At 38.2% G+C, this 72,089-nt stretch overlaps 1 protein-coding gene across 3 annotated transcripts; it reads right to left on the bottom strand.

Moving 5' to 3' along the window:
• Positions 1-54,152: 54,152 nt before the first annotated feature.
• Mat2b (methionine adenosyltransferase 2 non-catalytic beta subunit) lies at positions 54,153-70,903 on the bottom strand. Of its 3 annotated transcripts, none has more exons than XM_013358700.4 (7): positions 70,592-70,903; positions 60,136-60,330; positions 58,876-58,990; positions 58,542-58,694; positions 57,459-57,652; positions 55,593-55,706; positions 54,153-55,239 (listed from the first exon to the last, which is right to left on the bottom strand). In XM_013358700.4, the coding sequence occupies exons 1-7, from the start codon at positions 70,619-70,621 to the stop codon at positions 55,069-55,071; spliced, it is 972 nt and encodes a 323-aa protein (XP_013214154.1). In that variant the 5' UTR covers positions 70,622-70,903; the 3' UTR covers positions 54,153-55,068. The 3 variants fall into 3 exon arrangements, with proteins under 3 accessions (XP_013214154.1, XP_005325468.1, XP_013214155.1); XM_005325411.5 differs by lacking the exon at positions 70,592-70,903 and adding an exon at positions 68,128-68,317; XM_013358701.4 differs by lacking the exons at positions 58,542-58,694; positions 70,592-70,903 and adding an exon at positions 68,128-68,318.
• Between the last annotated feature and the right edge of the window lie 1,186 nt (positions 70,904-72,089).

Genomic DNA, 72,089 nt, shown 5'->3' with positions numbered 1-72,089 from the left:
GTTTTTTAACTTATGTTCTAATACATTGGTAAATAATTAGAGAATTTTAAAAAGAAATGTGCTTTTGTCTTCCCTACCCCCAGCCAAAAAAACAAAAAAGTAAGATGAAAATATACTCATGGAACAAGAATGAAAACCTTATAGTTCATGAGTTCATGTAAAAAAAAAAAAAAAAAAAAAGCCCAATATCTGCTCCTAAGGACAAAATCTTGGCCCCCACTATAGTTTGGATCTGGAATGTCCCAAATCGCTCCTGTGTTAAAGATTTGGTCCTCAGCATGATGCTATTTGGGACATGGTAGAAACTTTAAAAGGTAAAGTCTAGTGGAAATTCTTAAGTCGTCTTCTTCCCCACCACATGAAGTAAACCATCTTCTATCACCACACATTTTCACCATGTTATGCTGCCCCAATTCAGCAAAAGTAACTGGGCCAACCACCATGGAATGAAACCGTAAGACAAAATAAACCTTTCCTCTCTTGTAAGTTGATTACCTCAGGTATTTCATCTCAGTAATGGAAAGCTGACAAACACAGCCTCTGAAGAATTTTATGCAGAGGAGGCTCGCTCTGCCATGGATTGGCAAGAGCAAGCAAGGCCACAAACTCCATCTGAGCTAAAAAAAAAAAAAAAAAAAAAAGCACTTTTCAAATGTCCTAAAGACAGTTACTATCCAAACAATAACCAGTTAAGCCAATAGGATGAAAATTCCATTAACAAAAATCAAATTCTGCCTTTTGATTCAAAAACGAATTTATACAAACAGATGAGACAGCAGCCTAATAATGGTTTATGAAATAAAGATGTGAGGAGTCTAGTGGATAGTTTACTAGACACCCACAGTGGGTGACAGCTATTAGAAAAGCTATTAGGAGATTATAAATTGCAACAACAGCCACTAGATGAAAAAAAAAGTGTCTCCTGGCTTTTCTAATAGCTTGGTAAGCTATTATGTCCTATTTCCTGTTTTGGACCCTTTAGCCATGTCTTAAGAGGCCACTGTAGGCATTAGCATCAGGAGGGCTTCTAAGGGAGGGCTGATGGCCATAAACTTTCTTATGTTCTTATGTATGAAAATCTACTTCCCCTTGCATCTGAGAAGGTCCCATGACTGCTCTGATCATCAGAATACAGCTGGCTCTGTGACAGCTTTAAGGCCCAGGATTTAAGGCATTGGCTGCCTCCACTTCTCTCTTAGAGTGCTCAACCGCCATTTAAAAAGCCTATTTACGCTGAGGTCGCCATGCTATTGAGGAAGCCAAGCCATATGAAGGGCCCTTGTAGAAGGCTAGCTGCACATTAAGTCTCAATCCATCCTGTGCCCGAGTTATGCAAATCACCCATAGAGGAGCCAGAAATGTGAGTAATGAAGCCATTTTACAGAGCCTGCCCAGGGGGAACCAGACCCACTGACAATCTGATCATATACACAGGAGCGACCCAGGTAAAGGCCACCTGGCTAAGTTCAGTCAACCTACAGATTCATGAGACATAATAATACCACTGTCTTTTGACATGAAATTGTGCCATATATAATAATAACCTACATAACAATAAGTGGGTTTAGCCATTAGGTTATAAAAGAAACAGATAACTGTCACATGAGTTTCCTACTTCACGGGCTATTCCCTACCACGTGAGGAATGGTTGAGGGAACAACCTATATTTAGCCTAGAGAAGGGAACACTCAGAAAGAATAATAACCATCCTCAAATATCTAAAACACGGCCATGTGGAAGAGAGAATGCCTTTATTCTCCAAAGGACACATCTAGGACGAAGACCAGACGTTGCTGGTGAAGCAGGCAGCATCAGGTTCCTAGGATGAGTGCTGTCCCATGGTAGGGCACTTCAAAAGGGAAAAACCACATCTTCACCTTCTCTGGACATGTTCACATGTGCAGTTGTGACATCTGGTGAGGCTGAGCATTAAAGTGAGCCTGGAATAAGATAAGAGACGAGAAGCTGAGGCCGGGGTGCTGGGTCCAACCTTGTATTTGAGAGAAGTGGCGATGTACAGGCAACTCCCATCAAGAGCCTTGCGGTTCTCCATTTTTATTGTTAGAAAGCGCTGACTCATGAGCCTCTTGAAGGCCCTACTTTTGGTACAGCCAAAGAAGTCAAAAATTGTGCTCCATTTGTGTACAATGAATTGAAGGGCATTCTGCTGTCATGTATAACTGATTAGAAAAAAATAAATTATTTTTAAAAATGCAAAACTGAAAAAAAAATTGACCAATGATGTTAGTATGTTTCCAAGCCCAAATGAGCATAAGTTTCAACCAATAGCAGTGAACCCAATGCATTATATAAATGCCTAGATTAGCATACACTGATGGAGAAAACCTGCTATTGGCTCCCCTCTTGCACTGCAAGATTTCTGTCCCTGTTCTTCAATAAATCCTGTTACACTCAAAAAATAAATAAATAAAAATAAGAAGAAAAAAGTGCTGATTCATGAGGCATTCAAATTCAGGACCTTGACTCCAATGAACACCATTCTTAAACAGTGAAGCTTCTTAGCAATTCTCCATGTGCTCTATTTTTAAAATGTTCATGGAAGTAGATGGCATGGATGCTATTAGAAACCTCTTTTAGTATTTAAGTAAACCACTTTGCAGAAAAGCTTTAAGATGGAGAGAGGTGGCCCTTGGTTACCACTTCTGCTTCCTACTTCCTTCCATTTGATAACTCACCGTAGCCCACAGACTGGGTTAGTCATTTCACAGTATTCTCTGATTAATCTGTACCCTGCCTCCAGTACTAGGGATCAAACCCAGGTTCTCAGGCATGGTAGCAAATGCTCCACCACTGAGTTACACCCCCAGACACAGTATTCTCTTATTTATGCCACATAAACCTCTTTCATTCTATCTTATTATCTTAAATTTCTACTTCACAGATGATGAAACTGAGGCCCATAAAAGTTAAGTAAATTGTCTAAATACACAGTCAGCAACTCCTAAACTGTTAACCTGGTCAAGCCTACTGATTGGCGTAGATCAAAATATCCTTCTTACTGAAAGCAGTGATTTTGTTTTAACCAAGAACTTCCTGGGAAGCTTGCTCCTTTCTTTCCAGACACCCTTTTATTTTATTTTCAAATAGATTATGAATTTGTAGTGTTAGAAATAGCAGAAGAAAGAACACGTTGAGAGTGAAAGTCCTCTCCTTATTCAGCAATGACTGTTTATTTGGGGGTAGGTGGTGGGTCCTAGGTAGAGCTTAAAGAAAAAAAAATGCTAACAATCCTTTCCAGTTTTCTCCCCAAATCAGACAGATTTCACAAATCAGACAAATGCCATATAACACAGTGCTCCTCAGTGCAAACTAGAAAACCAATTACCCTGACCCCAAGAGAACAAGATATGATAAAGTCAATCATTATTGTTCCTTTCCATTAAGAACAACACACACTTGAAAGAGCCTTCCCTAGAAATAAACCAAACTTACTACTGTTATATTTTTGAGTCAGTTTGCCAAATGAGGCAGCCTTGGCTTATCTATTCAAAGAGAAATGAAAGTTCATTCCTTTAAGGACCCAGCTTGGGTTTATCATGAAAGCATTGATATTGAAAAGTACTTAGGAAGCAGTCGATGGGGACTTTGGATGTACATATTTTTAACCTGTCTTTGGGTCTTGGGCAGTGGCTCCATAGCTGAGTGTGGAGGGGTTTTCTGCAGGGCTTTGAATGAAATGACCCTTCAAGGTAGTTTTGTACATTTCAAGCACAGGGCTGTGTTTATACCCAATCCCAGATCAGACAGGCTTCACTAACCACAGAAGTTGGGATAAGAGCCAGATGCATCCCACACATCTCTGTGGTCCTCCTGCCTTCTGGCATACTCCAGGACCAGATTGGAAAATCTGTGCCCAGTTTGGGGGCCAAGTTTGGTGTGATCCGGGGATGATTTATATGGCTTTGGGTGGAGTCCACATGATATGTGCTACTTTGGCCAAGTTTAGCTTTGGAGTTTCTGACTCATTTGAAATAAAATGTATTAGGTGGGGACAGATGGGCTCCCCAACAGGGACCAGAGGAGTTTCCTCCAAATCTTTCGGGACCCAAAATCAACTGATTTTTCCCACCTCTTTGATTCAAAGGTCTAAAACACATGCAACGCAGGTGGTGTAGGGAGAAGGAGTTGGGCGTACAAGTGCTTTCCAGGATTTGCCAAAAATAAAAATAAATTGCTTTTAATTTCTGAAGGGAGAAAGACTGGATTGATTTTACAGGCTCTCCTCTAAACAGCAATTTACATGCTGAAACTGTAAAGCTGAGGGTAAAATATCCCTTCCTGGTGATTTGAAATCCGTTGATTAATTTCAAGTTGATGACCTTGTTCCCCTGCAACAATAGAACTTTAATTCATCTCACTCAGGCTGCCTCTAACTAGTTTTCAACAATCGCTAAACAACCAGCAAGTAGTGGCTATCCGAGGGATGGAATCCCTACTAATAAATACAAATTAAATGAAGCATAGCAAAAAGGACCTGATCCCAATACTAAACTAAATAAGGATTTTCTCTGCATTTCAAAAAGAAAAATACAACCCCATCAAAGGAAGAATCTCAGATACTCTAGAGAAATGCCGTTCTGTAGAAAAGAAATGCAAGCCACGTATGTAATTTTGAATTTTTCTGGTAGCCACATTAAAATGTAAAGTCTCATGAAATTCATTTTTGAAACATATTTCTATTTAACCTAATACATCCAAAATATTATTACTTGAACATACAATCGAAATAAAAAATGGATGACATTTTGTATTCTTTGCATACTTGAGTATGTCTTCCCTACCTAACCGCACATCTCAATTTTAACTGCATATTTTGAATTCTCAGTAGACTCATCTGGTTGGTGGCTGACATTGGACCGTGCAACCTTAAAGTAATAACCACGTCATATGTATTTCTAAGCAGATGTAACAGTTAACTCAGACACCAAGCTACAAGAATATGATGAACCATTATGATCTCTCAGGAATAACATCTGAGAAGTAGTAACTGCAGCAGGCTGCCAGGATTCTAAGACGAACCTTCTCCAAGCTTCAAGACCATGTGTCTCAGTTTCCCTGTTGGAAAAATGATGACAAGAACCTAAAGTATCTCATGCAGGTAAGTGGGTTGAATCAGTTAATACAAGTACAGTGTTGGAACTGTGCCTGGAATATCATCATAATCAACAAATCTTAGCAAGAAGAGGCTGACGAGAATACCTTGCAGATAAGATTGTTCCTTATTCATCACCACAAGTCCCAACACCTACCACAGTTCTGGTATACAGAAGGTGGCCAATGAATAGTTTATTTAAGATGGTCAGGGTGGTAGGTACTGTGATATTCTTCCCAGACTCTACCTCCAGAAATAATAAGAATTTTACTTAGGCTGCAGGGAGTGAACCAGCAAATAGCCCCTGCTATTATCTCCCTCCAGGGATTTCCCTAGGTTAAGAGCAATGCCACCCTCAGGAAAATGCAAATCAGAACCACAATGAGACATCACCTTACCCCCATTAGGATGGAATTAAAAAGACAAAACTAACAAATGCTGGTGAGCTTGTAGAGAAAGGAGAATTCTCACACGCTGCTGGTGAGAAAATAAATTAGTACAGTCATTATGGAAACCAGTATGGAGGGTCCTTATAAAATTAGAAATAGAGCTACCACGTGATCCAGCTATCCTGCTGCTGGGTCTATATCCAAAGGAATTGAAACTACAAAGTCCAAAAGACCTCTGCATTTATGTGTTGATTACAACAGTGTTCATAATACAGAGTCAGCCTGTAGCCATCAACAGATAGATGAATGGATACAGAAAATATACCAAAATGGACATGTAGACCAATGGTACATTCTATTCTGTAATAGAAGACACAGAGACCAACCACATGAATACAGTTATCTTATACTGGACAAAGATGCCAAAAATATACATTGGAGAAAGTACGCAGCAAAATGAAATTAAACCTCTATGTCTCACCATTCACAAAACTCAACTTAAGGTCAATCAAGGACGTAGGAATTAGAGCAGAGACCCTGCGCCTAATACAGCAAAAAGGAGGCCCAAGTCTTCATCATGTTGGAGTAGGCCCCGACTTCCTTAACAAGACTTCTAAAGAAATAAAATCAAGAATCAGTAAGTGGAATGGATTCAAACTAAAAAGCTTCTTCTCAGCAAAGGAAACAATCACTAATGTAAAGAGAGAACCTACAGTATGGCAGCAAGTTTTTACTACACACACATCAGATACAGCACTAATTTCCAGGATATATAAAGAACCCAAAAGACTTAATGCCAAAAAAAAACAAACAACCCAATCAATAAACGGGCTAAGGAGCTGAACAGATACTTCTCAGGAGATATACAAGAGATCAACAAATATATGAAAAAGTGTTCAACATCTTTAGTAATTAGAGAAATGCAAATGAAAACTATTCTAAGATTTCATCTTACCCCAGTCAGAATGGCAGTTATCAAGAATATAAGCAGTAATCAGTGTTGGAGAGGAGGATGTGGGGAAAAGGTACACTCATACATTGCTGGTGGGGCTGCAAATTGGTGCACCCACTTTGGAAAGCAGTGTGGAAAGTCCACAGAAAACTTGAAATGGAACCACCATTTGACCCAGCTATCCCTCTCCTCAGTCTATACCCAAAGGACTTAAAATCAACATACTATAATGACATAGCCATACCAATGCTTACAGCAGCTGAATTCACAATAGCTAAACTGTGGAACCAACCTAGATGCCCATCAATAGATAAAAGGATAAAGAAACTGTAGTATATACACACAATGGAATATTACTCAGCATTAAAAGAGAATAAAATTATGGCATTTGCAGGTAAATGGATGGAGTTGGAGAACATTATACTACGTGAAGTAAACCAATCCCAAAAGACTAAAAACTGAATGCTTTCTCTAATTAGTGGATGCTTATCTATGATAGGGGTAGTGGGCATGGGAAGAATAGAGGAACTCTGGATTGGGCAAAGGGGAGTATGGGGAGGAGTTACAGGGTTAGGAAAGATGGTAGAGTGAGATGGACATCATCACCCTAGGTACATGTATGACTGTATGAATGGTGCGTCTCTACACTGTGTACAACCAGAGAATTGAAATGGTGTGCTCCATTTGTGTATGATGAATTAAAATACATGTACAAATAAGTAGAACAAATAAAAATAATAAGAAAAGAAAATAGGGCATATTGTCCTACCACAGAAAGGAAGGAAATCCTGTCATTTGCACCACCAAGGATAAAACCAGGGATCACTGTGTTAAATGAAATAAGCCGGGCACAGAAAGACAAGTACTGTACAATCTCACTCATACTCACAATCTAAAAAAGTTGATCTCATAAATGTGGAGAGTAGAACATTGGTGACCAGAACCAGGGAAGGATGTGGGTGAGGAGAGTGCAGAGAGGATGGTTAACTGTTCAGGAGTTCAGTTGGACGGGAATGACTTCTAATGCTCCACAGCACAGGAAGACAACTATGGTTGACAACAATTAATGGAATGCTTCAAAATAGCCAGTAGGGAGGATTTTCAATGTTCCCAGGACAAAGAAATGATACATATCTAAGCTGGTAGATGGGGCAGTTGTACTGATAGGATCATTACATGTTGTCGATATATATTGAAAAGTCACAAAGCACTCCATACAGATGTGCACATACTATATGTGTCACTGAATAATATAAAATAAGAAAGAAAAAAGAAAGAGTAGTGCCTTACCAAGCCAAGCCCCTTTCCAGAGCTGTTTGTTTATAACACAGAGACACTCAGGCAAGCTCTCCTTTCCTGTGGAAGATAGCTGTGGAAGGCTGTTCCTGCTCCAGAGCTCCTCATCTTGTGTTTGGATCCTTGGCATTCTGGCTCAACTCCTCCCTCTCCTCCCTTCCACTGGTGTTGATCCCCAAAGCACTTCCCAATAAAAATCCTGCATATTAATATACAAACCGAGAGAACCTCACCCGATGTTGAAAGAAGAATTAGGACAGTGGATGGGGCTAGAGGTATAGCATAGAGATAGAGAGCACACGCTTAGCATGCCCTAGACCCTGGGTTCAATCCCAGTATGAAAGGAAGGAAGAAAGAAAGGAAGGAAAGAAGGAAGGATGGATCTAAATTACCCATGTTCTTTTTTTCAATGTTATTGTATTTTTATACCTTCATTTTATTTGTTTTTATATTTATGTGGTGCTAAGGATTGAACCCAGTGCCTCACCCATACTAGGCAAGCACTCTACCACTGAGCTACAGTCCTAGTCCCCTACATTCTGATAATAATTGCTGTGAGCCACATACAAGTGTTTGCCCATATACCATACATCCTTGAGTCCTCCCACCAGGGGCTCATTTTTTCCAAGATACATGACCAGTGACAGAAGAAATGAAAACAGCTGGGAACATTGAGACTCTTTCAAGAAAGCTTCTTTCTTCTTTGGGTTATCCAAGACCATACTCTACACCCGGACGCGTGCCAGAGCGGGCCCAAACCACTGAGTTCCCTTGCATCTCGGACTTTCAAATTCTTAAATTTGCCCTTTACTTAAAAAAGTCAATGATTTCACCAAGAAAGTTTGATTAGTTTCTTTTACTTTCTGTAATGAAGTGCCATCCTTTTTACACTTGAAAGGATCTTTGTAATAATGCAACATTGATCTTTTGAATACAGATGAGCTAACCTAGATAATAGGATTTAGAATGTGAAAAGGCTGGACTTGCAACGATATTTAAGGCTCCAGTGCCATCAAGAGGAATTATGGCACAAAACATCTGTTTCCTGGAACATTGTCAGATTCCACCGAAATAAGTATAGGATCATGTTTCCTTCTGCACATGATTTTTGTTTTGTTCAGCATCCTAAGAGAAGTCAATAGGCTGTGTCCCCAGATGTCAACCACCTGATACAAAACATAAACAAAAACAACAGAGAGTGATTTAGCTCTCGGATCTGTCTTCCCCAGTCTGCGGCATTAAGCCTCAAAGGTCTAGAACTGGGATTCAAAACTGATCCTAGAAGGCAGTTCTAATAAAACTTTAGACAAAATGGAAAAAGGTTCATTCGTACAGTGTTTTCCACTAAGATCCATCAGGAGCTGGGGACATGAAAGTGGACTAAACTCGCTCCAAGCCCTTAAAGAACTGATGAGGGGAGATCAAAGAGTGAAGCTTTGGAAAATGAAGTGGGTTCCATAGAAAACAATACAGTATGGTGCTGGTCTTCCATCTCCCTACTCCTTAGGGAGAAAGAGAGAGGGGCGTTTTGCCAGTCCCACCCTCCAAGAAAGCTGAGCCGCTAGCGACATCTTTACTGAATGAAGCCTCACACATAGGAGGCGGCTCCTGCTCAGTCAGGGCGAATGCCATGTCACCTATATATGAGCAATATTAAACTCAATAGAGCAGCGTGAAAAAGAACCATCACAAAAGTCCCAATTCAACAATATGTATAAGAGGACCAAGACTACTGATCTATTTACAGGCATGTCTGAGATTTCCCATTTTTTTAATTAAGTATAAATCTAGGTTGGAACATGATGATTAATTCACGTGTAATATAAAGTGTTAAGTATGAGATACCAATTATAAAATATTTAGAGAACAGAGAACTCTGTGTGGAATAAATTGATTTAAGAAGCCTTTGGGACTTGGGTTAGATAATAACTGACCATTATTGTTCTCTTATTCTATACCGGGTATATGCATATCATTTAATTCTAAAGATTGTACAAAGGCGTTACCCCTGCTATTCAAGTGAGAAAAATGAAGTTCAAAGTTAAGTAACTTATCCAGGAATGTACCATTGTAAAACAGTGAAATTGGAATATGAACTCAGTTGGGCAGGCCACAAAGCCTGTAATTTTCAACAAATAAATCATACTAAATACTTGACAAAGAGTTAGGATGGATCAGAAAGGCACAGAGCCATGAATGAAGACTTGGCTGCCCAGACAGGCCCACAGGGAAAGGCGAATTGAGAGAAAATCAGTGGAGCAGGGTCATGGGGGGGTGACTAGCAATACAGAGTCCAGCTTGGGGACAAAGTAGGGTGCCAGAACTTGGAATGACAAATCACACCAAAGGAATTAGGATAATACTAAAGAAAACAAAGCAGAGATGCACTTAATGGGATAGTTATAAGACATGGTTTTGGTTACCAGGTAAGACGTAACAACCCAGTTCTGCAGAGCCACAGCGAGGCTGATGGGTGTCCTCATCATATACAACCCAGGAACAGAATGACTTCCAGGATCTACAACCCAGGAACAGAATGAATTCAAGGGTCTACCTTCCACTCACTCGGCTGAGGAATTCAGTCACCTCTACTATGATGGCCAGAGCTGGATCCTCCAAAACATGTACCATGATGTTCAAACCCATGGGATATTTTAAAAGAAAGAAAAATAAAATAAAGAAAGAATAGGAGGGAAGGGAAAGGAAGAGAAAAAAGAAGGGAAACAGGAAAGAGGAGAAAAGGAAGGAAGAAAAGATGAGGGGGAGTGAGGGAGGAAGAGTTTTAAATTCCCTAGGTCCAAATAGTTTGAGATACCCTGTACACAATAGCATCCTTTGAAGGATTTGTCATGTATATTCGGGTCAAATTTCATTTAAGCCAGCCATCATCTTTCAAACTTCTGTGATCACCAAACCCCACAGGCAACCCCTAGGAAGGAATAGTTTGGGGGAGACAGGGACACAGAACCCTGCCAGACTCTGCAGAAGAAGGGTATCACAGAAGGTGTGGGTGGTCTGAGAGCAAATGGCATAAAGAAGAGCACAGATTAGTCAGGAGTTAGGGCTGAGAAGAGTTGCAGGTTCCATTTCAAAAAAAATAAGATCAGATCACAAAGGAAATGCAAAGCCTGAAAGAACAGAGAGAAATTTCCTGAACTAACAAATCAACAGCAAAGATGGAGGGACATAGATGATCTAAGAGCTCAAAATCTGCACAGGGAGAGCAGATCAGGCGGCAGTGGGGAGGTGAGCTGTTTTCATCTCTCTGACAGTATATGAAGTGAAAGTGCCAGGGTTCTGAAATCAGATGTCCTCATTTGAATGTCAGCCTGTCATTTACCCCCCCCCGTGTAACTTTGGGTGCTTAATCTTTCTTCATCCCCTTTCTAGCAAAGGGGAAACTAAATTTTAAAGAAATTATATACCTTGCCCAATAGCACATAGGTAGAAAATAAAACAGCTAGGAATCAAAGCCAGATATGGCTTCCTCTGGCATTCCTGGCCTGAGCCATATAGTAAAATACCATATCTAAGACTTCAGCCCTTTGAATTCAGCCCTTCCAGGACAAGGAATCCAGTCACTCAAACAATCCTCATGGTCCCACACTGGTCCCTCTGGGTCTCTGTCCCCTTATTAGTAAGCTAAAAGCATTACCTTTGCTCACCACCACCCCCAGGAAAGATTTTATTGGAATATAAAGTTACATAAGATCTGTGCTGTTGTTAAAAATTCACCAAACTCCACCTTTAGGCAACATATTTTTTATTCCAAGTGCTAGTTGATCTTACAGTTATTTTATTTCAAAGTAACAGATACACTCAAGTGTAACAGTGGGAACTGTTAGGTAACTCAGCCCCCACCAGCACTTAGAGATGTCTTGTTGGCCTCTATTCTTTGCGCAGCTGGTTTAGCACCTTCCTGCACTGCAGCAATTACCCAAGGTCAGCAATTGTCAATTTCCATTTTGAGTCACCTCACTGTAAGGGGGAAGCTGCACTCCAGAACAAAGGGCTTTTTTCCCCCTCATTTCCCCATTTTCCAAATTTAAACCCCTGGAGGCCTGAGGTAAGCAGCCCAGCTCTTCAACAGAGAGAGGCCTGGTCTCCATCCCAGTCATAGCTACTGGGTTATTCATAGCCAGCAGCTGTCACAGCTTCAGGTAGCCAAAGCCCCAGAACCAATACCTGTAGAGGTGAATCTGAGCCTGGGCTTTGACTTGTAAACAGAAGCTTTGAGAGAACAAAGTTGTGAGTTTGTCTCCACCAAAGCAAACTTTCTCTGCTGTTTGCTTTGGGCATTTTGCTGATGTATCCACAGAACAAGAATGGATTTCCTGTCTGTTCTTGCAGCCTCCTCTAGCCATGCTCAGCTCTGACACCACCTTGAGGCTGGAGAGTAGGTGTGAGGAGACACCCAGGTCAGAACTCAGGATCCAAAAGGCAATTCCTCTCCTCTCCGGCTCCCGCCTCTTTAATCCTTTCTTCCCCAGCCTACTCAGCCAATGGATCTGCAAATTGGCAAAGCAGTACTAGTTGGGAGGCTCATGAAGCAGTGACCTTAGTGGAAGGTACCAAAAAGCCAGGGCATAGCCCATCTCTCAATGTGTGCCCCACATCCTGGTAAGCAGTGTGACCATGGGAGGATGACTGTGAAGTTAAATGAGGCTAGTGAGGTGCAAGGTCAACCTGAAGCCAGCCTACCAGCAAAGGAGCTCTCCCTGGTGCTGAAATTCAAACTCCAGCCGGGGCAGGCAATATTTCCAAATGCAGGGCACACAAGTCTACATTCAAGCTCATTTTTCTTCAGACATGTTGCTCTAACACTATATCTTTCATTTGTTCTACTTCGAGGCAGGCATGAGTATTAAATTCTCATTTCCTTTTTTTATTGTGACAAAAACCATACAAAGGCAATTACAAAGGCTCCTCCCTTTGTGTCAAGGAAACAAAAGGGGGACTTGTGTATATGTAGTGATGACATAAAGCCACAAGGAAGGAGGTGACCTGGCTGGGGACTATCAGGCTAGCAATACCACAGTGTCTAGTGTTTCAAAATCTGGATCTTTAATGAGAGCTCTTTGCATTTAAGTGTCGACAACTCATTTTTAGAAAAACTGTACAGATCAATATAACATGACAAACCAAAAATGCCCAGAGAATAGTGCTAGAACTGCCCACCTTTATCCTAAAAGCTGTGTCTCAACCCACCTTTGGAAGAGTGAGCCGATTAGCTTTAAGACCTGCAGAAAGCACAGGGGGACAAAAGACATGACTGGGGCCATCTGTGAAAGGGGCCGCTTTGGAGTTCCTAGGATCATGGGTTTAAGAAAGAACACCCAGTTCCATTCTCAGAGAAAGCTTGTTGAATGCAGAAGAAGATTTCATGTAAGGATTTCCTGGGAACAACAGATTGAGTCATATCTAAAGGGTACTGGATGGTTTGGGGGAAGGATGGGTTTATGCATTATCTTTGTGACATTTCCAATTAAATGTAAAATCAGCAGAACATCTTCTGTCAGGGTCACAAGTTATACTGAACACTCGTCTCAGCTTGTTAGCACACCAGTCCCTCAAAACAGCAAAAAGGAGGATAAATCAACTGTCTTTGCTACCTTTATCAGCATAAACAAAGAGATAAAAATACAGTATAAAATTTTAACTATCTTTCTCCATCCTACCTGCAAATTTGAAATTCCCCTGTGCTTCAATAAAGGAAAAATACATCCAATGAAGTCTAACAAATGTGCCATCTGTTCAGGAAGCAGGAGACGGGCATTTTTCTTTTCATGTGACACCACTGCCCTCCTGTGTTCAGAAATAATAATGCATCTACTTTCCAAAGAAGCTCTGAAGGTTATATGACCAAAAACAACACTTTTCACAGATATAAATCATTTATAGCATAAAGCAGTATATGAAGAAACTTTCATTTTAAATAACACAAATATCACTTGTAATAAAACCTATTCAAATCATACACTGGATACTGAGCTTCATTCCACACTGAGTTTTCTCATAGAAGGGAGAGATCATTAGAAAACTGCTAGATATGGATTGGAGATGCAACATAGTGGTATAGCATGAGCAAGTCCCTGGGTTCAATCATCAACAACACAACACACCATGGTGGCAAGACAATCCCAGAGGTTATTCCTGGATGGGCATTCTCTGAAGGGCTCTCAGGAACTCAGTGGTTCAACAGAGCACAAAGAAAAATTTCCCCATCAAGGAGAAGCAGATAGAATGGTAGCAAACAACATAAGTTTTTTTTTTTTTTTGTAATTTTAAGTTGAAGATGGACACATTATCTTTAGTTTATTTATTTACTTATTTGTATGTGGTGCTGAGGATTGAACCCAGTGCCTCTCACATGCAAGGCACGCACAAACCCAGCCTCTCTACATCAATTATATCTCTTGTTTCTCCTCCCCAACCCCAACTATAGAGTGACTCAGGCAATTAACACAATTTCAAATGGAGTGTCTATTGACAAAAATAAGGTACCACGCTCATTCAGGATCAAAATGCTTCCAATCCAGTTTACCTATAAAATGGGGGAAATTCCATCTATTTAATCCTTACAATCACCCTATGGAAAATTAAGATGTAATAAAAATTTATTCTCTTGGCTACCTAAATTTTCCCAAGATTGGCCAAAAACCTGTAAGCTATATCATAATATTGCAATTTGAATTGAAGTGCAAATGTTTGATTTAAATTCCATGGACATGATTGTTCATGTGATAATCTGAAACCTTAATGATTAACCTCAGCTTGTGTCACTCAACACATTATGCAAAGTTGCTTCCCCTACGGGTCAAAAACAGGCCATCTGGTCAGAAAAGAAAGGACTCTTTGACCCCTCTGCGGGGGAGCCTGACATAGCTCAAGGTCTGTGACCAGGAGCAGGTCATGCAAGGTACTAACCAGATGAACCTAACGCCCTGCTGGGCAGCTGGCTTCTGTGGCGAGGCCCAGCCCCACTCTCTGCACTTCCCCTGTCCTGCCACAAGGGGGAGTAGAGCTCTCTGCCCCACTGGTGGACCGAGAGCATCATAGCTCGCTTTGTTTTATAGATATCAGTATGCCGGCTGTTCTGTGTGAAGATTCACATCAAAGGTGAACATTTTGAAAGAGGGGACACAGGGTCTGAGGAAATAGGCTTTGGCATCAGACACACCTAAATTGAAGCCTCACCTCTCCCGGTTATTAGCTATATGATTTCAGCAAATTAATCCAAGTCTGAGCTTTCACCCAATCTGCATAATGTCCCAATTCCTTGAGCTAAAATGAGAATGAGCACATGCTTGCAGTGATTTTATCTCGGCCCCTGGCCCATGACACATGCTAGAGGATGATAAGAGTGCTGCCACTGAGAACAGTTAAAGCCAGTTTGAAGGCCGGGTCATGTTTTCCTGGGGTGAGCAGTCTCCAGGCAGGAAAGCTCCTGCATGTGATTTCGACTCGGAGACCATGAGGGATGCACACTCCCCAATTTCAGGACCAAAGGGCAGGATTGGGAGTCAGAGAGCCTGACAACATGACCCCTAGCCATTTGTCGAACATTTACTTCTTCCCTCGGAAACTGTCAGGGCCATGATGGATGTTTCCTTTCCTTTCTGAGCCACCCTAGTGGCTGGCCTGATGAGGGTGAATGGCAAAGGGGTGGCTCCTCACAAAGGGAAGGCTTTCACACCAAGTGACTGGTCTTGTCTATTCACACCAGGGTCATCAGCCCTTCCCTGGAGTGTTGTAAAGGTGGTCCCCCTAGGACTGCTGAAAAGCAAGCCCATGACCTTTATTTCTTTACTATCAAGAACTGGGAAGATAGGTTAATCTTCCAGTCCCCAGTCTCCCTTCAAACTAGTGTCCATTTCCTGCTTAGTATTCCAGGCCCTGGTATAGACCCATTTCTGACAGAAATTTTGATCCTTGAACCCTTATCACCTTTATTATGAGCCTCAGGCACAACCATTCTGAACAATCCACTATTCCTTTCAATCATTACACTTCTACTTTTTTCTTAATATTTTTTAGTTGTAGATGGACACAATACTTTTATTTTATTAATTTTTATATGATGCTGAGACTCAAACTCAGTGCCTCACACATGCTAGGCAAGCGCTCTACCACTGAGCCACAACTCCAGCCCTCTACTTCCACTTTTGGTTTTGTTTGAGGTTTTTTTTTTCCATTTTGACTCCATGCCTTGACTGCATTCTTTTCCCCTTCTAAAACCTGACATGGCCTAAGGCCCCATTCTTAAGCTGGAGTTCTTTTTCAGATAGCTTTATTGTGATATAATTTAGATATCATAATATTCACTGTCTTTAAGTACATAAATAAATGAACTCTAGGAAAATTACAGAGTACAATCATCACTATGATCTAATTTTAGATTATGTACCGCAACCTGAGAAAGGAGCTACAGTTCACTTCACATTCCCACCTCCAAGACTCTGAACATTTCACCTGGAATCATTTCAAGTGGAAGTATAAACTGCATGCACTTTTGTGTCAATGGACTCTGTCCTTTTACCTATCCTGGAACCTTGGACATTACCTTGGACAGCTCAGGCCCACATACCCCTTGCTCTGGCTCCTGGCCTGTTGGAGAGGGTGTCTGCACTTCTTGACAACTCTTTAAATACTCTCCACTTGCAAGCTGCTGGTCTTAGCCTGGCAGTACAGTGTTCAGCAAATCTAGACAAAGTCGCTTCCTCACAGTGCTATACAAGTATTTATGTCATCTAAATAAATTTAAAACTAGCAATGTCATATGTTTTATAAAAGGGAGAAGAAAAACAATTTTAACCTGAGTTAGCTTAATGCAATTTAAAATATTTCCCTGTTATCAAGAGAGTTAGTATCGGGGCTGGGATGTGGCTCAAGCAGTAGCATGCTCGCCTGGCATGTGTGCGGCCCAAGTTCGATCCTCAGAACCACATACGAAGATGTTGTGTCCGCCAAAAACTAAAAAAATAAATAAATATTTTTTAAAAAAATTCTCCCTCTCTCTCTCTCTCTTTAAAAAAAAAGAGAGAGAGAGAGTTAGTATCTTCATCATTATCCAAAGTACACATATGAAGACTCAAATTGGGTGTCAACCTACTTTATATACAAACAGAGATATGAAAAATTGTGGTATATATGTGTAATAAGAATTGTAATGCAAAAAAAAACAAGTACATGTATAAAGACATGAATTGGAGTGAACATACTTTATACAAAGATATGAAAAATTGTGCTCTATATGTGTAATAAGAATTGTAATACATTCTCCTGTCGTGTATTTTTAAAAAATAAAATCAATTAAAAAATTTTAAGAGAGTATCTTGAAAATAGACTTTCTAATGAAAATTAAAATAATGTTGTTTTTGCTAAAAGTATGATATGATATTCAGGACAATTTGTATGAAAATCCCAACTTCCATTTTTTTGGAAAAATTGACAAGCTAATCCTAATATTCATATGGAAATACAAGGACATAGAGAATTGGAACCTTCATTCATTGCTGCAAATCATTCACAGAGACGTAAAATGGTGTCGTCACTGCGGCAAACAGTTTATTAGTTCCTCAAAATGTTTAGCATAGAGTTACCATGAGCATAGAGATACCAGCAATTCCACTACTTGGTATATACATGTTAGTACTGAAAACACATGTCGCATGGAAACTTGTACACAGATATTCATATCAACTTCACTGATAATAGCTTAATGTTAGAAACACCCCGGATGACATCCCAACTGATAAATTGATTAGCAAAATATGATATGACCATACAATAAAATATTATTCAGTCATAAAAAGGAAGGTAATACTGATACATGCCACAACATGGCCGAACCTTGAAAATATTTTGAAACGAGTCAAAGAAAACCACTGATTGTATGGTTCCATTTATATAAAATGTCCAAAATAAACAAATCCACAGATGCATAAAGTAGGCTAATGATTGCCTAGGGCTCGGGATGAAAAGTGATAGTTTCTTTGGGGACCAATGAAAATATTCTAGAATTAGAAAAGGATAATAGTTTCACAGCATTATTAGTAGACTAAACAAAAGCTACACTGAGTTGGAGATTTTAAAAGGGTATGCAAGTCATATCTTAACAAAAAACAAGGAAGGCTTGTCCATTTGTGAACTCAATTCAGTGAAGAAGGGCATGGGGAGAGTGTGCTGTGCACCCCTTTCCCTCTTGTGACCCCTAAGCTCTGGACTCTCAGCCCAGCCCCCTCTTCCAGGTTCTGCTACGTGATGCTCCGACTGGGACTTCATGCCTCACATTTCTCACTAGAGGGAGACTGGGAGGCAGGAAAAAGGAAAGTTCCACTTTCAACTTACTTCTTGTTCTGTCAGTTTCCCTCCCAGGAATGACACTGAGTCCCAGAAGTGCCACCACAGCAATGGCACTGGGTCCCAAAGCACAGCTGGCTCTGCTCCCAGCCCCCAGCTTCTGCCAGCACCCACAGGACCATTCCCATGATGCTCCTCTGGAAGGCACCCGAACATCCAGCAGTGCTTCCTCCTCAGAGGTCCACCCTCCCCAAATTCACCCCGTCACATCCTTTGTTCCTCATTCCTAAATTCTTGCTTCCCACAGTGACTGTTTCTTGATACCTCAGTATTCCTTTCTCGTTCTTTTAGCAATCTAACCATGTAAGCATTCTCCCATGTTGAATTTCTTATGTTGAAATATTTGTGTGGTTTCTTTTGCCTAATTGCATCCTGACTGATAAAAGGGGTCATATATTTATCACATGTGTGTGTATATATATATCACATTATTCTAATATTTTAACATTCATATTGTAATATTACCTATCATTTTTCTTTATATAATGGGATACTATGTCATGGCATAACCTGCTTCATATTATAGGCATCTTTATCAATGCACTTCCACATCATTTTGTATACAGCTCATATATCCTTTTTATGGTAATTGGATTCATTGCCTCCTCTCACATGATGTTGTTCATTGCTCTAAATTTGTCTAAAGTTATTGGTCTGTTGAGGAACTTTAATTGCTCTGAATTCTAATTAAAGTCATTTATTTATTGAGCACCTACTCTCTGAAAACATTGTACTGAATATTTGGGGGATATAATGATAAGTTAGACATAGTCTTGCATCAGAGGAGTTGGAATTTATTGGAGAGAGATGAGACAAAGCTGAAACTATTCCATTGAATTTTCCCAAACGTTTCCAATTTTAAGTAATCTGTCCTTTTCTCTCAAATACACTAATTCTCAAGCTCAGATTTTTGTTTTTGAAGACAAAGTCACAATAATCACAGATCTCCATTCAGTTGCTTTCAAGCAAGTCTTTATCCTGCTGCTCATCTGCCCCATAAAAAGGGGAAATTCTATTAATAGTTCATAATGGCTTTGAGATAAAAAGACATTCTGAGAGTACATGTAAGTTTAATTCCTTCCAGATAAAATGGTCATAGTTCCAAATTTATATAAGACTTACCAAGATACAAGACTTACCAAGCTAGAAAAGAAATGGTAATATAATTGTACCAAACTGCATGCTGGTATTCAGAGAATTTTCTGAACCATAATCATCTTTGACTCTACTAAAACATCAACAGGCTCCCATTGGGGTACCAAAAGTCACTTTCTTAAAGTCACTTTCTTAGACATCCTTACAAGGTCATTTTTTCTTGGTGAAGATTTTACTCAAGAGTAAGATACCAATCCTACATTTCATTTACAACTGAGAGAAGCCCATGGGCTCAGAATGATTTATTAAGAATATTTTCCTTAAATAAGTTCTCTTCATAAGCCCATAATGCATTCAAAAAGGAAAGAGTGGAATTAAATAAACATACTGGTCTCACGAAAGTTTCTAAACACCTAGACACCAATTCATTATTTTGAAATGTGATAATAAAAAGGGAAAAAAGGTCAGCATATGCTACACCTTTCTAAGAGGTAAATAAATTTTAGTGAAATGAAAATAGTCTTAGTGAAAAAAAATGTTCTTCTATCCAAAAGTATTCCAGCCAATAAATGTAGAAGAAATGATAGAAATCAAAAATCACCATTTCTTAAACATTAACAAAATAACCAATCCAAGCAATGGTCTTTGATTTAATTTTGTGGTACTTCTGTAACAAGCTACCTACAACTGGGAGGCCTGGAACAACAGAAATGTATTATCTCCACAGTTCTGAAAGCTGGAAGTCCAAAATCAAGGTATCAGCAGGATTGGGCTCCCTCTGAGAATCTAGACAGAATCCTCTTGTCTCTTTCCTGCTTCTGTTGATAGCCCTGTCAGTCCTTGGTGTTCCTCATATTTTCCTGTTTATAAAGATATCAATCAGGTGCCAGGCACGGTAATCCCAGATACTCTGGAGGCTATGGCAAGAGGATCACAATGTCAAGGCTGGCCTGGAAAATTCAGTGAGAGACTATCTTAAAATAAAATTTTTTAAAAAGTCAGGGGATATAAAACTCAGTGCCCAAGACCCTGGGTTCAACCCCTAGTAGCATAAAAATAAATAAATAAGTAGAACTACCAGTCATGTTGGACTGAGGCCCATTGTAATGAGTATCTCTGCAAAGACTTCATTTCCAAATAAAGATTACTTTCTTAGGCACCAGGATTTAGAGTTTCAACCTGTCTTTTTGGAGGATATAATTCAACTCAAAGATAAAAAGATTATTGAAAGTTATGGGAAATCTTACACGAAGGAATAAAATCATGACCACCTTAGAATCACTAAGCTAAACAAGCTTATTTATTAGACAAAGGAATGAAGCATAAACTATATGACCCCCACTATAACATTTTCTTCAAAAACAAATAAAATAATGAACAAATGTGGAAAATAATGTGCCTTTATTTCTTTCTTCTATATTCATAAAGAACACTGGACATGAGTGGGTAAGTCAACCTGCACCTTGGGGAAGCACCAGCCAAGTACAGCATGTGGAACAAGCACCTATAATCCCAGTGGCTCAGGAGGCTGGGGCAGGAGGATTGCAGGTCCAAAGCCAGCCTCAGAAAAAGCGAAGTGCTAAGCAACTCAGTGGGACCCTGTCTCTAAATAAAATACAAAATGGGGCTGGGAATGTGGCTCAGTGGTTGTATGACCATGAGTTCAATCCCTAATATCAAAAAAACAGAGAGAGAGACAGAGACAGAATCCAGAGGATTTTTAGGGCAGTGAAACCATTCTTAATGATACTAGATTGGTGGATACATGTTATTATGCATTTGTCAACACCCAAAGAATGTGCAATGCCAAAAGTAAAACTTAATGTAAACTTTGGTGATAATTATTATCATTTACAGTGATAACAACATCTCAATGTAAGTTTATTAATTGTAGTGATCACATCTTCTTGGTGCCCATCCATAGCGGGAGAAGCTATGTGTGTGAGGGTAAGGAGACATGGGAGAGCTCTGTATTTTCTGCTGTTTTACTATGAACCTAAAACTGCCCTAAAAATATCCATTTAAAAAAATGAGCAGACATTCAAGGATGACCAGACATTTAAGGAAATCTACATGAAAGAGGAAAACAAGCAAATAAATAAAACACACTTGTATTTGCATATGTAATAGGAAGAAAAATGAAAAATTCAAATTAAACATTTTCATTGGCATCCTCAGCAAACTATGAGAATTTTTCATTAAAAAAGGGTCACTTTTAATTTAAAACCAATAAATAAAGTTACTAAAAACAGAAATAAAAACATAAACAGAAGGGTGGAAAGATAAAGTTTAGAAAAATCTCCCAGAAACAAGAAAAAGAAGACAAAGAAATGCAAAGAGAGAGAGAGAGAGAAAGGAAGATAAGAAAATTAGAAGACCCATTCAAAAGAAAACTAAAATTTATGTCTTATATTATTCTCCAGAACAAAAGGCCATAAGTTTCCAGATGGAGAGGGCTTATCAAATAGCAAGCAAAATGAATGAAAAGGGAATTTTACCAAAGGCCTCTCTTACTGTCTACCAGAACACAAACTCCATGGGGCAATAAAAATTACTTTAGCATTGAGGAATTTATTAGAAACACCCTGATTTCTAAACACCCTTCTCCAGCAACAGGCTGTTAAGCATATTCTAGGGCTGAGGCAGGAAAAGTCAAAATGAACAGAGAATGTGCTAGATCAGAAAGTTTGGAAGTGTTTAAGACACATCATGGACATACCAAAACAAACAAAGCCAGCCTGAAGGCGTCCCACTGACCAAATCTGGGTAACAATTTAATTATTAAAAAAAAAAAAAAAAAAAAACGAGTCAAAAATTGATCATCAAACTTAAATATAATAGTAATGTATTTTAAATAAGTGAATGAAACAAGCCATGAACCCATACTGGTATTAACAAATGAGCAAATAATTAAATGAGGAACAATGAAAAGGTCTTCCTAAGGTAGAATGCCAGCTAACAACATAGATGAATCATGGAGTTAGAAAATCACCATTCTGCAGCCTTCAAAAAAGAGAGGCTGGGTCTGGGGTTATGGCTCAGTGGCAGGGCGCTCACCTAGCACCGTTCAAGGCCCTGGATTGATCCTCAGCACCACATAAAAATAAATAAAATAAAGGTATTGTGTCCACCTACAACTAAAAAATAAAAAATTTAAAAAAAAAAAGAGATGCTAAAATGATATTGGAAGGTCAAGGAGAAATGGGGTGTTTATATAATCTGAGAGTACTTCCTAACAAAGTATCAATAACATGGAGAAAATAACCTCCCTGTGAGAAATCTGGCTGATACCCTTTAACTTTCACTAAGGGATCAAAGATAACATCACTAGTAATACAAAAAATAGCTACCCAACTTCTCCTGATAGTGTGTACTGACAAAGGCAAATGTGATTTGGTTTCTCACCAAAAAAAAAAAAAAAAAAGTGCATAAACTGAATCTAATTGTGAGGAAGCTCTGGATAAACACAGACAGAGGCACATTCTACAAAACAGATGTTTAAGCAACGTTGACATCAAGAAAGAAAAAGAAAGAGCGGTTAACTAAGTTTTAAATAAAGATACATGACAACTAAATGCAATGAAATATCTCACTGTATCCTGCCCCCCTTTCCCCAAATCATAAAGAACATTATTGGAAAACTTGTTAAAATTTGAGCAGAGACTGGGTTAGATAGGAATATTTTACCTATGTTAAATTTGCTGATTTTGATCATAGTACTGTGAAAACATCTTTGTTCTCAGGAAACATTCTGTTTGCTCATGGGGTATAGGTGGAAGAGGTTTATAACTTCCTCTTAAGTAATTCAGGGGGAAATCGTGTTTAAAGATATAAAATTGAGGAAGCAAATGGCACAAAATTTCCACCATGGGTGATTTTGACTACATGGGAGTTCTTTGTATTATTCTTGCAAATATTTTTGGAAGTTTGTGATTTCATCAAAATAAAAAAATTACCCACCTCTCAAAAAAGATGTGTATGGAATTGATGGAAGGGTCAGGAGAGAGAAAGGGTTGCAGTGTGAGATGGCTAGGGATTCTGAGATGGGCTTTTAACCCTGGAGAATTGTTTTAAAGACTCTGTCCTGGCCTCTGGACTCTTCTCTATGCTTCCCTCCCTTCTTCCCTCCTAGCTCCTGGTGACCATCCATCTCTCCAGTCTTCCTGGTTTTGCTTTGTCTTGAATGTCACTGTACAACAAAACTGAAACCTGAATGAAGGGAGGGATTGTCAACTGTGAGTGTTGCTGCAGGGTGACTTCTCAATGAAAGAGTCTATCAAGGAGCATTGTGTTAAAGACACCTTTCTGGGGAGTGCTCCTATTCAACATTGGCTTGCTCATAATCCCATAAACAATTTAGTCTGTCAAAGAACTACCCCAGCCCCAGTTGGAAATACCCAATTCTCAGAAAAATCAACATTTTGGTTCTCATATGTTAGGACATGCAAGTGTGTTGAAAGCAGTGGAAAAGAGTAAGACCCACAATCTAAGAAGCCAAGAAGAGGGATGTGCTTGAATACACTGTGGTCCAGCCATGTCTTGAACCACATGCCTTCCTAAAAGGCATTTCTAAAGTTATCCATTTTCATGGGTAAATGTTCATGATAGTGTGTTGAGTAACATCAAGTGCAGAGAAACCGATACACAGGAATCAGCCTTGTGTATGTTTGTGTATCCACATTGATAACGACATGTAGGAAATCCGTTAAGAATTTTCCTTTGATCTGTACATGACGCGATAATTTCTAAGAATGGAGGATAACAATAGCTGTTTTTCAGTGACTTCCAAGTACCTAATATGTGGCCAAAACTCTATTAATTCATTATTAAAACAAAGAGTGAATTACAAAGCCCAAATGTTTACAATGGTTATTTCTACCTGGTAAGATTGTGAGCTTATTTTTCTTGGTGTGTATGATTTTCTTTTTCTTTGTTTTCTTTTCTCCCTGTGTTCTGCAATGAGCAGCTAGAAGCTTTCTTTAAAACAATAATAATGATCTTTTAAGGTCTTCAGGGAATAGTCCGAGAAGGGCAATAGCAGGGTCAAATGGTGGTTCCATTCTCAGCTTTCCCAGGAATCTGGACCAACCCAGATGCCCTTCAATAGATGAATGGATAAAAAAAATGTGGCATTTATACACCATGGAATATTATGCAGCACTAAAAAATGACAAAATCATGGAATTTGCAGGGAAATGGATGGCACTAGAGCAGATTATGCTTAGTGAAGCTAGCCAATCCCTAAAAAACAAATACCAAATGTCTTCTTTGATATAATGAGAGCAACTATGAACAGAGCAGGGAGGAAGAGCAGGAAGAAAAGATTAACATTAAACAGAGACATGAGATGGGAGGGAAAGGGAGAGAAAAGGGAAATTGCATGGAAATGAAGGGAGACCCTCATTGCTATACAAAATTATATATAAGAGGTTGTGAGGGGAATGGGAAAATAAACAAGGAGAGAAATGAATTACAGTAGACGGGGTAGATAGAGAAGATGTGAGGGAAGGGGAGGGGGGATAGTAGGGAAGGTAGCAGAATACAACAATTACTAATTGGGCATTATGTAAAATTGTGGATGTGTAACCGACATGATTCTGCAATCTGCATTTGGGGTAAAATTGGGAGTTCATAACCCACTTCAGTCTAATGTATGAAATATGATATGTCAAGAGCTTTGTAATGTTGTGAACAATCAATAAAAAAAGAACTTCAACACAATAATATTTAAAAAAAGAAAAAAATAATAATGATGATGAGAAAGACCACCTCACATTTCGGGCTTGAGAAGCATCATCAAGCTCCTGAACAGGGAGCAAGTGTCCTGTGTCAATATGATAGTCAGGTCTGAGGCTCAGAACTTCTGAAAGCTCTTATTTCAGTTTATCATTTCCTTCCCTGTGTGTTTAAAAGACAGACCATGGAAAGTTTTCACACTTGGGACAATCTCTTCCAGAAAGCTCCCATGCAAGGTTCCTCAGAATTGGTCCAAGCATTTTTTTTAACCCATAAAAATTTGATCATGCCACATTAAGGAAATAAATTCTACAATCATCAGACTAACCAGGTTTTGAACTTGGACTTCCTAACTCCTTTTCTATAGATAGGGCTAAAAACTATATTTTCTTCTAATATAGGAACATCCATAATTCGTGCCAGTTCTCACTTTACTCTGACTTTGTTTTTCAGAGGAAATATTTATATATTTTTCTGATTACCAAATGAAAGTAGAGTGTTATGAAAATATGCAAAAGCCATCTGGGCCTATCAAACCAATCCTAGATATCATTATCATTCCTTTGAAGCTTGTGTAGGTTTGAATTACAGAAAAAAAAAATGATGAGAAAATCCTCGGCAATGTTTAGCTATGATGCTTATAAACATATAAGAGATCATGGAGGTTTCATCTTTAGCATTAACAGAAAAGAACTTCCTTGGAAAGCAAACTGTTTCAGTGTTCTCTCACCTTACCAGAAAGTCACACTTGAATTTATTTCTGAAAACATCAGTCTTTAATGACCTCACGGAGCCAGACTACTAGTTAAGTAGAAGTTCCATCTATGAATAGTCATTTGAAGTCCAATGAGGTACCAGAGCCACTTTTTGGACACTTTTTCCCTTCATATGTTGCCACAGAGCATATACTAGAAGATCTGTCCCTTTCTCTTGGGATCTAAAGGTCCATCTTTTGCCACAGTTTGCAGACAGTGCTCCTGTGCCTCTTGAGGGGCAGGCTTTCGGTGGCCTCTTTTATTGATTTGCTGGACCCCAGAAATACATGGTAAATAGCATGTGTTCAACCTGAAAGGAGAAATTAAACTCCTGATATTACCTATCCCAATGTAAGCCTTTCACTGATTTAGAACAAATAAAGAATGAAGAAGTGACAACAAAAGAAAAAAAAAACATAAAAACAATAGGTAATCAACGGCAAGGACATTGTGAATGAAATGATCCACTTTAGAAAATAGGCCTAGTCATCAAATTAAAAGCCTTTTGCACAGCAAAGGAAAAAAATAATGTGAAGAAAGAGCCTATTGAATGGGAGAAAATCTTTGCCAGCTACTTCCTCCAACAGAGGAATTAATACTCAGAATATATAAAAGAGCTCAAAAAACTTAACACCAGAAATAATAATAAATACTCTAATCATAGGAAAGCAAACTGTTTCAGTCCTCTCTAACATGACCAGAAAGTCACAATGAGCTACACAGACATTTTCTCAAAAGAAGACACACATATTACAAACAAATATATGAAAAAAATTCCAACATCCCTAGCAGTCAGGGAAATGCAAATCAAAACTACACTGAAATTTCATCTCACTCCAGTTAGAATGACAATCATCAAAAATGTAAATAGCAATAAATTCTGGCAAGAATGTAGGGAAAAGGACTACATTCATACATTGTTGGCAGACTTCGAGTTAGTACGACTACTTTGGAAAGCAGTATGGAAATTCCTCAAAGGACTAGGACTGGAACCACAATATAACTCAGCTATCTCACTTCTTAATAATTTATCCAAAAGAAAAAAAATCAGTATACTGCAGTGATACATGCCTACCAATGTTCATAGCAACGCAATTCACAACAGCCAAGTCATGGAACCAGCCCAAGTGCCCATCAACAAATGAATGGATAAAGAAAATGTGATTTACACAGACAATGGAGTTTTACTCAGCCAGAAAGAGTGAACTTGTGTCATTTGCTGGTAAGTGGATAGAACTGAAGAACATCATGAAGAGTGAAATAAGCCACACTCAAATCAAGGGTCAAATGTTTTATACACAGAAGCTAGAAAATGAGAGGGGAGAACAAAGGGGACTCATGAAAATAGAAGGGAGACCAATAGAGGAATAGGATCAAGAGGGAGAAGGGAGAGGAGAACATAGGAAAGTACTGGGGAACAAGATCTACTAAATTATGCAGTGTCTGCATATAAATAGATCACAATTACATTGATAATGCGCTAATTAAAATAATAATAGTCATATTAATAGTGGTAGAACAGAGATCACTAGAGTAGAACAAATGGACCAGTGGGAGGAAGAAGAGGAGGAAAAGGGAGAATACTGAGAAAGGAGATTGACCAAATGGTGTTATGTGCATGTATGAATATGGCATAATGAATCCCACTACTAGCTAACCTCCCAATAAAAAATAAGAGAAAAAAATAGAACTTGTATCCTCCATCCAATTTAAAAATTGTCATGCATCAAGCTATCATCAGCCTCTTGATATGTTCCAAAAGAGGGGAAGATCATCAGGGTCTAATCAAGAAGTGCTATCTGTCAGAGGGTAGGAGTCCTTGAGCTACCATGCCTGACCTCGGCCCGCTGCTGTGACATTGTGGGAATTACAGGGTTTGCAATAGGACAAATGTCCTTCTAATTAACAGGAATCAATCTAGACCTATGTAAAGGACCTATCAGTACTTCACATTATATTATATATTTATTTTTACTTGGATATTGCCCATGGGCTTCTCCAAAATGGAACCCATGGAAGACAGGACTTGTGACTCAGGCACCACCTTTTATTAATATATACTGAATTAATTAATTATGAAATTCTTGGGGTTGGGATTTTTGTTGTATTTGCTTTCAGTAAATCTCTAAGGATGAAATGAAAATTTAAGTGGTTTTTAAACTCAGTAGAATTCAAAAAGAGAGACAAAGATTGCCCCATGCTGCAACTCAAAATTAGACCACAGGACTGACCGCATTTACTGCCCTCATGTCATATCCTCTACTCTTTGGAGATAGCATGGGTTAATGAAAGCATATTCCTTCTTAGTGGGTTGGGGCTGTGGCTCAGTGGTAGAGCACTCGCCCAGCACATGTGAGGCCCTGGGTTCAATCCTCAGTGTCATATACAAATGAATGAGTGGAAAAAAGGTATTGTGTCAAACTACAACTAAAAAATAAGTATTTTTAAAAATTTCTTTTTAGTAATTAAATCATTTAAGAAAACAAGCAAAAGCAAGTTTACCTCTTAACTTAGTCTCTTAATCTCCCTAGGACACCACCAACAGCAACTTGGCTCTTCCTATTGCCCTCAGATCCTGACCCATTTCTTGCCCTTTAGACTACTCTTCTCAAATGTACTTATTACAGTCTTTCCTTGATGTCTCCCATTCATCCAGTATGGATCTCTGTGCTCCTTGCAGGTGCCAAAGTCCAGTGCCTGTCACAGGTAGTGTAACAGGAGTTCGTTCACTGGATGCTTTGCCTATATCCCCTGTGGCTTTGAAACTTACACTGTTTTTCTTTTCCCCAATCTTCTTTTCCCTTTCTCCTTCCTGATCTTCTTTTCCCTGATCTTCTCCTTCCTGATCTCTCCTCCCTAATCTCATTTCTCTGAATCACCCCTTATAAAAACCCCTGTTCCTGTTGATGGAGAGAATCACAGCCTTTGGAACAGGAGTCCCATATGTTTTTCCTTTGCTTGCAAAGCAATAAACCATCTTTTTTCCTTTTTTTCTCAAAACCATGTCCTCGCTATTAGATTGGCATGGGGACAAGGACAACAACAGTAACATCAAGTCCTTGATGGGACCTTATAGCTACAGAGAAACTGAGGATCTACTGAAAACCAGGTATCTCTTGACAGTTCCTGGCTTATCAATGCCTACACACAGAGTTGCCTCAAAGATAATGTGTTAATCTCAAAGTTCAATGAGCTGCGTGGCTTGGGGAGAAGTTTCCAGAGGACACCCTCTCAAACTAAACAAAACAAACAAGATGTATCTAAGGCAGTGGTTACATGATTTTCCAAGACCTTGATCTCAAGATTCTGTTTTGGTGCATAATGTTTTGTTTTCTTTTCTGTGTCCCTGGGTAGGTACAACTTCCCAGCAGGTCAAGGCAGCCACAGTACACTGGAATGTTTCTCTGGCAGACAGAAAAATGGTAGGTCATCATTAATATGCACACTGAATAGCTTTCAAAAGCAATTCTGCTACAAACGGTGCACACATCACACTGCTTTCAAACTTTATGTAATTACACCATGCAGATACTGAGATCTAAATTTTACCCCATCTCTGATTGAAATAAAGTCAGGATGTTTGCCTCTAGCTGGCTGTAAAAAGGTCAAAGTGATGAAGTAGCTTTTCTCAGCATTTGGGATTTAAATCCCAATTCCTCCTTCTAGGAATGTGACTGCAATCTCACCTGGGAACATCAGGCAGTGCTGTTTTACATTTATAGCTTATTTTGCTCAGTAATTATTCACAAAGTGTTTTATAGGGTCTATTTGGTCTCCCCAGTTTGATCATAAACTCCTGGGGTAGTTAGCAACCTCTTAAAAATTAAAAGAAACCACAGAAAGAGAGAAATGCTTAGTGCAGTGTTGTTTACAGAAGTGCACCCAAGGTCACAGGTGCTAGTTTTCTGCTCTCTCATTCAGCTCTAAATCTGGAGAATTACTCTTTTCAAATTGACCCCCAGGAGTACTAATTTGAGGTGGAGGATATTAACTTTTTAAAGTAAGGAAAGCTTATAAAAGTTGAGTATCTCTTCACCAAAATGTTGGGGGCCAAAAGGTTTTTTTCAGATTTGGGATATTTGCATATACAGGATGAGATATTTTGGGAATGGGATTCAATTCTAAGCACAACATTCTTTGTTTCACAGACTCCCTTTTATACATAGCCTGGACGTTGATTTGTATAATATTTTTAGTGCAACCGTAAGGTGTGGAAGTGACTTCTTATGGCACCATGTCTACATTCAAAAAAAAAAAAGCTTCAGATTTGGGAGCATTTCGGATTTCAGATTAGGCATGACTATTTTGTATTTTATAATCAGGGGAAGGGTTGTTTAAATACAATTGTTCTCAAATGTGATCTGCAACAAGCGTAATTAAGAAAGAAAGAAAACTAGTCAAAAATGCAAATGCTCATCCAGACATGGTGGCATGCCTATAATCCCAGGGAGGCTGAGGCAGGAGGATCTGGAGTTTAAAGCCAGCTCCTGGTTTATCAGTGCCTACACACAGAGTTGCCTCTTAGTGAGGCAACTTAGTTGCAACTTAGTGAGGCCCTAAGCAATTCAGTGAGAACCTGTCTCTAAATAAAACATTTTAAAAGGGCTGGGGTGATTAAGCTGGGTTCACACCCCTGTACAAAAAAAAAAAAAAAAATTCTCGGGCCCCTCCCAAACTTACTGAACAGAAATGCTGGGGATGAAGCCCAGCAATATGGGATCAACAAGTTCTCCAGGTAATTGCAATGCACGTTAATGTTTATGAATAGGTTGGATGTGACCCAGGAAATCTATTCATTCTGTTTTTTCTTTAGAAACTGAAAGCAAAACAAAATATATGTGGAAGACTAAAAATAGTAAAGCTACCCTGTAATCAAGGTTTACAATCTGCTTACACTGATTTTAAACTGTGAGGTGTGCATGAAACGTGAGCACATTCCCCTGTACACTCACAGAAAAGAAATCAAAAGAAATGTGGCCCAAAAATCAATAAACTATTTCTGATGCATTTTACAAAGTGTCTTATATAATTTGGTCTCATGGAGTCTCCTAACTTCCCTGAAACGAAGACTAAGTACGATTATCTTCCTAATACATAGTTAAAAATATGAACTTCAGAGATGAACGGGGGACCTCACATGGACACCAAAATCTGCCCGCCTTCAGTATTCCCTTCCCATCCCCAAAGAATATTTTCTTTTTTTATTAAGATAAATTAATTCTCCTGTCCTCTCACTCTGCTTTGCATAGATTTGGGTCACTGATACTTTCCAAGAGCCCCTTGCTAATTTGCTTGTTGTCTGCAGACCTTTTCCTTCACTTGCAAATTAACAGCTTGTCTCATATGAGACAGATGGACGGATGCACCTGGCTAGATGGAGCTGTAGGTGGATAAACAGATTAAAGAGCTCGGTGGCTGGAGTGCTCACTGCTGGCCAGACATAATTAAGAAAGGTGGAGTTTCTAAGTTCCACTGGAGCATCAGTGAGGAAAGTCCCAGTCGACTGATGTCCTAAAGCTTCTTCATTTTCTAAATTTTGAGACACATTTGCTGCCATATTGGAGGAATGTTGACACTCTGCTGCTGAGAGAACACAAGTTCAGCTCCTTCCCTATGATGATGCTTCAATGCTTCTCATAGTGTTATTTGTTGGTCACCTGTCTCAGAATCATCTGGATGTTTATGAAAAATGCAGACTTCTAAACCACTTTCAGGACCCACTAATTTGGGTTACTCTTGTTTGTTTGTTCGTGATGGTAATGGGGACCAGGAATATGCATCATTTCATAACCTGCCTTTAAAATGGAACTACTGAGTAAGTATCCTTAGGTATATAGAATTTCTAAGATCATCCAAAAAGACTGCAGAAATCCACACACATTCTGTGAACAATAACTCTGTTTATGTCTTTCAATCAATCAAATTCCCCAAACCCCCAAACTCTAGATAAGAGTCTGTGACTGAAGCCAGGAAGGCTCTGTCCCAGAAGCCTCCGGAAACACTTGCTGGAAATGCAAATTTTCAGCCTCAGCTCAGTGCTACCTAAACTCCATGGCCAAGGTACTTGGGGATGACTCTGCAAGCTGGAAGTTCAGGAACACTGCTGCAGACCCAGGTTGCACATACTTTTATGCAAAGTGAATCATCTGCCGAAATGCAAATTATTTTGAGAAGTTTAAGAATTAAGTGATACTGTCCCAAGGAACATTGATGTTACTAATTCATAGACTACACTTCAAGTATCCAAACTCTAGGTTAATCTTTGACCTAATATAATGAATGTCATGGGCCGAAGTGGCTGGTTACTAAACATACTATAGGCATAGTTGTGTAGATGCTGAGATCCTTCCACTGGCTTTGAGTTTTAAGTATGAAGGATACATTCATGCAGATTGGCCCATACTCCATCTTGCAAAACCCTGACAACTGAGATCATATAGTTTTATGGGCCTGGGAAAGGAAACTAAAAGTGGCTGAGCAGGGAGCAAAGTCTGCCTTTTGCCCAATGTACAAATATGTCAGTTACCAGCTTACAAGCTCCGTTCCAAACTGTCAGTAAGGGACACTGTGCTATGTGGACATGTCTGCTCCCAGCTCTGCCAACTAGGAGCATGTCACATCACATCACATTACCAGGTTCTGTTTTCCTCACTTATTGAGTGATGATCTTTGCCTGCCCTGAACAGCCTGGTCCTATGACCCTTCGGTCCTTTCTATTATTACACTTGCTCCATTGCTCCCAATGCCTGAAAGTTGCCACTTTGCCACCCTTTGCACTTAGGAGTTCAGTGAAAGCAAGGGATTCTGCTCCCTGGAGTTTGCTTCTGTTGCGGATTTGGGCATCACAAGCCTTGGCGACACGTGTAGGAATTCAGAAGCTACATGCTTCCTGGGCTTGTACTTTTCACCTTTACCTTGATAGGTTTTAAATTATTCATCCTCGATGTTCCATCTCACTAAAATTGCTAATTTGAAATATGGTCACATACAGGATTAGTTTGCCTGGCTGTCAAGGGTTTACTAAGTAGCTCGTGTCCACAGAGATGAGGAATGTATAAATTAGAGAGTGAGGATTTGCTTATAAGAGGGACCTACCAGAATAATTTGTGCAATAAAGACTTTGAATAGCTAGTAGGTTTATAGAATTTCTCTAGTGTAATTAGGAGAGGCATTGTTGTGTAATGAAGAAAATTAATTAGAACTAAACGTTTAGGGAATGTGTGGTTAGGTAACCAAAGGCATATTTGCAGCCTAATTGTTTTTTTGGCAGCTGGAGGCGTTTTATACCCTTTCAGGATGTTTAGTTAATGGATATTTTAACATGCCCTACTGTTTGCTTTTCTTTAAATTTAAACTACTTCAATATAGAAAAACAGCTCATCAAAGGTTTAAACCAAGTATATGTTCCGTTGGGGAAAAAATGCTTCTGCTATCAGGTTTATTTGATCATACTGTTTGTCAAATGTTAATTATTTTTAGAAGTCCAAATTGAGGCTAATTGGCCTGCCCTCCTGCACCATGTAATTACTGAGTTCTACTGTATGCGTCTGAGATGCAAGTACCAAGACGTTTCCTAATAATGTACCATTTTTCCTCCCAACCTGCAGTCAATTCTCAAGTAGTCTGCCTCTCCAGTCCTCTCCAGAACAAAGCAGATTTGGGAAGTACAGTAAACTTTAAAAGTAAGAAGAATTATTTATCCAGCCTGCTGATTGCTTTTATAATATTCATATTCTGAAGTCAAGCATGCATAAGTTTAAATCCTCACTCAATGTGATCTTGGAAAAGTTATTCAAACTAACTAAGATTTGGTTTCACAATCAGTAATTGAGGGATAATAAACCTAAGATTAAAAATTTGTGGTAAAAATTAGACAAGATAAGTGTACCTTATTAAATTAGAGTCTTTAGCCGGGTGCAGTCCCACAGGCCTCTAATCCCAGCAACTTGGGATGCTGAGGCAGGAGGATTGCAAGTTCCTAGCCAGCCTTGGCAAATTAATAAGACCCTGTCTCAGAATAAAAATTAAAAAAATAAAAATAAAAAGGGCTGGGGACCTAGTTCAGTGGTAGAGTGCCCTTGGGTTCAGTCCTCAGTACCAATAAATAAATAATTTTGAGTTTCAGACTAGAAAAACAGCATTTAAAAAAATCACTTAAAGTGATAACAGAATAGGGAAATGGGCTTTTTTAAATTTACAATAATTTTAGAATTAAAAATTTTTCAAAAATATTGTACAGTTTCTACATACTCTTCGTCCAGATTCCCCAAATACAGTTTGATAACTGCCATAATATTATTAAAATCTATGAAATTAACATTGGTGAAATACTTTTTTCATAATTGTCTTTTTCTGTGTGGTGTTAGGGATCAAACCCAGGGCAAGTGCTCAATGCACTGAGATATACTCCCATCTTGATAAAATACTCTTAAAGACATGATTTCAATTTTGGCAATTGTCCGAATAATGTCCTTTTCTGGTTCAACATACCACATTGAATTTAGGTTTCCTTTCTCCTAAGACTCCTCTAGCCTGAGAAATTTCCCCTTTTTCTTAACCTTGAAAAGTCTGAAAAATATTGAACAGTTGCTTTATTGAAAAATCTCAATTTGAGTTTGTCTGATATTTTCTCATGATATGAACTTGGACATGCATTTTGGGGTAAGAATACCACAAAAGTGATATGTCCTTCCCAGTGCATCGTAGCAAGATACAGGTCTCATTCCTGGTTGTGTTAAGTTTGGTCACTTGATTGAGATGCTTTCCTCGCTGTGCGATTACTATTTTTTCCTTTTTAAATAATAACTATTTTGTGGAGTGATATGTTGAGGTAAGGCAAATATACTATCTATCATGCTTTCACCTGCTAATGTTAGTGTCCATCAATAGATATTGCCTGCAACAACGTTCACAGTGGTATTTAGCACAAACAAATGGTGGATTTCTAATTCTACCATGCTGCTTACATTGTTTATTAATTGGAATTCTACCACAGGGAAGAGCTGTCCCATTTCCCTAGTTTGTTCACTCACTTGTTTATTTTTATCAGTATGGACTCAGATATTTATTTGATGAGCTATAATCCATCACTATTATTATTTATATTTTGCTAAAAGTGCCCCATATTTGGCCATTGGGAGATTTTTTTTTTAAGTTAGTTTCTGTGTCCTTTTGACATGCCCTTTATTTCTGAGCACCTCCTCATTTTCCTTCATCTATGTTCATCATGTGTTTCCAGCCCTGGGATGAGCCATTTCTCCAAGGACACTGACGTCATCAAAAAGTTCAAAGCAGTAAAGCTGGTTTCATGAACCGCAAATTAAGGATTCAGCTGAAATCATTAAGGGTTCAAAGCTTCCTTGCCTTTCTCAGATTCATTTTTAGACATGAGGTGGTGGCTAAGATGGTACACATTGTGGCTAAGCTGGTCACTAATGCTTTCTTTGTAGCTAGTGTTCCCAAGAAATAAAGAAAAAATTCCTTTCCAGAGAGTCATGGCAAAAGTTCCCCAGAGAGGTCAAATGAGGCCAGAGGCCTACTCCTGATCCAAAACCTGGGTACCAGAAAAACAGGTATGCTGCTCAGGAGAATATGATATGACTATCCCTTGACAGGGAGAAGTTCAGCCCATGAGTACCACACAGAATTGTTTTCCTCAAGAGGAGTGGGATTCTGGCTAGGCGCTCTGGCACATGCCTGTAATCCCAGCAGCTCAGGAGGCCGAGAGGGGAGGATTGCAAGTTCAAAGCTAGCCCCAGCCATGTCGAGGTGTTAAGCAACTCAGCAAGATCCTGACTCTAAATAAAATACAAAACAGGGCTGGGGATATGGCTCAGTGGTTGAGTATCCTTGAGTTCAATCCCTGGTAGCTACCTCCCGCCCCCCCGGAAAAAAAAGAGGAGTAAGATTCCACATGACATGGATGGACCTCCAGCTCTTTTTAAAATGAAAAGATGAGTATGATGTCATAATGTGCACATGTTACCTCCTCTCTATAATTAAAGGTGACTGCAAGTGGCTCAGGGCTACTATTTTAGTTAATACACATGGAGGGCTGTGGATGTATATGTGGTGCATGTATGAGAATAACATTCAGATACACAGTTTTCAAAGATTGAAAGGCAGCATGGCAAGACAGAAATGAAAGAGCTTGACATAAATCCAGACCTCAGTCTCAACTATGCAACTTGCTGCAAAACTATGGTGAGTTACTTAGTTTCCCAAGTTTATTTCATCTGTAAAGAATAAAATTTACTGTACATGTGAGGATTCAATGACATAATGCATATAAATCATTTGACACAGCAGTAAGAGCACTAAAAAAAAATAGAATTAAACATAGGTGTGAAAATAGCATGGATTTCATCTTTCTTCAACAATAATACAGACATCTCTGAATTTCTAAAACAGCATTATAAGCATTAGCTCTTACTGTGCTAAAGATGAAAAGAAAACAGTTAAAATTTGCTGAGCTTGTTATTTCTTTTTTGTGTTGTCTTGAGCAAATAAACAATAACAACAGCAAAAACAAGACTATCTGGGCAAGTAAAGAGTCAACAGAGTGAAAAGATATTCTAGATAATGGGAAAAAATATTTGCAAACCATAAAGACATAAAGGGTTAATTTCCAAAGTACATAAAGAACTCCTACAACTCAACAGCAAAAACAAAAACAAAACAAATTACCTAACTTAAAAATGGACTAAGAAGTTGAATAAAAAATTCTCCAAACAAGACCTACAAATCACTAGCTGGTATATAAAAAGATGTTTACTATTATTAAACATCAGGAAAATCCAAGTTAAAACCACAGTGAATTTATTTCCTCACACCTATTAGGGTGGCAGATATTTAAAAGAAAAAAAAAGGTGCCGAGTGTTGACAAGAATGTAGAAAATTGGAATCCTTTTACATTATTGATAGGGATGCAAAATGATACAAGGACTATGAAAAATAACATAGAGACACTTCAATAAATAAATAAATAAATAATAGAACTCAGGTAAGATCCAGCAAGCTCCCATCTTGGTATTTTTCCAAAAGAACTGATGTCAGACTCTCAAATAGAGATTAGCACTCTCATTTACATTTCAGCATTATTTGCAATAGTCAAGATGTGAAAACAACTGTTCAATAGCAGATTAAAAAAAAGACAAAGGAATTTTATTCAGCCTTAAACAAGGAGGAATCCTGCCATATGTATCAACACAGATGAACCCAGAGAACATTACCTGACATAAAAAGTCTGAAGGAAAATCTATACGTTTCATACTGACGTGCCTAAATAGCCAAACAGAAACAGAGAGTGGAATGATAGTTGCCAGGCTCTGGCAGGAGGGGGAAATGGAGAACGGCTTGTCAACGGGAATAGAGCCTGAAATATACAATAAGTGCCATTTCTTTCAAAATAGTCACAGAGACAACATATAATTGTGTGTGGGAGAAGGAGTCCTGATGATTGAACACTAGCACATGCGAGGTAAGTACTCTATCACTGAGCTGCATCCTCTGCTCTTTTTATTTTATTTTGAAACAGGGGCTTGCTAAGTTGCTGAGGCTGGCCTCAAACTTGTGACCCTCCTGCCCCAGTCTCCTGAGTCACTGGAATTACTATGTGCACCACTGCACCAGGCTACATAACTAGTTTCAATAATGTGCCAAAGTTCTCTGTCAAAATCTTCACTGTTACTAAAACTTTCTCCCATAAGAGCATTTTAATCAATTAACATAGATAAATAAATGATCAAGTTTGGTGTACTTCTTTGGGGTTAAGACAGAAAGGCAATAACATAACTGGTTTGCATTTAATGGATACTAGGAAGCTACTACGAATAACAGAGCAGATATATCTGTCTAGCTACAACATGACCTTCAAAATATATTGTCCAATGCCAAAAATCAAAGAACACTAAAGTATGTACAGCATCTTTCTTTCTGTATTTTGAAAATGAATATGTTTATTAGCCTATGCTTAATCTCTGCATAGACTACTGTTGGAAGGATATCAAAAGAAATTGGTAGTTTGCAAATGGCTTCTGTTAAAAAATATGAATTATTCATTTGCCTAGGACTTTTACATGTTAGATACTTAGCTCTTAATAGATTTCAGGACCTAAAGACATGGGTGGTGTTTTATTCTTCTTGATATTCCCACATGCACAGGAAATTCCATGTGGGAGATACTCAATAAATGTGAATTAAGATGTTCCGATTTACACACAGGAAAGCCAAGTAAAAGAAGGGATGTAGAGGAAAAGATACATCTGAACTGATCATGTAAATAATGTTAGGGCTCATTTGAGGAAGTATTTGGTTAGCATAGGACAAGCTTTTTCATATACTTAATATCTCATATAAGTAAATACAACGGAAACATGGTAAGAGCTGTAATGCTAATTGCTACTGTGACAACTGTAACAGAAAAATTAAAAACTTTCCATTTTGTTCCCAGAAAGTGTGCAAACTCCTCAGCTCATCCTGCAACCCAGTCTTGCGCCACTGCCATCTGCAGTTATATCTGCCACTGTAAAATTAATAGACTGTGTGGTTCCCAGGAAAGATGCATCTTGGAAAGGGAACTTCCCACCACACGGTGCGGTGTGGTTAGAAACAGCTGGCCTCACGGCCAGGGAGGATTGTGACGGCTGCTGAAGCATTTGCTATGGGTCATTGCCCTTCTCAGAGTACCAAACCGGCCCACCAGCTCTTCATGATGTGATGCAAAGCAGAAGCAGGTGGTTGCAGCTTCACTTCATTTCTTGATTCAAAACATTTTTCCGAAGATCACATTAATGAGCACACGTAAGTGAAACATAAAAGTTCCAGATCAAAAATAAATACACCCGGAAACATGTGATTTGGTACAATTTCAGAGAAGATTAGAGCCTTTGCCAGGATGGATTAGAACACTGAGAAGTCTACCAACCTGAAAATACGTGATGCTTGAAGCTAACTCAGAAAAAGGCAACATAATAAACCACTTTCCTCATCCGCCCAGACAAATCAGCTGATTTCATTTGCAAGTTATGTAGCTGAGGCTAGCACACTGAGGACTTAGGGTTACCTAACACCTTAACTTTACCAAGCACCTGTTAGGGCCATAGACATTTATTAACCTTCTGTTACTATAACAAAATACCAGAGATAATAAGATAAGAGGCTTGATTTGACTCACGGTTTCGGTTTCAGAGGTTTCAGTCCATAGTCCCTTGTCCATGTTGCCTTTGGGCTCATGGAGACACAGTGTATTGTGGCGGGAGGGTGTGATAAGGTCTCAATATTACCTTTAAGAGACACTGGGAATGACCTAATTTCCTCCCACAAGGCCCCACCTCTTAAAGTTTTCACCACTCCTGATAACACAACAAGCTGGAGACCGAGTGTTTAATACATGGGACTTAGTAGGACATTTCATATCCAAAATACAGCAACTTTTATGAGGGTTATTTCTGTTTTCTACACACAAGTATCACTCTTCTACTGCTGAGGAAACTAAAGCTCAAGGTCAAACATCTTTGATATACTATGTATCAACAGCAGGATCTGCATTTCAACAAAGTCCTCTATGCACTGAAAGCTGAGGCTCCCCCACTCCAGAGCCAGCTCCAAGCAGCGTACCAGTGGAGCTCTGCAACCAGATCACCCAGACATGCAAACTGTGAGATTTCAACAATGTCTTCACCTTTACTGTCATGAGGCTCAGGTTCCTGAGCTTGTAAAATGGGCACAACATTAGTGAACTATCCAGTGGGGTTATATTAAACAAAAACTGGACCTAGATAAGAACTTAGATATTTAGTAAGCACTAGCATAGTGTCAACTGATGAATCTGGAAAGAAACAGAGAAAAACATATTTTGTTAAGAGAAAGATATACAATCAAGTTGTAATCTGAGATTGAGGTAGAGACATGGGGGGGGCGGGGTTTATGTATGCACCTGAGAGGGAGGAGAGAGGAAAAGCTTGCCGAGAAAAAAGAAAAAAAAAAAAAAAGCTGGACCAATGAAATTGAAACAGAACATTAATGAAGGCAAACTAAGAAATCAGAGTCGTCCTGTGGATGAGAAGACCCTGAAGTCAGTGTTCTTACTGGCTTTGTTGTTGTTTCCTAGTCTTTTAACAAAAAAAAAGACATCACTTTGTTGAACCATCTCAAAAGGAATTGTGTATAAAATAAAGTCTGAACAATTTAAACTCCTGTGAGGGATTTATTCCACTTGCTCTGCTCAGGCAAAGGCTTCGGGAAACAAAGCACCAACTTTGATTCCTAAATGAGCATCCGTCCCTGCGGTTCGGTTACTGAAAGCTTCCAGCAGCACTGGGCCTAATAGTTCATGCTACACAGCTGGGTTCTGAGCCTCGGGCTCCCAATGACTTTTCAGAGAGCTTCATGATTGGTTTGCTTCCATGGGATTTGGATCAAGATGAAAAATGAGCCCAAGGTTATTTGGAAACAGTTCATATTTAAGAGATCTTCAAACATTTCCCAAATAAAAAAAAAAGTGGACTATAAATATTGTATAATAACCCTATAATAACATCCCACTTTCTAATGTTTATCATGGGGAGGGGGAGTAGCAATGGGCACACCCATCCCTCAAAAGTTAGAAAATTGAGGATAAAAGCCAAGTCGCTTGGAAGAGTTGAAATCATTTGACTCAGAGGGGAAATAGCAGTTCATACGGGAAGAAAATTACAGCTGAATTTCCCAGCATTGTGATAAAGGTACCCTATCTAGATGATACCTCTTTCTAACTGAGGATCCCTACCCTGTAGCACCCAATCCACCAAATCCTGCCCCCACCAACCCATTATCCATGATCCATGGAGTCGGCCTCATTCTGCAGTGAGAAGAATGGGATTATGCACACTGAAGAGCATCTGTCTGTCTCTGGGGCATTGAGTTGAAATCAAATGTAGTAATCTCAGGGACACCTTAACACTAAAACATCTTTCTGGTTGCCATCCGTCACCATCCTTCAGTGGCCTTCGTGTTAACCCGGCCCTTCATTCTGGCCCAGAGCTGCCCTTTCGGACAGACTCTACATTTGTGAGCCAGGTCAGCCATTTTTCACTGCAGTCCTGCTGGCTGAAAAATCAGCATTTACAAAACAGCTTGTGATCCAGTGAAGAGCCCAGACAGAAATGTAATAAACAATGTTTTGAATTACATTTTGGACATTTAAAAATGCTCTGGGCTCAATTTCATAAGACATTTGCATTTGTAATGAAAGGAAAAAAAATCCATCATTGCACTTCCAGTCTCAGGTTAACAGGCCCTTTTATGTTGTAAATTTTTTTGCAGGAGCAATTACAAATTGTACACAGATTCATTATTTCTAGAGTACTTCATCAGGACATTTCCCCATACATCTAATTTGTCCTGTCTGAAATGTAACTTGACATAAGGGATTTTCTTAATTGCTTTTGAAGCCCTTCCAAGATAATCAACTGCTTTTTGGAGCATGATAAAAGACAGTAGACAATATTGCCAGTCTGTCTTAGGATCATACGCTGAAGTTTCGAGGTAAGAGGAAAAGAAAGGCAGTATTTGCCTCTGAAACTATGCAGTATCTCCGTTTTAATTTGTTTCCCCTTTAAATGACTTTGTTGGTGCCCAAGAATAACAAAGAGAGAAGCTGGGGATGTAGCTTAGTTGGTAGAGTGCTTGCCTCCCATCCACAAGGCCCTGGGTTTGATCCCTAGCACCACTCACAAAAAAAAAAAAAAAAAAAAAAAATTAAAAAATAACAAAAAGAAATTGCCCTATTTGTATCTACCCTATGGCAATGGCTCCAGCTTTGGGGACAGGTAGTCAATGTTTATAAAAAGATAAAAGTATAAGTTTTGTCATTTTCAAAGAATTTTAACCAAAGATTAAATGAATATTAATCAAAAAATAAAATAACCAAATTTTGAGAGGAGAAGAAATATTATTAAAAGCTGCTTGTGATGTGCTGAAATGTCACACATACCCCCCAAACATAACTACTATGTATCAATTAAAAACAAATAGACATCTGTTTTAAAAAAATGGTTGCGTCTCTGCCATCTTCTGTGAACACATTTAAACAAATGATAGTAAATTTATTCATTTTAGGAGAACTTTTTTTTTGCGTTGGGCTTTGAAGGTGCTAATTTTAAATAATTTTATATTTTAATTGCAGGATAAATTGCATTTACTATACATGGTAGGCAGACGATGGTCCCTCACACCCTACTTGTCCATACCTCATCCCTAGGAACTGGCATGGCAAAATGGACTTTGTAGATGTAATCTAGTAGATGCAAGCAAATTCCTTAAAATGGGGAGATGATTCTGGATTATCAGGGGGCACCCAATCGAATCACACACCTCTTGAGAATTAGAGAGACTTCCCTGGCGGTGGCCAGAGAGAGGTGACACAGAAGCATGGGAGAGTGTTGACATGAGGATTCAACCTGCTGCCACTGTATTTTAAAAGGGAGGAAAGGGGCTACCAACCAAGGAGTGTGGTGGCCTCTAGAAGCTGAAGGTGGGCACTTTCCTCAGCTTATGACCAGCCAGCTTATTGACCTCACTCCCATAGAATCAAGGAACTGAATTCCAACACCAACCCAAGTAAGGTAGAAACAAAATTGTTCTTTGGAGCCTCCATAAAGAAATGCAGCCTGAAGAACCTTGATTTAAGCCCAGTGAGACTGGTATCAGACTTTTGACCAACAGAACCAAAAAATAACACGTATGAATTTTGTAATCCATTCTTGTAGTGACTCATTAAAGCCATGTAGAAAACTAATATGCTATCCACACCATAATATCCTGTTCTCATACCCTGATCATCCATGAAGTGCTCAAACAGAAGAGATAGAATATTAATTTTATTGCATCTGGCATCTAGTTCCACGACCCTATGCAGTGGTCATTCAAATACCGCTTGCTAAAATCAAATTAAACCATATTTTATAAATAGAAAATAGACTGTACTCTCATGTCAGAAAACCTCCATTATTAAGAACAATGATTGGGACATTGGGTAAAGGATGAAAATTAATAACTTTGTTTTAGACCCACATTGTTAATATGCATGCTGACCCTTAATCATCCTCCAAGAGGTGCTCTTGGCAGGAATCAGAGAATTGATTGTTCTCTAGTTCAAAGCTTAGCTTTGAGAGTCTGTAATGAGAAGTCCACAGGAGTTCAAGGAAGGTTCAGATCTTTTCAACCAAAGATACTCCAGAAACCATAGGAATCATGAGTAATAACAGCATTTCTTTACCCAGGTGAAGGCAGCCAATATTAATAGACCAAAATAAAATGTCCGGTTCAGGGCTTCTTTTGTATTAAAGGATGACCTTATCTGAGATACTTAATGTTCTGGTTGTAGTTAATTAACTTTCCCAAAGACATAATGGCAAAGAATAGTAATTCAAGGGAGCCGGAGGATCACAAACTGCTATGTAAAGTATCAAACTAAAGAAAACAGAGTTTCAGCTCATAAAGCAGGTCAGGAGGACATTCAGGACCCAAGCCCCTAAAATCAATAGTGGCATAGCATCCCACATTAATGTGGTGGATTGAATACATGTATCAAATTTTGTGTCCTTCCGAAACTGCAGTGGGGAAGTTTTTTTTTTAAGATAAAATAACAAGCACAGAGAGAGCAGGAAAGGAGGCAAAAGTAACAAAATGCGGGGAGCAGAAAGGCAAGGAGACTAATGGTAGAGGACTTAGCTGACCCGGGCGCCCAAAGCTGAACTTTAGCCAGTGTGGAGAGTTAGCTAACTAAACTTCCTCTAAAAAGTATCAAAAAACTCAGAAATACACTTCTTAATGTTAGGTAAATGTTGGGAAGTGATAAAGAGAAAGGAGTCAAATTAGATTCCCAGAGCTCCTCTCCTACACCTCCAGATGACAGGCTTCTATCCTCTGGAGAGAACAACACCAATGAGGCCTGGACTGGGGTGAGGTGACGGGTAGACAGGCAGGATGATGTTGGAGGCACTGCAGTGAGAACAGATGAAGCGAACACGTGAAGGCTGAATGCTAATCACAGCATGCTTGGCCATTATTCAGCAAGAAGCCCAACATTGTTTATCCTGTATCATGGGACTAGGCCTCCGCTGGATGAACTGTACACTCTTAAGGAAGAAAACCTATTAAGGAAAAGATAAGATTCGTTCTAACAATGGCCCTCTACAGTACTAATTATGGAATCTCCATGGTATAATCAGCCAAAGCAGGAAGACAAGGGTTTTTGAGAAGCACTGGGTGGTTACCCACCTAGACCAGCAATCCAGAAGCTTAAAGGAATGACAGTGGGATGCTGATGTGCTCAGCCCTACTTCCTTCCAGCATCACTTTGCTGTGGTCAATGTCCACCTTCTTGCACTCTCTTTAGGTCCTGAGCAGTCAGAACTTTGCCCTCTAGGTAGGTCACTAGAGGAAACCTGGAAATCTGATCCTAAGAGAGAAAACTAAAATCTACACTGGTGGTTCTGTAGCTAAAGGTAGCTGCTCACACGGTTCTAGAATAGTAGTTCTTATCCAGGGTGATTTTGCTCGCAGGAAACGGGGCAGCATCTTGATTGTTGGGGCTGGAAGACAGGACATACTTCAGCTGAGTGAGTAGAGGCCAAGGATGCTGCTAGTCATCTCACTATGCACAGGACCACCCCCCTTTTGCCATCAACACAGAACAATACCTTAGACTCAGAAATTTTTTTGTCTCATCTCAATTATGATCACAAACTGAAAATTACCAGATAGCTATGGAAAGCCTCTAACCAAAAAGAAAACTGACCAAAACCAAGCAAAAGCAACTTAGCAAAAACAGATATCTCACAAAGCAAAAACACCCCAAAACAATTCCCCCTACAAAAAATAAATTATCTAGACCCTGCACCTAATAGAGGAAAAAGCAGGCCCAAATCTTCATCATGTCAGATTAGTCCCTGACTTCCTTAACAAGACTCCTAAAGCACAAGAAATAAAATCAAGAATTAATAAATGGGATGGATTCAAACTAAAAAGCTTCTTCTCAGCAAAAGAAACAATCAAAGAGGTGAAAAGAGAGCCTACATTTGGAAGCAAATTTTTGTCATGCACACATCAGACAGAGCACTAATCTCCAGGATATATAAAGAACTCAAAAAACTTAACACCAAAAAAAAAAAGTCAAAAAATGGGCTAAACAGACACTTCTCAGAAGAAGATATAAATTGATCAACAAACATATTTAAAAAAATGTTCAACATCTCTAGTAATTAGAGAAATGTAAATCAAAACTAAGATTTCATCATTTCATCTCACTCCAGTTAGAATGGCAGTTATCAAGAATACAAACAACAATAAATGGGGGAAAGGCACACTCATACCTTGCTGGTGGGGCTGCAAATTAGTGCAACCACTCTGGAAAGCAGTATGGAGATTCCTTAGAAGACTTGGAATGGAACCATCATTTGACCAGCTATCTCACTCCCCGGTCTATATCCAAAGGACTTAAATCAGCATACTATAGTAATGTAGTCACATCAATGTTTATAGCAGCTCAATTCACAATAGCTAAACTGTGGAACCAACCTAGATTTCCTTCAATAGATCAATGGATAAAGAAACTGTGGTATATATACACAATGGAATATTACTCAGCATTAAAAAAAGAATAAAGTTACGGCATTTGCAGATGAATGGATGGAGTTGGAGAATGTTATGCTAGATGAAGTAAGCAAATCCCCAAAACACCAAAGCCCAAATGTTCTCTCTGATAAGTGAATGCTGATCCATAGTGGAGGGTGCAGGGAGAGACAATAGGAAAAATGGAGGAACTTTGGGCAAAGGCGGGTAGGAAAGAAATGGGAGGGGGGCAGGAAAGATAGTGGAATGAGTTAGACATCATTACCCTAGGTACATGTATGACTGCACCTATGGTGTGATGCTACATTGTATACAATAAGAGAAATGAAAAGTTGTGCTGCAATTGTGTACAATGAATCAAAATGCATTCTGCTGTCATATATACCTAATTAAAATAAATAAATAAATATTTAAAAAATTTATCTAGAGTTCAACACATTTCCTACTTCCTCTTCAATTTCCTGTATTCCTCTTAAAAGGACCCTTGGATATATCAAAATAATTCAGGTAAATCTTATTTCAAGATTTTTAAATTGATACATGGGCAAAGTTCCTCTTGCTATATATAATTACAGTCTCAGTTGTGGGGATTTAGACAAGGACTTCTTGAAAAGAGGGCCTTTTTGAGCCTACCACAATCTGAATGGATGTCACATTTATAAGGTGGAAAATAGCCATTTAATAGTGAAGGATTTAAAATTGAAAGGTTGAAAGGGCCTACCAACAGCAGGGCAATATGGGTAAAAACAGAACCACAGCAGAGCCCTCCACTGTGGAATTTCAGAAGACTGAAGGCAGAGAGAAGGGGAGGAAAATATTCAAGGGTAAGGATTCTTGGTGGCTCCAGAGTTTCAATTTAGCAACACTAGAAGCACAAACAATAGGGCAGTGTCTTCAAAATTCGGTGAAAAAAAAAATTATTTCCCAGCTCAACTTTGATAGCCAGGCACTCAGTTAAATCTGAACATTTTTATCTCATATGCATCCTTCCTCAAGAAGCTACTGAAGGATGAGCAACTAAAACACGGTAGACTGAGAGAGAGAAAATGCGGGTAATAGGAGACCCAGCAGAGAGAGAGAAAGGACGTTTGGGGATGGCTGTGAAGGGAGATCACAAATATATAGCAACCAGTAGAGGCTGGAACAAAATGACCAGAGAACGAAATGAAGGGCTTTTGTTGTTGTACCACCGTCGGTCATAGGCTGTTGGTGCCTATGAACAAAATACATGACAATTTAAAATAAAGGAGAAATGCTTTATTTGGGCTCATGGTTTCAAAGGTTTCCGTCCATGCTTGGCTGGATTCATGGGGCCTGAGGTGAGGCAGAACATCATGGTGGTAGGGAGTGGCCAAAGAAAGGAGAAAGCTACTCTGCTCACAGGAGCCAGGAGTCTGCAGGTGTGGGTGGAGGAGTGGGCCTGGAGACAATAAATACCCTTCCAGGGCAGGCCCTCAGAGTTCTACTTCCTCCAACATTTCCCCCCTGCCTAGAGTTTCCAGGACCTCCCAGCAGTCCAGTCCACCATAGGTGGATCAGAGCCCTCATGATCTAATTACTGCCCCCAAAGTCCCATATCTGAACACTGTTGAATTGGGGACCAAGCCTTTAACACATGTGGAACCTTTGTGGAACATTCCAGATCCAAACAATAACACCACTTTTCTTTCTCTTTTTTTCTCCATGCTGTGATACCCGGAATAAGATTCTTACTTCACCACTGACACACCTGAAAGTCAGAGGCAGGTAACAATTAGCTTGAAAGCAGAAAATACAGAGCAACCCAATTCCCTTTGCAATACTCTTACTGCCTACTCAATTCCTTCACAAAGTACTATCTTGTAGTAGGCCCAGTTTTCCCAAGACTCATTGATGTCCTTGCCCTTGGAATCCCAAGGAACTCTGAAAACTTTCAGGAAAATCGAAACCACAGACAAAGCAGTGAATCTTCTCGGAGCTGTCACTTAGCAGTGGAAATAACTGCACTTTTCCCCCTTGGTTAGATGTGTGCTATTTTGAAACTAAATAATGTATACTGGAAAAAACAGATGTAGATTATAAACAACTGTAAAAATAATAAAGTTACTAATACAAAAGTCTGAATACTGCCTCACTCCTGTTAGGATGGCTACTATCAGAAAAACAAGAAAATAACCAGTATTGGTGAAGACACAGAGATACTGGATATGCTTGTGGCCCTTTTGGTGAAAATGTAAAATGGTACAACTATCATGGAAAACAATATGGCAGTTCCACAAAAGAATCAGAAATAGATCACCATAGGATCCAGCAACTCCATTGACGGGCATTACCCAGGAAAACTGAAAGCACAGTTTCAAAGAGGCATTTGACATCCGGATTGATTTCAACATTATTCACATTGGCCAAGAGGTGGAAGCAACTCAAATGTCCATCAACAGATTTATTAACAAAATGTGATACATACATAGAATGGAATATTATTGGGGCCTTGGAAGGAAATTCTGAAATATGCTACAACATAAATGAAACTTTAGAACATTAGGCTAAGTGAAATAAACCAATTTGAGACTTTGTATGTAGATATGAGGTATTTATAATAGTCAATTAGTAGAGACAGATAGATGGTAGCTGTCAGTGGCAGGGGAGAGAATTAAGAAAGTAATAGTTCTTGTTAATAATTATGAAGTTTTGGATTTATGAGATTAAGAATTCTGAAAATTGGTTGCATAAAAATGTAAATGTATCTAACCGTACTGAGCTGTACATTCTGAAGTCATTAAAATGGTAAAGGTCGTGTTAGATATGGTTTACCACATTTTTTCAAAAGTATAAGATGAGGAAGGGAAAAAATGGTCACCTCTAGGAAGAATGAGGCATTATGATGGTTAATTTTATGCCACATTTGACAATTTGCTTGGGTCAAGGTATATCCGAATATTGGATCAAATGTTATTCTGGGTGTTTCTGTGTGTTTTGGATGTTAACATTTTAAACAATGGACTTTGAGTAATGCAGACTGCCCTCTAAAGTGTGGGTGGGCCTCATCAATTACAGGCCTATGTAGAACTAAAAGGCTGGCCTTCCTTAGCGAAGAAAGAATTCCCCAGCAGACTGCCTTCGGATATCACATTCAACAGCAGTTTTTAACTTGAGCTGGAAAATAAGATCCCCTAACTGCAGGCTGTTGGCCTACCCTGCAGATTTTAGACTTGCTAGCCTCCGTAATCATCTGAGCCAATTCCTTATAACACACACACACACACACACACACACACACACACATACACACACGCTATTTGTTTCTCTCTCTAGAAAATCCTAATACACACACAATAGGGGAAAAGTATTTAGAGAGCTTCTAAGGTATTCATGAAGTTGTATTTCTTAACGTGGGTGGTAGGTATGAAAATTTATCATTATTCTTTAAACTGTATCTATATTTTATGCACTTTTTTTGTATGTATTATTCTTTTCAAAATAAAAACTTTCTTTTATTTAAAAGAGTCTAAAGTTGAAATGCAACCAATCCATTCACCACAGTTCACATATTATTAGGAACACTTTTTGTACTGATCTATTTTTTTTAGATGTTGATGGGTCTTTATTTTATTCATTTATTTATAGGTGGTGCTGAGAATCAAACCCAGGGCCTCACGCATGCTAGGCAAGTGCTCTACCACTTAGCCACAATCCCAGCCCTACTGATCTATTTTTCATCAGTGCTTTATAGTCATACATGAAAGGAGAACTTTCTGTGACAGCTTCATGCATGCACATGACATATTTTGGTTAATTTCATTCTGTGTGCCTCCCCTTTCTCATCTCTTCTTCCTCTCTCTCATTCCCCTTCCTTTACTCTATTGTTCTCCCTTCACTCCAACCTTTTAAAAAATTCCTTATTTCTATCTTCTGCTTATGAAATCTTCAACCTTGGACTTTTTTTAGTATGATTTATTTCACTCATCACAATGTTGTCCAGTTTCATCCATTTACCAGCAAACGATGTGATTTCATTTTTCTTTGTGACTGGGTAAAACTCCACTGCATATGTAGACAACATTTTCTACATCCAGCTGTCACTGAGGACACCTAATCTGGTTCTATAATGTGGCCATTGTAAATTCTGCTGCTATCAATATTGCTATGCATGTATCAATACATTATGTTGATTTTAGTTCTTTTATATAAATACTGAGTGGGATACTGGGTCATACGGTAGTTTTCATTCCTAGTCTTTAAGGAATCTCCTATTTTCCAAAGTGGTTGTACTAATTAGCGTTCTCACGGACATTCTTGCCAGCTTACAAACAACTCCCTTTAAGATTTTAAATAAAAGAAATAGCCCAAGCCTGATAAACTCATCTGTAGATAGAAATCATATTAAACTTACTAACTTAGGTTTGGCAGAATTATGTAAATCACACAGGATGGATCTGTAATGGGTCATCTAGAGAAATTGAGAGGTTTTTTTTTTTTTTTTTTTTAAGTTGACATTAGGAATGATCAAAATCCCTGGTGCTACTGAGAAGACATGTTATCCAATGAGATAAATGGTGTCAGAAAATTTTATGTCATATATGAAATTTTGTCATATAGCATGCATTTTTTTCATCATTAATCCTCATCTTCTCTTTTCAGTGTGAATTCTAACTATGGAAGAACACCTCTGAAAGCCAGAACCATAAACACATTTTTAATTTTCTGAGGACTTAAAGCCTGGGGGATAATACTGTAGGAGGAAAAAAAAAATTATTCCCAGCCCTCCAAACTGCCAATGTGTTTGACTTATCATGGATAAGTTTTAGCATCTCACATTAGAATATTTTGAGGCCTTTATATCAAATTTACATTTTTAAGGCAACATATTTTGAGTTCTATAACAAACTGGCAAAAAATCAGAATTGTTTAATGTTATAAATTAGAATGTATGTTATAAATTAGAATCAAGGTGGGGACTATGGAAAGCAGAACGATTGTAAGTAGAGCTGAGCAATTTCATAGCCATCTTTCTATATAAATCATTTGCAAGTAAATACATGAATTTAAATGTATCCAATTTCCAGAGATAAAATTATGTGCATATAAATTCAAGTATTTTACCATTTCTGTGGCAAAATACAGAAGTTTCAGAAGTCATTAGGCAAAAGACATTGCAAATAATTTATCTTTGAAATCTCTCAAAGTTTATTTCCAGAATATTACAAGTACACTTCTATCATGAGCCAGAAAGCAGAAATGAAAACAGAAAGCATTATGGGACCTCAGAGTCCCTGTAAAGGCTTGTCCCCAATGACCTAAGGATCTCCCACTAGTCCCCAACTCCTAAAAATCCCACCAACCTACATACCATATATAATTTAATTTTATTTCATATAATTTTATTGCAGAAAACTTGGAAAATTAGTTTTTAAGTCACAAATAAAAACCACTAGTAATATTATTTTTGAAATTCTTAATATCTTTTGACTAAAAGTGAAGGTAATATTGACAATAACAAGTACAGCACCTCTCCCCCAAATCTCAATCTTTAACCATTTGGGAATTTTGCAGCCATATTTGCAAGTATCTCTTTTCCAAGAATTTCTATAATAGGTCTGAAAAAATGGGAGATATTCACTTAATTCTAAAAAAGACTTGAAGTTCATAAAGTAAAAGTAACTTGGTGGTATAGTTTGGATGATGAATATCCCCCAACGGTCCATATTTAAAAGGCTTGGTAGGTAGGTTGGTGGGATTTTTAGGAGGTTGGGACTAGTCGAGATCCTTAGGTCATTGGGGACAAGCCCTTACAGGGACAGACTATGATGTCCCATGTTTTGTTTTCATTTCTGCTTCCTGGCTCATGATAGAAGTGATTTATTCCACATGCTCTCTTGATATGATGTGCTGCTCTTGCTAGAGGACCAAAGAAATGGCACCACTTCATCCTGGACTAGAACCTTGAGAACAGTGAGTCAAAATAGACCTCTCAAGTGTACTGCCGCAGGCATTTTGTTATAACAACATGAAGTTGACTTATACATTTGCCACTAGCACCTGGTAGAATCACATTCAAATCCAAATTTGGTCATTTCTTTTTACTATATATATAATGCTGCCTTTAAGTCAAAAAGCTCATGACCTGCTTGACTTTGATTTAAAACCTGTCATATTGTTAATGAGATTATTTTTCAAAGATTTAATTTAAACTCCAATAGTTCTTTGAAAGGTTTTGCTACTGGACAGCAGTGTATTTCCCACTTTTTTTTTCTTTTTACAATGGCTGAAGTGATTACTAGTCTGTATTAAAACCCATGTGAAGTAAAAACTTTACGACATGAAAGTGTCTTAAGCATACAGACTGAGATATGTATGTTCAAGATGTTGTACCTCTCACATATTGAGACACACCATATCTCGCGCTGCTTGTCCTTGATTTAAAGCCCTCATTCTGACTCAAAAGAAAATTTAATTTCCTCCCACTCTTTCCCAACAGCCCTTCAAAAACAGGAGCAAAACAAAGGATGAGGAAACCTTCAGCAGTCATTCTAATGACTTTTTTCCTGGAAAAAAAAAGTTTTCCCTTGGTACTGGGGATTGAACCCAGAGAAACCTTACTGTGCTACCTCTTCAGCTCTTTTCATTTTTAGTCAGGATCTCACTGAATTGCTCAGGTTCAACTTGAACTTGTGTCCTCCCTCCTCAGCCAAGTTGCTGGGATTATTTATAGGTGTGTCCACACCTTTTCTTCCCATCTTATTCCGCAGATACACATTTGGGATGTGTAGCATATATGGATACTTGTGGATACAGAATGAAATCTGACAAACGTGAAAGCTTTACACAGCTCATTCAAAGAATGCTATTAAGATTTTATAGTCTAAGCACATCAGTTACAGAATGATTAAAATGGTTTTATTCATTGACATAATGGAATAATGAAAGGAATACTTAGCTGCTCCTTTTGGTGGTTTGCTGGTACCTGTTGGCCTGTGTGGCTGCTACTGCAGTATGTCGTGGGCTTTGGGCCCACTACAGGGGTCTGCTTAGCCACTGGCATGAGGGAGGGGCAGTAGTCTGGAAATGCTCAGTTGTCTCATGGAGACTTGTGTGATGAGTGGGTGGACTTTTGATCAGTTGGTTTTATAAATGAGTTGGGAAAATATAATAATGGGAGATAGGTTTCTCTTATTTAGAATAACGGGAGATAGGTTTCTGTAAGAGAAAGGAGCTACAAATACGCAAAGAGAGAAGCTAAAATAAACCCTGATGATAAAACTGGATTGGAAGTTACCAATGTGAATTTTCTGGCTTCTTATGTAGGGAGATGTCAAGATCAAGGAACTCTTCCAGATTGAAGCTAAAGCAACATGGCAACAAATGCCATGAGTACCTCTGGAACTGGCAGCCCTATAAAGGACATTACTGGGTTATCTAATGAAATTTGAATGGGGGTCCATACCTTACTGAATCAAAGATAACTTCTTTTAATGAGTCATGTGTAAGTGCAATTCTATTCTTATAAAACACACTGGAGTGACAAGGCACCATGACTTCAACTTAAATAGTTCAGGGAAAATATAGCATATATGTGTATAAAAAAAAAACACAGAAAATATACATGTATATAACAGCTGACAAATGGAGGCCCTGGAAAAGGGAATAAAGGTCCCTGTACTTAGGGCAACTTTTCTGTAAGATTTAAAACTTCATTTTGAAATTTCAAAGACTCTCTCTATATAGAACAACCTAAGTGAAAAGGTGGCAAAATGTATATCATACCACTCTTTGTGTAAGAGTGATAGGGAGAGTATGGACACACATTTTTATATATTTCTTTAGTTGTAGATGGACACAATTTTTATGTGGTGCTGAGGATTAAACCCAGTGCCTCACATGTGTTAGGCACTGTACCACTGAGCCACAACCTCAGCCTTTGAGTATATTCTTGTATATGCAAAACACCTCTAGAAACATGATCTATATTGGTTTCTTGCACAGATGGAAAATGGGTGGCTAGAAAAGAATGAAGTTTCTATTCTCTGAAGTTTTTAAATTTGGGGCTATATGATATGTAGCAACTTAAATACACTTTTTTTTTTTTTTAAGCATTTGCCAAATGCAAGTGTCACACTGGCTACCCTTAGAAACACTCAGGAAGTATTTAAAACTAGATGAGACTGGGGATGGTGGCACATGCATGTAATCCCAGTGGCTGAAGATTTCAAAGCCAACCTTGGCTATTTAGCAAGGCCCTAAGCAACTTAGGAAAATCCCCTCTCAAAATTATAGCAAGGGCTGGGGATGTGGCTCAGTGGTTAAGTTCCTATAGGTTCAATCCATAATTAAAAACAAAATAAAAAACAAAAAAAAACCTCCTAGATGAGTAGGCCTCAATTTCCAAAGTTCCATTTCAGCAGGCCCAGGGTTAAGAATCAGTAAGATTTCTCTAGTTAATCCTCAAATATATGGCACCTGGGAATTGCTGTTTTAACCAAATTACCCAAGTGTGATCCACTCTAATCCCAAAATTTTAATTATATTAGGAAATTAGAAATACTGTGTCCAATGACAGAAATAAAACAATCTGGGAAAAGAACACTTCAAAAGTGAAATTAGAATATTTGCAATGACTACTGAATAGAAGCAGCCAAGTCATAGGAGTCAATTTACCTTCCTGGCTTCCCTTACTAAGAACTCAAGTACTGTCCAAGCCAAGGTCACCTGAAAATTACATAGCAATTTGCAACATATTCAAATACTCTGCATTTTTAAGAAGGTATATTCTTTGTAAATCTTTGTAAATGCATAATACACATGATTAGTTATTTTTATTCAGTTAGTACAAGCAGATAAAGTCACACTGTAGATCTCAGTGGTGAGTTCTTCAGTGTTCAATTTATTGGTGTGCTTTCTCTCAACATACATAAACTACTTTTTATATGCATCAGATATTACATAACAATATAATTTTCTTAAAAAAAAAAAGAACAATTGTTTAGGCATTACATTTAAAAAGAATACAAGAAAACTAAGCATTACATGCCAGCAGTACATATTTATTATTCATGAGTGGTCAAAAGAATTACAAGAGCTATTATTATTATTATAACCACACATATGAAATATTACTTAGCAACATGGGATGAAAAGAACAGTTCTATATTTATATTTAAAAATACACATACACACTCTCTCAAATGCTCACCATACACTGCTAGGAAAGCAGAAGGCATCAAGCTGCAGAAGTTCCCATATACATAACATATTGAAGTATCTCAAGCATAAAAACTGTACTTAAGTTGCAAAAATAAAGTTTCTTTCTTCAAATATTTTGATCTGAGCTCAAGCAAAGCACATAATGAACACCAATGATTTTTGTATGACTTCACACTTTAAACAATCAACATACAAGTCAACAGCTTAAAAAAAAAAAAAAAACCTGAAAATACAGAACTCGTAGAAATGAACAATGCATTTCATACAAAATAAGTCTACAGCAGATTGATTCATCCTGGCTCGAAATATTTAAGAATCATAATTTTATTTCAAATTGTAAATTAAGCCAGAACAAATATGATAAACAAAAATCATCACTAAATAAAGCATCATTGCCCTATAGTTTCTTTAGACAATTTCACTAGTGCAAGAGCATCATTTACCTGAAAGATTTATTTAAGAGTCACAATTAAAGAGTACCCATACAAAACTATTTCCTTTTTTCTTTAAAAAGTGCCACATACTATATACTTTTCATTAAAAAACAAAAAAACAAAAAAAAAAACAAAACACAAACTAGTGAAAGACTGTCTGTCTCCATCTCTTGTCAATGAGGAAAGGCCAGAGTGATTCCTTGATTCCAATTCGAAATGGTGTTCGCTGGCCAATGCCCAAGGTCTCCAATTTGGAACAGTCAAGCTGAGCATTATGTGGACGTTGTGCTCCTATGACTGGGCTGTCAGTGATCTTTAAGGGAGAAAAAAAAAAATTGCAAGACAATGAAGGACCACACCTTCAGGATTTTATTCTTATATCATTTTGCATATAGTTCCAGAAAACTGATTTGTATCATCCCTGGAAGTAAAGTATTATTTTGATGGCAGACATTTAACTTCATCAATACTCATGGACTTTTTTTTTTTTTAAACAGATAATAATTTAGAGAAAAGTATCACTACAAACTGAAAACATATGAGCAAAGTTCACTCTGATTAGTACCAGGAAATAATGTTATCCAAAAGCAGCAAACAATAATACACACTACAGTGAAGGATCTAGACTTTTAAGAAGTCAGGAGTTTTTAAATGCCATGTACTTACAGGTCTTAAGTGACTGCTGGGGAGGTTGAAGGCATCTGCAATTGCACATGCCATTTCATACTTGGTCATCTGTTCATTACCAGACCAGTGAAAGGTTCCCTTAATTGATGGGTCCTATGAATAAGGACACAAAAAATTCAAAATAGTTTCAAACTTTTGGGTTGAATGGAATGATAGATTTGACAAGAAAGCTAATTTATAAAAGATCCAAGAACTAAAATGCAACATTCATTTTCTGGAATACTTTCCACAATTATCTAAAAATCCAATTCCTATTACTCTTACCAGCTAAGCACCACACACAAAATATTTTTCTAAAATTCATTCTGAGGAACTTTTTTCAAATAAAAATGTAAATGCCTCCAATTTTACATAATAATAACCCTGAAAATTAAGACATTTTCATGGAAATAGACTAAGTTAATGAATACTTTAAATTATTCTAAAAGGCTAAAACCAAATTTAATAAGCATGTTTTCAAGATAAGATAATTATTCTTATTATAAATAATATACTACTAAAAAAAAAAAAAGATCAAAATACAGCCAGGTATGGTGGTTCACACCTGTAATCCCAGAGGCTCAGAAGGCTGAGGTCTTAAGCAAATCAGTGAGATCCTGTCTCTCAATAATATACAAAATAGGGCTGCGATATGTCTCAGTGGTCAAGTGCCCCCAGTTCAATCCCTGGTAACAGGGGGGGGGGGGGGAAATCAAAATACATATAATATATATATGTGAACCGTGCTATTAACAAAACTTTAAATCTGTTTAGTGCCAACTTTCTCAAATATTTAAAATTAACTCTTATTCAAACAACAAAATACAAACTTTTTTTTTTTCTTTTGGCAGTACCGGGGACTAAATCAATGGGGTGCTTTATCACTGAGCTACATCCATAGCCTTTTATAAACAAAAATCATCACTGACCTCAAACTTGCGATATGCCTGCCTCAGCTTCCCAAGTCACAGGGATTACAGACATGCACCACCATGCCCATTCAATTATTCTCAATGTGGGTAAAATGACTAAATTCCTACTTAAGATTCTTCTTTGGCACTACAATTTTCTGGGGGGGGGTACCAGGGATTGAACCAGGGGAACTTAACCATTGAGCTACACCCCCCAGCTGCCTTTTTAATTTTGAGATAGGTTGTTGTTAAGTTGCTTGGAGCCTTACTAAATTGCTGAGGCGGGCCTTGAACTTGCAATTCTCCTGCCTCAGCTTCCCAAGTCACTAGGATTATAGGTGTGCACCACCTAGCCTGGCTATATCTTAATCAACAAAACTTCTAAGTCATCAGGTGATGCTGGGTGCAGTGGTGAACACCTGTAATCCCAGTGGTTCAGGAGGCTGAGGCAAGAGAATCATGAGTTCAAAGCAAGCCTCAGAAATTTAGCAAGGCCCTAAAACAACTCGGCGGGATCCTGTTTCGATGTGGCTCAGAGATTAAGGACCCCTGGGTTCAGTTCCCAGTACCAAACAAACAAAAAAGACATTAGTGGCTGGGGATATAGCTCAGTTGGTAGAGTGCCTGCCTTACATGCACAAGGCCCTGGGTTCGAAAAGATATTAGGTAATTAGTTTATTACCTAAACAACAACTACAAATTTTCTGTCACTCTACAAAAAAAAAAAAAAAAGATGGGGTCTGTAAATATGTAAGAAATAAACAAACATGAGAATATTTTTATCCTTTATGAATATAGTGTATCACCTATAAACTATTTTTGTTTGGTCTCCTAGTTTTAAAAAGGCATTTTTAACTTTCACTGACACTCCAAGTGTAGCTATGAAAGTTTAAGCATGGAAAAGACAAGTGAATATTAAGATGGAAGCTAGGAACCATTCCTGCCAAAGACTCACCAGCATTCTCTTTTCTGCCAGTTGTCGACACACAGTAGCCACATCTTTGACATGTGTGGGAAACCTCTGCTGCCAATGGTCCATGTTTGCTGACTTGTTGCTGAACTGCACTTTATCAAACATGACCGTCACAGCACTTTCTTCAAGCTTTTCAACTTCTCCATACAGAACAGGAATTCTCAAAACAGCAGCTCCTAGAGATTAATATAAACAGACGTTTTAAAACCTAATGTTTCCTAGGTTTTGATAAAAGAACAATATGTGGATTTAAGGAGTATCACAATAAAAAACTTGCCTTTTAACAAAAATATACCAAAATAACACAGCTCACCTGTTATCATGCCAACTTAATAAACATGATCTTGATATGATAAACATCTTTTGTCACTTGGGATGTGTTTACATGTAACTTTATTCCTTTATTATATTTTATTCTGAGAGAAGTTTTGCTAAATTACTGGGATTACAGGTTGTCTACCCCTACAACTGGCCCCCAATTTCTATATTATAATCATTAAAAATAAAACCTATAGGACAACAAATACAATAAATAATGCTGATTGGATGCCAGATTAAAAGAAAAAACAATAAAGAACATTTTATTCAAAGTAGAACATAGCAATTATAAAGATGAGCTAGGCATGATGGTGCACACTTATATTACCAGTGACTTGGGAGACTAAGGTAAGGAGATAACAAGATATAGGCCAGCCTCAACAATTTAGTGAAACCCTGCTCAAAAAAAGAAAAAAAAAAAAAAAGAAGTGCAGAGGAGAGGGATGACTGGGGATGTAAATCATATAGAATGTCCCAGGGTTCAATCCCCAGTACCTCAAAAGAAGGGAAAAAAAAAAAAAAGTTGCAGAGATGTATACGCATATATTGATAGTGCGGGAAAAAGTCTAGAATGTACAAATCCTTCAGGATTTTAAAAATCCTTGTTTTTTCTTTTTATTAACTATATTCTCTAATTTTTCTCCAATGATTTATATTCCTTGATTTAAAAACCCAAAACAAAACCATATCTCTCCTAAATAAAATTTCTGCAAAACTTTAATCAGGGGCTAAAGAGGAATGTCTTACCCAAGTTATTCTCCAGGACTGCCTTTTCTCCTTCTAATTTTGTTTTACCATACAAATTTAGGGGACTTGGTATGTCTTCCTCACTGTAAGGTGGATCTGTTCCATCAAATACATAATCTGAGCTAATATAAATGAGAAATGCTCCAATTGCAGCTACAAAAGAAAAAAAATGAATCTATTAAGTCTTTTACAAGACATTACTCTTCAGTGGAATTTAGAACAGTGTGTTCTGTGCAATATTACAAATCTCTTATAACTCATCTACAAAACTTTAATCTTTAAAAATTCAGGGATGATTTAATATTTTATGAAGATTTTATGAAGTCATCATTACCTGCTTCCTTAGCTAAATTCCCAGACGCATCCACATTAAGTTGAGAAGCAGCATCTGGCTGATTCTCTACAACATCTGGTCTTCTCTCTGCTGCACAATGTACTATGACATGAGGCTGGAAGGTAAGCATTAATGTATTTTTAATCCAAAATGGAATAAATTAGAGGAATTACAGCTTTTCCACAGTAAATTAATTCAGAGAAAAATGTTCCTTAAATCAATATTTCTTCAACTAAGAATAAATTGATCACTGTTAATCTTTAATGTAGTCTTGTCACATTTCTTCATTCCCCCGAAGGTTCAAATTTCCTCAAATATATATAATAAGTCCACCCAAAGAAAAATTTTGTAATCCTTAGAAAAAAATCAGAAAAAACTCTCCCAACTATGTAGAAATAGAATTTAAGTATCAAAATAAATTTTAATCTCCCAATTTGAATGGGAGACCTAATATTTAATATATTTATGACAAAGGGGAAGTATTATCAATTGCAAATTTAAATCAAGAATTTTTTGATCAATTGCTTAATGAAAATCAAGTATGTGCAAGTACATATTCCTAGTTGAGCATCCAGACTGCCACCTATAAAACAGATATTTTGGGAAGACCAAGAATTTCATAATCTAGTGGAAAAGATGAATGTAAAGAGAATTTCACCGATGTGACAGACATCAAGATAAAGGTCTATAAAAGGTCCTCTTAGACAAAAGGCACCTAGTTGCCAGAGGAGCTGAGCGATAGCTAAGATCTAACAAGATGACTGACAGAGGCAGTGTATCATATACCAAGTTTACTCCTTCTCAACAATCAATTAAGGAGACATAATCATTGAGTGCTTCCAAGACTGTAAGTACATAATCTGGAGTGCTTCTTAAAATGCAACATTCTGGACCCCAAGAGGGATGATTTCCTGAGTTACAATCTCAGGGAATGAGACCTGAGAACATGTTTTCAAAATGATTCTGATGTAGGTGTTTCAGATATATAAAATATGTAATTTTTGAAAAATGTTTTTAACTTAGAAGTCATTCACAAATATGAAGGATTTTATGAAAAGCTTAAGTTTTTGTCTTTGCCAACCTGTATCACCCTAAGCTTTTTAATGATTACATATACCTTTGTCATGCTACAATAAACAGTACTGAATATTGTGGGTGCTTTTAAATATATCATTTTCCCTCTCAACAAGCACATTTTCTATGTCATCTAGAAAATCTTTAATAATTCATGTGTGTATTTAAATAAACAGACAACCATACCTGAAATTCATGAATGATGTGATGAACTGCATTAGTATCTAACAGATTAACCTGTTCAAATTTTGGTCTTGCTCTTCTAAAACCACAACCAACAGCATGCCAATTATTCTGGTGAAATTCTTTGTATACAGCTCTGCCAAGGAGTCCAGTGGCACCAGTAATTAGAACCCGCCTACTCGGGATGTTTACTTCCTCCTAAAAAAGAGAAAATGTGATTATTCACTTTGAAAATAATTCCCTCAAAGAAATGAGTTGCCATATTCACTAAATACTTCAAGTCGACTGCTTTTTAACCTTCTGTCATATCTACAAGTCAATACAAAGAATAAAAATTCATCAAAATGCATCAACAACTTTATCACTTCAAAGTTTTAAAGGAAAAAAACATAAAATGATCATCTTATTTGATTTAGATTTCATGGTAACAAAGGCAGGTTTTACATTTGATTGATGATGCCCCCCCAATGAGTAATAAACAGAAACTTTATGTACAGTTTATAAAAATATACAAGTTTTAATCTTTTTTATGGTCTGATTAAGTATTTAGATTATAACTGCCAATATGTTTATATAAGATGACATTTCTACTTTTCAGTTTTTAATCCCAAACTTTCCTTCAAACCTCAATTTATTTATCACATTTTGATGGTTCTGAGAATTAGCCAACATTTCAAAAGAGCTTATGTGAAAAAATAAATTGAGTCTTCACAACACAACATGTTTCCTAAATTTTACCGGATTAGAAAATGCTGAGTTAACTTTATATTTGCCTATATGAAATAGCTTCAGTAAACAGTGATGAAAAAAAAATATTTTAAATTGACCTATGTTCCTAGATTTAAAAAAAATTATACACAGACATTTAAGAGAAACACTATTTAATAAAATGTAAATTCTGGATATCCAAGACAAAGTTTCAAAATTTCTCTCTTCTCAAGATGAGTAACATTAAATTTCCTCCGAGACTCCAGAATAAAATCAACTTTCGCCATCTGGCAAAAGATGTAATTGGCTAGCTGTGACTGGTGATATACACCAGTAAACCCAGCAAGTCAGGAGGCGGAGGCAGAAGAATCTGCAAATCTGAGACCAGCCCCAGCAATTTTAGCAAGACCCTGTTTCAAAATAAAAAATAAAAGTGGGTAGGGGATATAGCTTAGTGGGCTCAATTCCCAGAAGTGCAAAAACTAAACAAAAAATATATATACATACATACACGTAAGTTAACAGTAAGATACTTTAAAGACTTAAGTTTTATCAACTTGAAGCCTTTTTACTTCAAGTGTTATTTTAGACATCTAAGTCTGAGCTGTCAAAAACTATGTATACAATAACCAAAGACATTTTTTAAAACCTTACTTCAGTTATATTACTTATACACTTAAAAAAAAAAAACACACAAAAGTCAGATATTTCTAGCTTACGAAAAACCTGAAATGAAAGGGCCGACAGGAAAAACCAGTAGAGGATAAATTCTTTTTTTTTTTTTTTTGAGAGAGAGAGAGAGAGAGAGAATTTTTTAATATTTATTTTTTTTGTTCTCGGTGGACACAACATCTTTGTTTGTATGTGGTGCTGAGGGCCGCACGCATGCCAGGCGAGCGTGCTACCACTTGAGCCACATCCCCAGCCCCTGAGATAAATTCTTAAGAATCATTATTATTGTTTAGTTCCTCCAATTTCAAAACATTTAAAAAGTTTAAAGCAATTTCATCCATGTTCTCTGTTGCGACATTTGGCTCTAAACCAGTTGATTTATGCAAAACGGATGTCAGTCAGCAAAATATTTTCTTTGAATTTTGGCAAGAAAACAGTTCTACAAAGATTTAACTGTAAAGAGGAAAAAATATTCCAAGTCTAGTAAAAATAAGATTCAGAAAACAACTTAGGCAGAATAAATTTTCCAAACTCCTGGGAAGATACTATGAAAGACATAAGTGGGACAGCCCGACAATCCCAACAGCTCAGGGGCTGAGACAGGAGAATTTCAAGTTCAAGGCCAGCCTCAGTTGCTTAGCAAGGCTCTCAGCAACTTAGACTCCTGTCTCAAAATACAAAATAAAAAGGGCTGAAAATACAGCTTAGTGGTAAACTGTCCGTGGATTAAATCCCTTCCCCTGAAAAGAGTTTCTCATTTTTTTCTTCACTCTAGAGAAGTAAATGAATAGTTAACAGTTCTCAGGTACCATTTCATTCAGAGAAAAGGCACATACTGAATCCTAGGAACTCAGGAATCCAAGCAAGAGAAGCCCAAGTTTGAGATCAGCCTCAGAAACTTAATGATACTCCGTCTCAAAAATAAAAAGAACTGTGGGTGTGGCTCAGAGGTAAAGCAGCCCTGGCCTTTATCCCACCCTTCTTTTGTTCTAGTGAAAAACAGCTGACACTTGTTGGAGCTGTGACTCCCTTCCCAGACAGAGGCCCCAGTAAAAGCTTTGTCTGTATATTTGTACTCACTCAATTTCATTCCTATTGTCATCACATCAAAGTTCCCAGTCCATCATTACAGTGAGGTCCAGAATCAACTGGAGAGCTTTCAGAACTGTAGGTCTGATACTCCGCAGTTCTAACCATTTTCCAGGTGATTCTGGCTTGGGGACTGTATTTTGAGAACATTTGTAATCTTAAACTCCAGGAAAGTGCAAAGCTTTTCATAAAGATACATTTCTTTTATCCAAACAAACAAGATACTGCTATTACCTTTCTAGAAATGATAATCTTTCCCTTAAAATGGAAAACTGGATGGAGCTGGAGATATAGCTCAGTAGGTAGAGTGCTTGCTTCACATGCACAAAGCCCTGGGTTCAAACCCCAGCACCATCAAAAAAGGGAAAACTGGAAATAGAAATCAAACCACAATGGTTATGAAACAGTGAATCTTAGGATCTTGGTACTTGACTGATTTCTGTGGAGAACATTTTCTGGTGAATGAAAAAGATGAATTTTATGAATGTGTCACAGTTTGGCAGGCTTTTTTTTTTTTTTTTGCGCTATCTTAGAGCATCTTAAAATAAAAGCCCAGATGATCTTATGAATCTAAGAGCATCTTTAATTTTGTAAAGTATAAGTTTAAGAAGAAGGCAGCTAGCTCAGTGAGAAGGTACATGCCTGTAATCCCAAAGCCCAGGGAGGCAAAGAGAGGAGGGTTGCAAATTCCAAACCTGCCTCAGCAACTTAGTGAAGCCTCAGCAAGTTATTGAGTTTCTGTTTCAAAATAAAAAATAAAAAGGGGGCTGGGGATGTGGCTCAGTGTTAAAGTACCCAGAGTTTAATCCCCAAGAAGGAAAACAAAAAAATAAACAGGACTTGAATTTTGTAAAAGGTTTATCTGCATCAATTGATTCATTGTTTCTTTTTACCTGTATTCTGTAAATACAATGTATACCATTAGTTGATTTTCTCATGTTGATATGTTCTTGCTTTGCAAGAATAAATCTTACTACATCATGGTATAAAATCCATTGATCTTTCCCTTGGGAAAAAAATTCAAACAAAAAAAAGCTTTTGTTCTCATGGAACTATAACACTATAGCAAATTACATGGGGCTGGGTATATAACTGTAGTAGGGCTCTTGCCTCAGGCATGCATTGGGCCTTGGGTTCAATTCCTAGTACCAGAGGGGGGAAAAATTAAAGGTTTACTTTGAAATAGAATACAATTTAAAGACAAGGACTAATTAGATGAACTCTAAATTGGGCAAAGGTGTGGGAGGGGAAATGGGGGTAGAAAAGATGGTGGAATGAGATGGACATCATTACTCTAAGTACATGTATGAAGACACAAATGGCGTGACTCTACTTTGTGAATAACTAGAGATATAAAAAACTGTGCTCTATTGTGTAATATGAATTGTAATGCATTCTGCTGTCATATGTAACAAGTTAGAATACAAATAAAGAAAAACAAGAACAAGGGTTTCATGAGTAAAACACGACTTTATAACCTTATACCTTGGAATAATATATAAGATCCCAAGAAGAAAATATCAAATAATATACATTTCTTAGGAATCAAATGTTAATGCTTAAGAATTTTCTGTTATGAAAAAATGCAAGCACTATTGAAATGGGAATAACAGTATACAACCTTATATTTGAAATAATTCAAGTGTTATATAAATGTAGGCTGTTCCACTTTCGTAATTTCCAAAAGAGGACCCTGATTTTTTTTAAAGATTTTATCCATGGTAAAAAGAAAAAAGTTGTAAGCTGAACTTGAGTCTTATTGTTTCTATGGTCAAGCCAAATACAATGAATCTTGTTTCAACTCTCTGAACCTACATTTGGTTTGGTCAGTGATTAAAGTTTCATCTGCTATGCTACAAACTGTCATTCTGAGAAATTATTACATATCTATTGATCCGATTTCTCTTTGGCAAAATGAGGCATGTGGACTAGAGGACTAAGGCTCTTGCAACTTTAAGTTCTATAATTCTACCATTTTCTAAATTATCTTTCTTACAAAGGATCTGAAGAGGGAGAAAAGAGCTTCATTTACTTAAGGTAACTTTTTTCCCTTTTCAAATAGTTCAGGTCTCTCTGAAGACACAAAGAGCACCTTCTGTCATCTGTATAAGAGCAAAATCCAGCCCCCCCCCGCCCGCCCCCGCCATATGGATTGCAAGTTTATTGGTAATTGAGAAACAGAATACACATTACAAATTAAAAATACCAAAAACAGCTCTTCCATTTTCCAGTTTATGTTTCTATATAAACTAAACTGTTCCTGAAGCTTTTAAAATTACACTGTTTTTTGTTATAGGAATATAACTATTCCTTTAAATATTACTTTAGACTATCATTAATTTACTTCCTGCAAAACACAGGAATGTCCAAACACTTCAAGGAATGAAGAAAAAAAAAAAGCTGCCCAGTTTACCCAAACCACAATAAAAAAAGTTATTTTAAGGGTAAAGCAGATCAAACATCAGTTTAACACCCTAACTGCAAAAATAAAACCAAGAATCAATAAGTGGGAAGCCATCAAACCAAAAAGCTTTTGCACAGCAAAGGAAACAAGAGTATGAAGAAAGACCTTATAGAATGGAAGAAAATCTTGGCTAGCTACTCCTGGGATAGGGGATTAATGTCCACAACACACAAAGAACTCAAAAACTTAAAAAAAAAAAAAATCAATAAATGGGCAAAAGAATAGAAACTTCTTAAAAGAAGAAACACAAATGGCCAACAAATAAATTAAAAAATTACCAACATCTCAAGCTATCAAGGAAATGAAAATCAAAACAAAACTAAGTGCAGTGCAATAGTGCACACCTGTAGCCACTGGGGCTTGGAAAGATGAGCCAAGAGGATGGCAAATTCAAAGCCACACTCAGCAACTTAGCAAGAGCCTCACCAAAAACAAAACCTACACTAAGATTTCACCTTGCTCCAGTAAAAATGACAACGATTAAGAATACAAACAATAACAAATATTAGCAAGGGTGTGGGGGAAAAGGTATGCCTGTATACTGTTGGTGGGACTGCAGATTAGTACAAGATTCTGGAAAGCTGTATGGAAATTTCTCAAAAAACTAGGATTGAACCTCCACATGACCAAGCTATCCCATTCCCTGGTATTTCCCCAAAAGTTCTGAAATTGGCAAACTACAGTAATACAGCCACCTCAATGTTTATAGCAGCACAATTTTAAAGAGCTAAATTATGGAATCAGCTAATGTGCCTGTTAAAAGATGAACAGATTAAAGAATTGTGATGTATACATACAAAGGAGTTCTACTCAGCCATTTAATGGTAAATGCGTGAAAATGGAGAATAACATGCTAAGTGAAGTAAGCCCAACTCAAACTCCAAGGTCAAATGTTTTCACATATGTGGAGGCTGGAGTAAAAGCGGGAGGGAAGAATGGGACAACACAAAGATAAAGGAAAGATCAGGAATGAAGGAGGAGATCCAGGGCTGGGGTCCTAGATCAGTGGTAAAGCTCTTGCACATGTGAATGACTAAGTTCGATCCTCAACACTACATTAAAAATAAAATAAATAAATAAAGGTATTGTGTCTATCTACAACTAAAAAAGTAAAAAATAAGTAAAAGAAAGTCTAGTATAGAAAGGAGAGGGGAGGGAGGAAAGATGAGAAAAGGGGAGGATTATAAATGAAACCAAATTCTATGCATTTATAAGTTTGTCAGTATGAACCCAGTTACCATGTATAACTACAAAGCTCTAAAAAAACAAAACAAACACCAGTTTGTCACTCTAAACATATCTGCGCCATACTGTACAAAGTCTTAGGTATATGAAATGCAACCACTTCAGGTGATCAGGTATATAGACACCAAAAATTTCTTGAAATATTAAGTACATATAAGTAAATACAGAGCTAGTACTCATGCTATCTAATCAAATGATATCATATTGTACAGATATTGGGAAATGAATGGCTCTTTCCAAATAGCTCAACAGAATACTCTGGGGCAGTGATTTCTCAAAAAGTAAAGTGAAATATAAATATCTGAAAGGAGTTAAGAAATTTAGTATCTTAATACTTTAAGGAATTTTTAAATTTGGCAAATTTTCACAATGAATTTTTAATTAATTCTCCCAGTGTTCCTACAGAAGTGGACCTTTACCTACGCACCCCCTGTAATTTAAGAAACTAAGATCTCATGACTACTTACATAGGTCTGACCACATATAGTATTCTTTTTTTTTTTTTTTAAAGAGAGTGAGAGAGGAGAGAGAGAATTTTTTTAATATTTATTTTTTAGTTCCCGGCGCACACAACATCTTTGTTGGTATGTGGTGCTGAGGATCAAACCCGGGCCGCACGCATGCCAGGCAAGCGCGCTACCGCTTGAGCCACATCCCCAGCCCCACATATAGTATTCTTAATAGGAATCATTAGGAGCTGCTTCTGTAACATCAACTGTAAGTGTCCTTGTGAAGGAGTGAATTTTACTGCTACAGGTTTTGAGAGAGCAACAAGTGGGTGCTAAGATCTTGTACCATTTTTAATTGAGGAAAACACGAAATGCCATTTTTCATTTCTTTACTAAACTTTAAAAACAAAGTAAGCTGTATATACACACAAATAAATACATGTATAAAATAAATGTATGCAGGTATACAAAGCAATAGGTAACAGGTACTCAGCAGTTTGGGATACATGGGAAGATTGGTAAAGTTTTGATAGATGGGCTACTTAAACCTTGGTCTCAAAGTGAGTTGAAAACAATACATTTTGGAAACAAAAATGTTTCATTAATAAAAACAGCTATATCCTATATTCTTTCTCACATCTATAACATATTGATACAGGGATTAGCAGTCTTCCAATCCTCAGTGCTGCCTATATTCTGTGCATGGATAAATGTTAAGGTGCCTAAAACGGAATGGAGGGGAGGATGAGGGGATGCCAGGGATAGATCTTCGAAACATCACTAATCACTTTCCATCATGCAAAATGCAGTGGCTCAAAGCCCTCGACCGTAAAACCACCAGCCATGCCTCAGTTTTCCCTTCTGTAAAATGAGGGAATAACAATCTCAAAAGATTAACGTATGCTAAGCGCGCAGCCTGAAGTGCCTGTACAAAGCAAGAGTTCAGAGTTGTCACAGCCAACACCGATGTTTCTGAAAAGCTATCTTCCCCTCTTCTTTCTCAAAGCTATGAACTTGAAAGATCAAGGAACACAAACATAAGATGAAGAATAAAGAATCAAAACAGAAATAACTGCAAGCCCCGCCTCCTGGTCCCCAGGAGGGGAGGACAGAAAACTCGAAAATAAAACCTCCACCTCGGAGCTTCCTGCCGCAGCGGCTGGGAAAGCGGACAGTGACTGCTTCGCGCAGAAGTAAACAAATCTGGCTGCGTCCCCAGCGGCTCCGCGACTAGGGAAGAGGCTCCGGAGCGTCTCCAGCCAGAGGCTGCGAATCTAAAGGGCAGCAACCAGAAAAGTACCCGAGCCCCCGGAGGCAGCAGTACTCCTCGCCGACCAGGTTCCCACAGGAGACTCCAGTACCACTCACCTCCACCAGCCGGCAGCTCCCGGGAACGAAGTGGATGGAGAGCTCTTTCTCCCGTCCTACCATGCCCGCCGTCTTCGCGCCGCCGCCGGAGCGGCCGCCACCTCCCCGACCCCTGACTACCGCGGGCAGCAGCTCAGCCGCCCTCGGCCCGCCTCCCCTAGGCCAAGGCCGACCCCGCTCGCGGCTTCCGACTTCCGCCGCCATGGTCGCGCCTGCTGATTGGCCACGCTCCGCGGACGCTCCAGAAAGGGGGCGGGCCCGTGCAGGACGCTCCCAGCCCACGCGCCAAATCTTAAAGTGACACACAAAACAAAGACTCTGACCTAAGCAGTGAATGCAAGTCCCCCCCCACCTCCGTCCCGAAATTGTTCTATTTTCTCTTTCCACTTATTTTTTCTTCTTAACTGGGCAGGGATAGAATTGAATCGCCTAGAATTTCAGGTCTGCAGGACATGCACAGTACATCAAAATCAACAACATGCAACACATATAATAGAATAAAACATTTAAAGTCCGGCGAGGCAACAAAAGGACATAGCTCTAGGGCATTAGGCGTGGTCTTTACGAGATTCAGTAAAAGACTGGAATAAAAAGTGCAAGCATCTGAGTTATTAACATCTCAGGAACCATTTGTTTTTCTAGAATCCTGAAAAAAAATAGTTGTGAAATTTCAAAAATTAATTTTGCACCAATTTTAAAATAAGGTGTGGAAGACGAGATGAATCATCTGGGTATCTCTTCAAAACATATCCATATCCATAGTAATTATAACTGGTAAAACTGGTAATGAAAATTGGTAATAGACCCTGGACTTGACTTCTCAGTATCTTTAACAGGAGTCCAGGCCAATGTTTAAGAAGCATTGGCTTAGAGTGCCTCGATAGCCTCTTGGAACCAAGCTTCGGTGGGGAACGCAGATTGAAGAAGGATGGGGAGGGCGAAGCTGGGCGTTTTCCCACCTGTATCGCTTTTTAAAAGTAAGTCAGTGCTTGTCCCGCAAGCACAAGGCCCTGGATTCAATCCCCAGCACCACCAAAAAAAAAAAAAAAAAAAAAAGTAAATCAGCAGAAACAACAGCACACACGATTGAGACTGACCAAGCATTTAACTGAATTCCCTTCCAGTTCTAAATCGCAAAAGACCCCTGTCAGCCAAGCCTCTGAACTGTTGGGGGCGGGGGGAATCCGACACCGAGCACGAAGGGTTCTTGGATTCTTCCACTTTTAACTGAACCGTGAACCTTGTGAGTGTGCAAGTCCATACACCGGAATAAAAGATTTAAAAGTTGCCCACAAACGTGACCATGGCTTGGATTTCCCTAAAAAGGTCTTATTTTTAAGATCCCTCCTGGTTTATTGTAGAACTAAAGATCAAACACCCCAAGAAAGTTTTTCTATCTCAGAGACCCGTGACTTTCCTTCCTCCCAACCTCCCAAATAACTCACTTCCTTATTCACGTAAACACAAAAGTTTTTGTGGAACAGTAACCAAAGGCAGCTCGAGATTCTTCACCCTCCCCCCACCGCTTTTTTTTTTTTTAATCCAGACAGTTTAGTGCTTGTGAATTCAAGAATTTAGCATTATTTAGGAAATTCTAGTGCGGATTGCCCAGGCACTAAACAAGCATAATCAGGAGATGATAAAACGGCTGAGGAAAGAACTGACTCAAGATCCTCTTCTTCATTATCTTTTCTTAAAAGTGGGAGTTTTGTTTAAAGTTGTTAGTTTTAATGTGTGATGCAATCTAATCTTCCTCGAGGGGGGGAAACTGGGTCCATCTAGGAGATTTCAAGAGTTTACATATGTAATTGGCATTTTAATTCTCAGAGCCTACTTGAGTGAGGAACAAAGTACTTCTCTGTATTTAAGAATCTGGTTTGATGTTTGCCAGGTAAAAGCTGGGTATAGAGCCTGTGGATGTAGCCCAGTGGTAGAGCAAGTGGTTGAGCCCAAGACCCTGAGCTCAATCCCCTGTACTGAGGGGGGGAAGGGAAAACTAGGTGCAGTTCTAGGGACATATGTTCGGGTACCATTTCTAATCATTTCCTTTAATGATAGGTTCTGTGTGCATTAACTATCCTTTTACAGACAATATGCAACTTCACAGGGAGGCCAAACCCAAAGGGAACAGCCTAAAACTAAAAGTTAATGTTAGCAGATTCAAGTCACACAAAAGCTAATGCATGAATAAAATCCTTGTTTACATAGAACCTTTACTTATCATTGCATTTAATTTGGCATATGAAATTGCTGTTATGTTTTGCATTTATTTTTGTCAATTAATGTTAGCTGAGGGCTCCATAACCAGGTTTCCTGGGTTAGTAACTCAGTGTCCTAAGATTATGCTTTAAGGAAATGAATGACGCCAGTTTCTGTTTTCTTTACATACCCATTCTGCTTGTACCAGGCGTTCACCGGAATGCTTTTAGACACACTCTTAATTTCTCTCATTGCAAACTCTTACCTGTTCCATGTCCTCCGGCATTTCAGGCATGATTCCAAAATTATTTCGGGAAAACAATCGGAACAGGTCTCAGCAACTGCCTTCTCCGGCTGGCTCTTTGTCTCCTCCGCCTTCAGAAAGAGTAGGCACGCTCAAAACGTGAGGCGCAGCTTCACTTGACCTTTTATATTAGCATTTTGATTCCAATCCCGGAATCTCGTGCAGTTTTCCACAAAGCAGTAAGCTGGCAGCTGATTCCCCGTGGTAGTTTCCAAAATACCCAATGAGAAGTTTCATGTTTCATTGCCAGACAAACTAGAATCCATTATCAAAACCATATGGCAGAAACAGCTATTAAAAAGAAAACAAAACCCTACAACTTCCTGTCCAGGCTTGATGAAATTTTCTGTCGTAGAAGGAAAGCATAAGCAAGCTTTTTAAAAGCACAGTCCCAGTAAATGATTCCTTTCCTAAAATAGGTTATACCGTCATGTCTTACTGTAACAACGTGTTTTGTAAAATTCTCCAAAGCTTTTCCCGAAGTGATTTTTAATTAATTATTTCAAGGGATAATAAAAAGCACTGGTGGTAACAGCACACGGATGTGTGAGTGCAGCAGGTTATTTCCATTAACATTCTTTGGCCCTCTCTCTTATTGTTTGAGAAAATGGTAGGTGAAGTGGCCTTAAATCTAGCCAAGCATTAAGGAGTTCTAGCCAGAAATTCCCACACTTGAGTGCACCACAAAACCTATACAACAAAATCATTCTCCAGAAGTTAAGCAAAATAATTATATTGTAAAAGTTAGGTTTTGAACAACTGTTTTGGATTATGGCTCTGTGCCAATTTAAAAAGCAACCAAAATTGCCATTTTAACTGGGCTTGAAAAAAAAATTACTTAAGTCTTTATATTCTGCTCTTTTAGAATTTACAGGACATGGCAAACTCTAGGAGGCATTCAGAGTGTCTACATATCATAAACTTTTGTTGTTTACATTTTTAAAAAAATTTTAATTCTTATTTTTTTAAAAAATTTAAATTTAATTTTTTAGTTGTAGATGGACACATTACCTTTATTTTACTTGTTTATTTGGATGTGGTGCTGAAGCCAGATTTAAAGTTAGGTAGTCAGTGTAGTTAGGTAAATTGGGTCTAATATCGAGTAAGATCTAAAATGGAGCCCATGTTGCGAATGAATTCAGGGAAAGGCAGGACAACTCATGGAATGTTAATGAAGTCCAGGAAAAAGCCCAAGGCCAGAGCCCATCCCAAAGAAGTGTTAGTGAACAGCCCCCAGCAAACTTGAAGGTGCTGACTCTGAAGTCCTTCCTGACCAGATTACTTCTTTGGCCCACCTATGTCCCACTTCTCCGGCCTTCCCACCTACATTCCATCACTGAAAGAAATTATAAAATGGAGAGACAACCGCACTTCCACGATTCCATCTCTTGGATCCCCTTCTTCCTCCTGGAGAAGTCTTTTCTGCTGTCCTTTAATAAACTTCTATTTTCCACTCTGA

Source organism: Ictidomys tridecemlineatus, chromosome 1 (assembly GCF_052094955.1).
Source record: "Ictidomys tridecemlineatus isolate mIctTri1 chromosome 1, mIctTri1.hap1, whole genome shotgun sequence".
Lineage (NCBI taxonomy): Eukaryota > Metazoa > Chordata > Mammalia > Rodentia > Sciuridae > Ictidomys > Ictidomys tridecemlineatus.
The sequence above is the reverse complement of the archived record's forward strand: the minus strand, read 5'-3'. Positions and strand labels throughout refer to the sequence as shown.

Coding starts and splice junctions, on each gene's coding strand:
- Mat2b (XM_005325411.5), bottom strand. CDS start 68,190: ATGGTAGGACGGGAGAAAGAGCTCTCCATCCACTTCGTTCCCGGGAGC. Junction 58,695..58,875: donor GAATTTAGCTAAGGAAGCAG/GTAATGATGACT, acceptor TTTCTTTTGTAG/CTGCAATTGGAGCATTTCTC. Junction 55,240..55,592: donor CCAGCAGTCACTTAAGACCT/GTAAGTACATGG, acceptor TCTCCCTTAAAG/ATCACTGACAGCCCAGTCAT.